At 37.7% G+C, this 72,089-nt stretch overlaps 3 protein-coding genes across 3 annotated transcripts; all 3 read right to left on the reverse strand.

Annotated features, from left to right (window-relative positions):
• Nucleotides 1-22,873: 22,873 nt before the first annotated feature.
• On the reverse strand, nt 22,874-35,091 carry LOC130681370 (bromodomain adjacent to zinc finger domain protein 2B-like). The gene is made up of 5 exons (XM_057494346.1): nt 32,325-35,091; nt 31,802-31,937; nt 23,734-23,870; nt 23,316-23,459; nt 22,874-23,030 (listed from the first exon to the last, which is right to left on the reverse strand). The coding sequence occupies exons 1-5, from the start codon at nt 32,627-32,629 to the stop codon at nt 22,925-22,927; spliced, it is 828 nt and encodes a 275-aa protein (XP_057350329.1). The 5' UTR covers nt 32,630-35,091; the 3' UTR covers nt 22,874-22,924.
• On the reverse strand, nt 34,833-50,094 carry LOC130681278 (bromodomain adjacent to zinc finger domain protein 2B-like). The gene is made up of 6 exons (XM_057493917.1): nt 49,313-50,094; nt 42,403-42,547; nt 37,764-38,348; nt 37,432-37,587; nt 36,886-37,046; nt 34,833-34,937 (listed from the first exon to the last, which is right to left on the reverse strand). Exons 2-6 carry the CDS (start codon nt 42,488-42,490, stop codon nt 34,833-34,835), a joined length of 1,095 nt encoding a protein of 364 aa, XP_057349900.1. The 5' UTR covers nt 42,491-42,547; nt 49,313-50,094.
• Nucleotides 47,357-60,565, reverse strand: LOC130681279 (bromodomain adjacent to zinc finger domain protein 2B-like). Its single transcript, XM_057493918.1, has 8 exons — nt 60,502-60,565; nt 58,808-58,873; nt 54,950-55,090; nt 52,434-52,688; nt 51,275-51,489; nt 50,331-50,405; nt 49,390-49,529; nt 47,357-47,517 (listed from the first exon to the last, which is right to left on the reverse strand). The coding sequence occupies exons 1-8, from the start codon at nt 60,541-60,543 to the stop codon at nt 47,357-47,359; spliced, it is 1,095 nt and encodes a 364-aa protein (XP_057349901.1). The 5' UTR covers nt 60,544-60,565.
• Between the last annotated feature and the right edge of the window lie 11,524 nt (nt 60,566-72,089).

Genomic DNA, 72,089 nt, shown 5'->3' on the forward strand with positions numbered 1-72,089 from the left:
CTAGAGACTTTCCCTCCCTCTACCTCCTCCGCGAGGGCACTCCGTCTGTCAAGTCATCGGGGCTGAGTTTTGCCCTGGCTGCTCTGCACAGGAACACTGGCTGGTGAGGTTTCAGAAGGTTATGTCTGGAGTGCCCTGAAAGGGGAAGGAGAGCTCGTTAGCTTTAAACTGGGCTCATCCCAGTAAGTAAACTGTCCTCTTGTTGACATTCAGGTTCACAAGACAAAGTTCCAGGCCCCGGGGCTGTGGCGGGAAGGATGATCACCAGGAGCAGGGGTCAGAAGCTACTCTTACTACAAAGGGTTCCTAACTCAATGTCCGCAGGATCTTCAAAGCCAACAGGGAGGAAATACAAGGCCTCAGGACACCTTAGACACACGGCCATCAATTATGGTTCAAAACTACAAGTTAACAGAAAGTAGAATCAATTATAAATTAATTGGTATAGAGAATAAATTCTAGAAATAAATTGCCAACCATCGCAAGCAGGTGAAATGTGTATGCATTATCCTGCCCTTTTCTACATCCTGTATAACAGGAGCTGCTGTCACTGCAGAAGCAAGGGCACTGTGGATAGGATACTGAGAGGACAGGACAGCAGGTTGACCTGTGAGCTGGACCTGGGCAGTCGGAGGCCCTCCACCCCTTCGCTTGTTCTTGGAATGTGCATTGCATTTGCCTTCACCACTCCCAGAAGCTTCCGCAAGGACATAGCCTTGAGATAGTGATGTGGGGTTGAGACCTTCTGGATGGTGCACATTAACTGAACCCAGTTAAGATCTCTATGTGAACTTTAAGATTTGGCAGGTGGGTGCAGAAATCTACTAATCTTGTGCTGCCTGCAACAAGCTTCATCCAGTTGTTTCTTCCTTTGTTTTTTCCTCTGTCCTCCACACACAGAGGCTGATTTCAGATTACACCAAGGATGCTCTCAAGGAGGTTGTGAACCAACAATTGGCAAGACAGTCAGGAAACCAAAGAAATGAACCTTGGGAAAGGGGCATCCATGGGGGAAATCCTGAGCTGGCCATTGACGTGTACGTGGGGTGAGGTGGCCCATATGTCAGATGCTTGTACGCTGCCACACGACTATGGGGGTAACCCCCAAACCCTGGATATTTTAGTGCACTTACTAGAGGAATGGCATGTGGAGCACTACAGCAAAGAGGAATGAACGGTTAGTGAGCTGGCCTCCGCTGTGGCACTTTGGCTAGAAACTAGCGCCCCACCAGAAGCTGAAGCTCAGGTTACAAATTAGGAACAAGAGCTGAGATTAGAAAAACACATGCAGTTGTCCACTATTTTGTTAGCTTTGGGACTAGCAAAGAAGGTGGGGAGCAGAATGATAAGTTGGAGACCTTAGCGTGCCATTTGGCCAAGCTAGGAGGGCACAAGCTGCCACAGGTTAAGGCCCGAGCACCTGTGACGATGCCTAAAACGCTAAGAGGTGGCATCCCTGTGAAAGTGATGAGAAGGACGATGAGAATGTTGTTGCCACTGATGTGGAAACAGGCACATCAGCCTATGCTGTCTGACCCATAACACAAAGGAAAAGTTTTTTTGTAAGTTTTTTTATTGATGTATCACTGATATACAAACAATCTCATGTTGGTTTCAAGTATACAACATAGTGGTTCAAACCCCACTAGTGCACTTGCTATCTGTCAACATAGGAAGATGTTACAAAATCTTTGGCTATATTCTTCAAGTTGTACCACCATCCCTGCCACCAACGTATATTATGACTGAGAATTTCTGTGGCCCTTTATCCCCCTCACCCTCCCCACCCACCCATCCCAACCCCTCCCCCATGGTAACCACCAATCACTTCTCAGTGTCTATGAGTCTGTTGGAATACAAAGGGAAAATCTTAAATAGCAATTACCCAGAAAAGTCCCAGGAGAAAACCTGCAGTCTTCCTCTGTCCCTTGAGGGTGTAAATCTTACATGTCTTTGAAATGTAAACACCACAGGAGATGCCCAAAACGCTGCCCACAGAGACTGAAGGAAAAAAAGAGGGAGGGAGAGTTTTAAATTTCAACTTGTGTAGACAACTCTAGCCTTTTTCAGATACTATTCAGGTTGTTTAGGAAACAGGAGGGAAGGGAGTGCGGCTGGGTGACAGGGAGGCCGGGCAGGAGTCTGTAAACCAATCACGGAACTGGGATCCAATGCCACGTCATTTCCAGTGATCCCCACCCCACCCCAAGGGGAGACGTGTTCAAAAGTCCAGATGTGAGACTTCAGGCTTCTACATGACTGTGGGAACTTGCAGCACCTGGAGATAGTTCCTTTTGCTTAATTGTTAGTGTTTTACATTAATTCTATTTTCTTTTAGTTCCAACACTTCAGAAGAGCAGACTGGAAGAAAATTGTTAGAAAATGCTTCATGTAAACATCAAGCTTTGACAGGTGTTACTGGGTTTGTGACATTAGCTTCCAAAAGAGGACACAAGAGTTGCAGTCATGTATGAAACACATTATTGTGAACACTCACGTTAATTCCAAGGAATTATTGGCTAAGCATGACTCATAACAATCGCCGGGTATCTAAATAAATTGCTTCACAATGTCTCCTTCAAAGAAAACCGCAAAACTAACAAATCCCAAATGCAGGAAAGCACACACGAGTGCAGGCAGTAGCGAGATCTTTCCCAGGAGCTGCTGCAGAAGTGAGCAGTGCACCTCACTGATGCAATTTGAAGTCCACCAACATTCATATTAAACTGACCACTAGAGTCCTGGAATCTATTCTGAGACAATGCAAAATTTTTCAGCACTAAACTAGAAGAAAATGGATAAGATTTGTCAAAATGAAAAGAAATGAAAAGAGCAGTTATTATATAGCACAATAAACTAGAACACAAAGAGGGTTAAAAAGTTAGTCGTACCCTCCCCGTGGCCTAACGAGCTCCCCGCCTTGCAGCATGCCAGGCATTTTAGGATGTAGAGGGAAGCAAAAGCATCTGGCAGCCTAGGGAACAGGCCGGCGGTGACCTGTCTGCTCTTCGCATCTGTCTGTGAAGAGAAAGGAGAAATAAAGGAGAAAATGGTCAAATTACTTGCAAAGTGCTGCGTGTGCTATGCCGTACCTTAAGCAAACACTTTTCCCCCATTACGTGGACTACTTTCTGCTGTTCTACCCTGCATGTCTAAAACCTACAGTGGTTAGGTAAGAATGGGTTAATATCTGTAAACCCCCAACCTTCACCTGTTGAATCAGAATAGTCAGCAAAAGGCATTATAAATGGTAATTGCCTTAAGAATCCCCATTCTTAAGGAGGTTTGAACTTCTTATATTGGATTTTGCCACCTGCTCCCGTGTGTCTGCTCTACATGTCTAAAAGTAACACAGAGCAGCACATGTGCAACTTTAGTGTGTATCATCCCCTGCGGATCTTGTCTGATTCTGATCAATAGCTCTGGTCTGTTTCTAACAAGTTCCCAGGGGATGAGGATGAAGCAAATTTGTGGAAAAAATATATATATATATATTGCACTCATAGAGCAGGTACTGAAATTCTAACGAGTGGGAAATTACTTCATAAAAAGGGATTTTTCTGCAAGTGATCAGTATACAGTACTCAGTGGTGCACCATACAAACACACAGGTCACACCCTGGGTGAGGATCCCAGCCAAGGGGACAATCCAGCTCTGAAACTGGTTCAGCTCTTCTTCTCAGACCTGGTGCTTCAGGGGAGAGCACTGTCTTCCAGGAAGGGGAGCCCTCCAGGGCAGGGATATATCTTCCCACGGTAGGGTCATGTTTCTTTAATTTACACAAAGGCACAGTGTGGGTTATTTGTGGCTATTATGGCAATTTCACTTTAGAGAGAAGAACATAAAAATTTATCTCTTTTGAAAAGAAAAACGACCTTTTTAAGAATGAAATTATTTGTATTTATTTAAACTTTAATTTCTGATTTGCTTTTATGAACAATAACTATATTTTAATTTACTTCTATTTTACTCCTCTAGCTTTTGCAAAGTTTTCAAAGAACAGCATTAGTAAACTCAAACTCTCAGGGGATTAGAAAAACAAAAAGTTGTACCTTTCTAACTAACTACCAGCATATTAGATTATATTTTCATCCCCCAAAAGCAGCTTATTTGCCTAAATATAAATGATATCTTAAAACATTTCTATATTTCACTGTGTTCCTTGATAAGAAACTTAATTAGAAACAGGATCAATTTGTTTCCTCACCCTGTAACTATATGTGTGTGTGTAGGTGAATGGGGTTCGGGGCACACTACATCAAAATACGGCACGTTGGCATAGTGAGTATTTTAAGCAGGTAGATCACACTGACCTCTAACGCCTTACTGTTTTCCTTGAAACAGGTCATAAAATCCTCATGTGACAGTGACCTTCCTATACGCAGAGGAAAGGAGCATCTTTATGCCTGTGGACAAAGATTCCTAACAAACAGGCCTTGCTAAGTTTCCCCCAGTTTACTATAATTACCTCATACTCTTTAACCTATCACATTCCTCCACAATTGTCCACTCTTCCTCAAGTCCAGTATAAGAATACAGGTCTGTTTCTTTAGGTCTTCATTTCCTCATTAAGGCTCCCATGTTGTGTAAAACATACACTAAATGTGTACACATTTCTCCTGTCAATCTGTTCTTGTCAGTTTGATTTTCAAACCCAGCCAAGAACCCCAGTAGGGTCAAAGAAAAAACTTTTTCCTTCCCTATAGTGTATATATTCTTCTATTTCAAAAATAATTTAGTATCCATTACAGTAAAAGGTAACCACGGTAGAATCATAAACTATTAACCTACAACAAGAGATGGAAACAAAGTAATCAATGAAAAAGAGGTGACTGTTCCATACACCTTGGCTAAAACCAGAACCGGTTTTGAGTAGACTGAGCACATATTCCAGCTCTCCTCCCATCAAACACTACAACTTCCTGGAAAGACTATCTATGTGTGTGTGGATGTCCATCAGCATGAGCCAGAGGGTCCCTGGGAAGGCTGGGAATTGCCAGGGGTTACAGGGCATTCTAGACAAGCTGGGAAGCCCACTTTTAGGTAAGCATTCTGGTAAACTTTCTAAGGGATCTCAGAAGAAAAGAACCTGAAGCTCCAAGTCTCCTGAAATGTGTTATGGTTTATTTTCTCATTCAAGCAATTTTGGGTTATTTTCTTTTCTTTAATTGAAGCATAGTTGATATAATATTGTATTCGTTTCAGTTATACAACATACTGATTCAATAGTTATATGTTTCACAAAATGCTCACCACGATAAGTGTAATTACTGTCATTTTACAAAGATTATTGACTATATTCCCCATGCTGTACCTATTAATTTTATAGTTGGAAGTTTGTCCCTCTTTATCCGCTTCACTTATTTCATTGTATTCTTTTTCTTAAAGGGGCCACCCCAATTTGGAGAAGCTTCATGACCCACAAGACTTAGACAACCCTGTATCAGAGACATGAGGAGTGCTACAGCCAGGGTGCAAGAAAGGGTCATCATGAAAAAATGCAGAGGTCTTGAAAGTGAAAATTACAATTGTTGAAATCTAAAAATAAGTGAATATATGGCTTGAAAAGGAAAATGGAAATACCTGAAGGGTGAATGAGAGAGCAAGAAGGTCCAGGAAGGGATTCTTCCATAGCCCATACTGATCAAAATTTAAGAGAAAAGTTAAGAGACATGGAAGATATATCGATCTTATGGCTTTACAAAAGCACAGAATGGAATGAATGGAAGTCAGCAACGTGTGAAGGAATGATGGCTGAGAATTGTCCAGGAACAAGAAAGCACAAATCCTTAGACTGAAAGGGCCCACTGAATATGAGAGGATAAGTAGAAACAACGAAAAACACAACAAAAATGACACCAGGCATGCAGTAGTGAGATTTCAGGGTACCAAGCCTAAAGTTCCAAAAGTGACTGGTGAAAAGGGAGATTACCCAAAAAGAACCAGAGCCAAATTGACACTTGCCATCTCCTCAAAAGCACTGGAGCCATGAAGATGGAACACTATCTTCAAGAACAGGAGGAAAAACAATGGAATTTAAATTCTATATCCAGAGAAAATATTGGTCATATGTAAGGTTAAACCCAAGACATTTTTAAGCACCCAAAACTCAAGAAGTTCACCACCTCCATACTTTCTCTAAAAGATGTGTTCCAGCATGAAGAACAATTATTCCAGGAGATAAGATGATATACAAGAAGCAATGGTGAGTGAAAAAAACTTAATAGCATGTGTTGCACAAATAAATATTAATGTACTCTTAAAATTAAAATTAATATTCCCAAAGATATCAAAAGGAGAAAGACTTTGGGGGACTTCCATGGAATGTGTTATAAAAGAAAAGTGTGCTTGGGATCCTGTTTTGATAAAGAGAGGTAGATACTAACTCCATATGTTAGAAAAAAGCAACATGAAGCACATGCATGGTAACATGAAGGACAAATTTTATAAATAGAATGCGTAATTTTTAAATCAGTGAAAGTGGAACAATTGAACCAAGAAAATCAAAACAATTCAATGGAAATCAAGAAATCAGGGAAAGGGAGAAAAATTAAAGGGAAAGTACTGTAAAAAAATCCCACAACCACATGGAGGCTCCACAACATGCTCCTAAATAACCAATGGATCAATGACCAAATTAAAACAGAGATCAACTAATATATAGAGACAAATGACAACAATAATTCAACACCGCAAAATGTGTGGGATGCAGCCAAATCTCTGATAAGAGGGAAGTATATAGCAATACAGGCCACCTCAAGAAAGAAGAACAATGCCATATAAGCAGTCTAAACTCACAACTAATGAAACTAGGAAAAGAACAACAAATGAGGTCCTTAGTCAGTAGAAGGAGGGACATAATAAAGATTAGAGCAGAAATAAATAAAATTGAGAAGAATAAAACAATAGAAAGAATCAATGAAAGCAAGAGCTGGTTCTTTGGGAAAATAAACAAAATAGATAAATCCCTTGCCAGACTTATCAAGAGAAAAAGAGTCTACACACAGAAAATAAGAAATGAGAAAGGAAAAATCACTACGGAAACCATAGAAATACAAAGAATTATTAGAGAATACTATGAAAAATTATATGCTAACAAACTGGATAACCTAGAAGAAATGGACAACTTTCTAGAAAAATATTACCTTCCAAGGCTGACCAAAGAAGAAACAGAAAATCTGAACAGACAAATTACCAGCAACGAAATTGAACTGGTAAACAAAAACCTACCTAAGAACAAACCTCCTGGACCAGATGGCTTCACCGCTGAATTTTATCAACTGTTTAGTGAAGACCTGACACCCATTCTCCTTAACGTTTTCCAAAACATAGAAGAGAAGGGGATACTTCTAAACTCATTCTATGAGGCTAGCATCACTCTAATACCAAAACCAGGCAAAGACACCACAAAAAAAGAAAATCACAGACCAATATCCCTGATGAACATAGATGCAAAAACACTCAACAAAATACTAGCAAACCAAATTCAAAAATACATCAAAAAGAATCATCCATCATAATCAAGTAGGATTTATTCCAGGGATGCAAGGGTGCCACAACATTCGAAAATCAATCAACATCATCCACCACCACAACAAAAAGTAGGACAAAAACCACATGATCATCCCCATAGATGCTGAAAAAACATTCGACAAAATTCAAAATCCATACATGATAAAAACTCAACACAATGTGTATAGAGGGCAAGTACCTCAACATAATAAAGGACATATATGACAAACCCACAGCCAACATTATGCTTAACAGTGAGAAGCTGAAAGCTTTTCCTTTAAGATCAGGAACAAGACAAGGATGCCCACTCTCCCCACTTCTATTCAACATAGTTCTGGAGGTCCTAGCCACGGCAATCAGACAATACAAAGAACTAAAAGGCATCCAGATTGGCAAGGAAGAAGTTAAACTGTCCCTGTTTGCAGATGACATCATAGTGTACATAAAAAACCCTAAGGAATCCACTCCAAAACTACTAGATCTAATATCTGAATTAAGCAAAGTTGCAGGATACAAAATTAATACACAGAAATCTGTGGCATTCCTATACACTAACAACGAACTACCAGAAAGAGAAATCAGGAAAACAATTTCATTCACAATTGCATCAAAAAGAATAGAATACCTAGGAATAAACCTAACCAAGGAAGTGAAAGACCTATACTCTGAAAACTACAAGACACTCATTAGAGAAATTAAAGAAGATACCAATAAATGGAAACACATCCCGTGCTCACGGATAGGAAGAATTAATATTGTCAAAGTGGCCATCCTGCCTAAAGCAATCTATACATTCAATGCAATTCCTATCAAAATACCCATAGCCTAATTCAACAAACTAAAGAAAATCATGCTAAAATTCATATGGGACCACAAAAGACCTCAAATAGCCAAAGGAATTCTGAGAAGGAAGAATATAGCAGGGGGAATTACGCTCCCCAACTTCAAGCTCTACTACAAAGCCACAGTAATCAAGACAATTTGGTACTGACACAAGAACAGACCCATACAACAATGGAACAGGCTAGAGAGCCCTGATATTAACCCAACCATATATGGTCAATTAATATACAAAAAAGGAGCCATGGACATACAATGGGGAAATGACAGCCTCTTCAACAGCTGGTGTTGGCAAAACTGGACAGCTACATGCAAGAGAGTGAAACTGGATTATAGCTTAACCCCATACACAAAAGTAAACTCAAAATGGATTAAAGACTTGAATATAAGTCATGACAGTATAAAACTTTTAGAAGAAAACATAGGCAAACATCTCCTGAATAGAAGCATGAGCAGCTTCTTCCTGAACACATCTCCTCGAGAAAGGGAAACAAAAGCAAAAATGAACTCAAGGGACTACATCAAACTAAAAAGTTTTCTACGGTAAAGGACATCATCAGCCAATCAAAAAGGCATCCTACACTATGGGAGAATATGTTTGTAAATGACATTTCTGACAAGGGATTAACATCCAAAATATGTAAAGAACTCACACACCTCAACACCAAAGCAAAGAACCCGATTATCAAATGGGCAGAGGATATGTAGAGATAGTTCTCCAAGGAAGAAATTCACATGGCCCACAGACACATGAGAAGATGCTCCATGTTGCTAATCATCAGGGAAATGCTAATTAAAACCAAAATGAGATATCACCTCACACCAGTAAGGATGGCCAGCATCGAAAAGAATAAGAACAAATGGTGGCAAGAATGCGGAGAAAGGGACCCTCCTACACTGCTGGTGGGAATGTAAGCTAGTTCAACCGTTGTGGAAAGCAATACGGAGGTTCCTCAAAAACTAAAAGTAGAAATACCATTTGACCTTGGAATCCCACTCCTTGGAATATACCCAAAGAATACAACTTCTCACATTAAAAAAGACATACGCACCCCTATGTTTATCGTAGCCCTTTTTACAATAGGCAAGCTATGGAAGCAACCTAAGTGTCCATCTGTAGATGAATGGATGAAGAAGATGTGGTACATATACACAGTGGAGTACTATTCAGCCATAAGAAAGGAACAAATCCTACCATTTACAACAACGTGAATGGAGCTGGAGGACATTATGCTCAGTGAAATAAGCCAGGCGGAAAAAGACAAATGCCAAATGATTTCCCTCATTTGTGAAGTATAACAATGAAGCAAGACTGAAGGAACAAAATGGCAGCAGACTTATAGACGCCAAGAATGAACTAGTGTTTACCAAAGGGGAGGGGTGTGGGAGGGTGGGTGGGGAGGGAGGGAGAAGGGGACTGAGGGGTATTATGTTTAGTACACATGGTGTGGGGGACGACGGGGAGAACAGTGTAGCACAGAGAAGGCACATAGTGGATCTGTGGCAACTTGCTGCACTGATGGACAGTGACTGCACTGGGGTATGGGTGGGTACTTGATAATATGGGTAAATGTAGTAACCACATTGCTTTTTCATGTGAAACCTTCATAAGAGTGTATATCAATCATACCTCAATAAAATTTATTTTAAATAAAGGGAAAGTACTGTAAATAAAAAGACTAAAATGAGATGGCAAGATAGGTCTTAACTTGAGTAGTCACAATAATTTTAAACAGGGTATATTGTAATATAATGTAAATTATAAATGTAAATGTAAACATGGAATAGAGCAGATGCTGAATGTTAAGTATATGAAAATATTTGAGTATTTAAATACATTTTTGAAACTGCACAGAAAACAGTTATATATAGATATAGGTAAGCGTTAAATCTTCAATATAGGAACATTCACAAAACTCTTGAAATGATGTATTTGCAGAGAGGAGGAACTGGGACCAATGATGGTAATAACTAAAAGATATTATCAATCTGAGATTTATTTCTTAAATAATAATAAATTATACTTGAAACAAACATGACTGAATGTGAACAGTTGCTAATTGTGAATGGTGTTGAGTATGGGCATTTGTCAAATTAACCCTTCGCTTTTCTGTTTTCTTTCTAGTTCTCCAAAATATTATTTTATGAAACTAGGGAAAGAAAGATCAGAGGAAAGGGCGAGAAAGTGGCTGACTACCACAGCTGACTTGGTTTTGACAGCCAAGAAGAAGTCGCATCCCCCCATGGGAGGCCGAAGGGAGAGAGACAGACAGCCGCGTGGGAAGTATCGAGCGCTGGCGGGCATGACGGGCGTGGACACAGCAGCTCGGAGAGGCTGCGGATGTACGCATGCATCAGAGGCCACTCCCCAGTGTCCTACAGTGGGAATCCTCACTTACCACCCCGAACAAAAATATATTCCCAACTTCTCAAAAGAAAGTCAATATTCAAAACTTTGCCTCTAGACTTTATAAGTAGAAATCAGTCTTAACTAAAGAACAAGGAAACCTTTAATATAATAGCTTCTTATTGACTCTTTTCATTTCATGTCCTGGTGGTGCAATTCCTTGCTGTCTTTTCTCTGGCCCTTGGTGGTTTACTTGCTACTTTTCAAAAGCAGTGGGCCCTTTGCTGCTTGCAGAAAGAGAACTAAACTGGAGCTTGAGCACCGAGCTGTAGTCTGGGAGCTGAAACATTGATTGACATCTTTTTTAGCAGAAGGTCAGCAGTGCCTACTCCATTCCTTAAGTGCTAAGAATTGCTATTCAATTTACTTTTTCTTCTCCATCTTAGAATTGATCACAGAGTATAACATATTTGACATTACTGTAAGAGTTTACACACGGGCTCGTAGATCAGAAGGTAGAATTTATCCTGTGCACAGTTCTGTAGATTTTCTTTTGTTGACTTTTAATGAGTTGAAGAAAGTACCTAAATGATAAAAAGTTGAACAAAAATCACTGGGCAAAATATGGTTCCACATTGGAAGGGAACCATCCCTCCATACTTCTGGGTCAGAAAACTTAGAAAACCATAGTAAAAATGTTTATTATACTAAGAATACAATTTAGCAAGCTGAGTGACAAAATTTATTGAATAGTGTTCTAATGCTCAGGGTTTGTACACCTTCTATCAGCAGCATAATCCAATGCCCAGTGCAATGTCTGCCACACAGGTAGCTAATAACTATATTTTAATAAATAAACAAGTGAATGAATGAATGAATGAATATAAGATAAAAGGAAAAAGGAAAAAAGATAACTGACCCACACAGCAGTGGTGATGGCTGTGTCTGCCATCAATAGCTATCATCACTTTCAAGAATAGGTCTGCACCAGGGAAATAATCAAGAACTGCCGAGCTGTTCTAAGGTCAGTAGAAACAACAACAACAAAAAATAACTCTTTAGTTTTTACACTGAAATATTGATCTAGTAAAACACCATTCTTAGAAGTTCAGTCTTAGGTGATCCATGTCTCCCCAAAACAGATATGCTGAAGTCCTAACCCTTAGGAGCTCAGAATGTAACCCTATATGAAAGTAGGATCACGTTAAAACTGCTTACAGAATTAGTCAAGTTAAAATGAGGTCTTTTGGTGGGCCCTAGTCCAAAATGGCTGGTGTTCTTACAAAAAGGGGTAATTTAGAAACAAAGTTAGAAATGAACAGAAGGTAGAATTTATCTGGGCAAAAATGGATTCAAATTAGGCAGCACAAACTAGAAGTGGCTGGGAGCCCTCCACTAAAAGGAGCTGTTGGAAAGACTTTTAGAGAGGAGGCAGAAAAAAATCAAGGGAATGCTTTGGTTATAACTGAAGTGGTTGTGTTATTTGGGAAAGCCCACTTGGATGTTTGTGACTGCTTAGCCTTAGAATTTCATTTCATAACCTTGAAGCCTGGGTTTGGTTTGCTTATATGAGCTACTAATACGTTAAAGCCACTTCGTCTAATGATCTTCTTGTTTAGTTAATTTAACAAGGGTTTCCCATCCACGTTTCTCAGTAGAGATTAGGAAAAGTTGTTTTGCAACCATCATTTATCAAACATGTATTATATATGATTTTGAAACGGTTTAATGTCTAAATATGTGAAGCTCCTTTTTAAAATTATGGAACATGTCAAGTCCTGGGATGTTTTAATTCTGAGAATGTACAGGAATTTTGGAATGTTATTTATTTCATCCAACAAAAACCAAGGTATTCTAGTGAATGCTAGGATATAATGATGAATAAAAACAGACCTGATACACAGCCAGCCTCCGAAGTTTATAGTCATGTAGATATTTAAAAGCAAAACTTTAATAAATGTTCTCAAAATATGTACACAGGAATAAATAACAGGAAGTTGTGACCCAAATACAGATCTCAGGGAACTGTTTTTCTGAAGTATGACTGATTTGAGGACTGAGAGTAGAAGCTCACTTCACTGAAGAGGAGAAATGTTTTGCAGGTAGAAGACGCAATACAGGGAGGCCCAGCAGAGAGTGTGAGGGGCAGAGGGGCAGAGGGGCGGAGAGGAGCCTGCGGCAAGCTCGGACGGAGGAGGAGAGCAGCTGGCTCAGGCGGCAGCTTCAGGCCTATGCCAACAACTTCGTGTTGTCTTCAGAGTATCTGTAAATCATTAAACAGTTTTATACAGAGGGGGTTAATGCTATCAGATGTGATTTTGAAAAAATCGCTCTGCCGTTTAACTGCCTCCTGGGGCTTTTTGTTGGCCTGGGTGTGCACCAGCCCCTCCTCAGCTGCTCCATTAAAGGAAGTAGTTGATGTGCAACAAACGAGCCCAGTGAGCACTGGGCGGCGGCAGGAGGCTGTAGCGGAGGAAAGCGAACTGCTTTTCATTGCCCAGAACTTGTGTTATTTCTTTCTAATGAACACAAACGGCCTTTTGAGTCTTTTTAAGGATACCATTATACTCATTTTTGAGGCTTTCCTGCTTGCTCTATTAGCTGCTTCCTTAAGTGTTAGCTCTTTTTATTACATTTCTTTCTTCTTTCATGGTGTGTTTCCTCAAATGTGTAGTGACTTTCTGTTTTGTCTCTCTGTGCTTTTGAGGATCTTTGTTTATGGATACAAGCTTGCAGATGAGGACTATGGGGGAGACGGTGATAATACTACAATAGTATTAGAAAAACTATTTTGGTAGTTTACAGGTAAGTTCATTAGCTTTGGGGGAACTTCGCTGTCTCTTGATGCCCAGAACCGACAGTGTTTGCTTTCTCCTTACAGCAAAGGTCACTGCTGTCTGTTGCTCAGTCCAAGCAGAAACTGGTCCATCTGCTCCAAGCATCCTTGCTCCTGAATCACCTGATTGTCCCCGGGGCCTCTCCTGGTAACTTTATTCCTCCAGGACGTGCCCTACACTTTTATAGAAGTTCTCTCTTGCCCCTGTTTTGGAGAAGGTTCCCTCTAGACTTGTTTCTCTATAAATGTGACCCTGTCTGTTTTCCCTCTTTCAAGAATTTCTCAGTTTTAGCTTACTGATCATGGCACTCTTTCTCATTTTCCACTGCATTAATAGGTTACCCAAGTATACTTTTTTAAAGACTTTCCAAAAAATTTTGATTGATAGAGGAGGTAGAAATCATAATAAACATAATGTAAGTTTTCCTTGATGCTGTAGAAAAAAGAAATTAGAGTGTGGATCCTTAGGATCGCCATTACAAAGATCAATGATAGAGAGTGGTATGCTCTGCAGGAAATCAGGTGACTGCAACAAGAAAATGTTCTGCTGAAAATAACAAGTTCTGTGGAACTATACAGCTGAGACAGGGACGGTGGGTGTAGTCAGAGTAGGGTGAGGTCCTCTGGGAAAAGCAGGGCAGAAAATTTACAGTCAGAGCACTGTAACTAACAATGGGCAAAGAAGTCCACATTGAAACTCTGTTAAGCGTTATGCAGGAAGGTCAAGGTCACACTAATTCTCCAGCGAAAGATACCTAAGAATACAGACATCTTCAGTGAGATGAGTTAAAGGTCAGAAGGCCAGGAGCAACTTGGCCTGGAGTGTCTGAGTGTTCATAACCCATGACTCCGATGTCAGCCCTGGCAATCAGACTATGACTGAGCCCACCTTGAGGACAGGGCAGGTGATGCAAGTCCACACCCCTAAGTTTTTATCATGTTCTCAAAAAATCCTCAACTGCCTATAAAACCCCCTAGACAATGTACCACTACGGGCTCTCTTATATCCTCCTGGTGTGAGCCAGGAGCTCTATTCTCTCACTTTATTTCTATATAAAAGCCTGTACTTTGCTCTCCTCCCTTGAGTGTTTGTGAAGCTCATTCTTCGGCTTCGGGAACAAGAACCCCAGCATCACTGGCATTCCTTTATAATCAAGGTTTCTTTATAACACATGACTTTTCTTTTTATCTCTAGGCTTGTCATGGTTTATTTAGTGTCTGACTGGGGTTCTAGTAGCAGTGGACATTCCAATTCCTGCAGCTATGGCATTAATAAATAAAGCAGTGTTAGAACGCCACAAATGAGTTTTTTAAAAATCCTCCTGTGCCCATTATTACCTCAGAGTTAAAGTCCCTTCTTTTAAAATTAGATTATGGTTGATATACAATATTATATTGGTTTCAGTGTATAATGTTAGGCTGGAGGAAGGAAAAACAAGGACATGCAAACAGAACAGAGAGATGCCATAGGGGGAGAACAGACCAGACCCCAAGGTCCATGCCTTACATGGAAAGGGGACAGCTCTCCCTGAATTCCATCCTTCTGATGGGCCAACTAACATGCGGATGTCAGCCCCCTCCCTCTTGGAAGAAACAAAGTTTCTAGTCTATTATGTCACCTTTAGCCAATCATACCTCTCCACGCCCCCTAGGATAGCTTGCCCACTCCTCCCCCTCCTAACCCCTTACAAGCCCCCACCTCCCTGACCAGGTGTGACTTCCCCGGCCTGTAATACCCAGACCGCGGAACATCACCCAGGAGTTGCACTCAAGTAAACTACCTGGCCCTTTGTTACCTCTCTTCACCGGCTTATTCTGGCTAAAATTTATCTTACACTTTTAGCACATGCAGAATTTTTTAGGAGTGGAGTGATCCAGTTTCGGAAACTTACTTTCAAATGCTTTGTAAGAGAAAGAGAGAGAGGGTGTGCAAATATGGCAAAATGTGAACAACTGATCAGTCCAGGATGAAGGGTAAATGAGGTGTTCCTTTTTTCTGTAGGTTTGAATTTTTTTTTAATTGGGAAAAACACTTAGGAATAAATGCAACAAAAATACAGTGCCTATATGAACAAATGTATAAAATAATATTTAAGGACATAAAATGCCATTTGAATATCTGAAAAAAGTTGTGAATCATTATAGAAATTAACAGATGTGGAATACTTTTTATCTGCTGTTTGTATTTTAAAAACACCCCCATTTTTACATATTTGGAAGGATGTTAATTTAAATTGTAAAAAGAAAATACAGGAGATTCATTCATTCATTCCTTTATTTTACATTTGCAAACTCATGATACTGGGCCCCAGCACAGAGTCCCATGCCCACTGGCACCTACTCCTCACTCCTTGAAGGTACTGGGCTGGATAGCAGAGAAGTGGGAGGTGGCAGGGGCATCAGAAGCGAATAACCCAAGGTTAACACCCAAAATATATAAAGAACTTACACGCCTCAACACCCGAAAAGCAAATAACCTGATTAACAAATGGGAAGAGGATATGAAGAGACAGTTCTCCAAAGAAGAAATTCAGACGGCCAACAGGCACATGAAAAGATGCTCCATGTCGCTAATCATCAGGGAAAGGCAAATTAAAACCACAATGAGATATCACCTCACACCAGTAAGGATCATCACCATCCAAAACACAAATAACAACAAATGCTGGTGAGGATGTGGAGAAAGGGAAACCCTCCCACACTGCGGGTGGCAACGTAAACTAGTTCAGCCATTGAGGAAAGCAATATGGAGGTTCCTCAAAAAACTAGAAATAGAAATACCATTTGACCTCGGAATCCCACTCCTTGGAGTTTACACAAAGAATACAACTTCTCAGATTCAAAAAGATATATGCACCCCTATGTTTATCGCAGCACTTTTTACAATAGCCAAGATATGGAAGCAACTTAAGTGTCCATCAGTAGATGAACGGATAAAGAAGAGGTGGCATGTATACTCAATGGAATATTATTCAGCCATAAGAAGAAAACAGGACTGTTATTCTCCCTAAATCCAATTTCGGTGGTCCCAGTGACAACAGGTATATAGGGGTGGGGAGAAACAAGAAGGACTCTTAAGTCACCAGCATCCAGAAGTAAGGCCAAGGTCCCTTGTTGGTGCCATGCAGCCTTGGGCTGGTGCATTCTGACCCTTGCAAGTGGATGCAGTTTTAGACATCCTCTCTCCAGCACTCCAGCAAGGCCAATTGTCCATTCAGTGAAGCAAACCTTGTTACTTTCCAAGCACCTGCTTTTTAAAAATGGCTCTTTAATAAAAAACAAAAACATTACGAAGGTATGATTGATACACAAAAAGCTGTACATATTTCATGTGTACAGCCTGATGAGTTGTAAATCTACATCCATGACCATCACCATAGTCTATGCCATAATGTAGCCATCACTCCAAGTTTCCTCTCCACTCTCCTTTTTATTACCGCTGTGAGGAAATGTTACCTGATATTTAGCTGAATAACCAAAAACTGTCTAATGTAATGTTCACATCCAAATAAACTTCTATGTCATTAAGTGGATTAAGAAAATTACAAGCATCAGATATCTTGAACTTAGCCTTGAAAGTTAAGATGAGACTTGATGTCAATAGCAGGGGCCTCTGAGGAAGCTATTGCTTTTGAGACTGTTAAGTACTTAATAACCATTAGCCTTCACTTAGAAAGACAAGAGAGATTTAGCAAACACGTACATACCCTGGTACTAAGTATTTTAAATTGAATCTATACTTATTTTGTATGTTTTCATTTTTTAAAATGTGTTTATAAGTCTGTTTGGTTAGGACAAAAATTTCTAGGTAATATTGAAAGGTTTCGGTTTTCTTATTGTGTCCACCTCAAGACATGGAGGTTTATCATTGGAAATGGTATTTGTTAGATTGCTTGTGGTAGAAAATTATGATGTTCAGGTCAAGCTGTAATCTGTTTGCCACAGAGGTTTGGTCTAATTCCCTAATCATGTAATGACTTGCCTGCTGATTCTCACCTTGCTGATCTCTAATGTGTTAGCTTAAATACCAAAAGACTATATTGACCATTTGTAAGTCTGGGCAATGGAAATCCCCGGGCAAAATACGCCTAAAAACCAAAATCAGTTAAATGGAGAAATAAAGTTTAAAACCCGTTTATTGCTCACAAACTGCAGTCCCTGGCCGTCTCTCTTCTCTGCTCAAGCAGCCACAACACCCCCCTTCCCTCTCACCTCTCAGGTACAGATAAGCCCTCTGTTGCCCAGGTAATCACCCATTGATATGGAGATGACTTCTCCACCCCAGGAAAGATGCAAATGCACTAAAGCCATACTTCTTTCCACCTCAGACCCCTATTGATATGCAGATATACTAAAGCCAGGCGAGATATTCTGGAAATGTTACAGCCTCAACACCCAAAGAGCAAATAACCCGATTAAAAAGTGGGCCGAGGATATGAAGAGACAATTCTCCAAAGAAGAAATTCAGATGGCCAACAGGCACATGGAAAGATGCTCCACATCACTAATCATCAGGAGCATGCAAATCCAAACCACAATGAGATACCACCTGACCCTCGTACACTGTGGGTGGGAATGTAAGTTGGTGCAGCCACTAAGGAAAACATTATGGAAGTCCCTCAAAAACTTAAAAAAAGAAAATCCAAAATACCAATTCAAAGAGATATGCACCCCCATGTTCACTGCAGCGTTATTTACAATAGCCAAGATATGGAAGCCACCTAATTATCCAGCAGTAGATAATTGGACAAAGAAGATAAATTTACACAAAGGAGGATTACTAACCAATAGAAATGAATGGAACCTTGCCATGGGTGGACCTGAAGGGTAATATGGTAAGTGAAATAAATCAGACACAAATACCATATTTCACTTGTATGTGGAAACTAAAAAAACAATACAAACGTAAAACAAAACAGACTCATAGATAAGGAACAAACTGTTGGTTACCAGTGCAGGGAGCAGTGGGTAGTGGGTGAAACAGGTGTCAGGGATTAAGAGGTAACTTCCAGTCACAAAATATACATGTCATGAGGTTGTAAGGTTCAGCAGAGGGAATATACTAATATTCTAATAATTGTATGGTGACAGACGGTAACTAGACATTTGGAGGTCACTTTGCAATATATAAAAACATTGAAACATTATGATATACACCCTAAACTATGGGCACACCTTGTTTTATTGCACTTTGCAGATACTGTGGTTTTCACACATGGACATTTTGGGGCAATCCTGAGTTGAGCAAGTCTATTGGCATTTTTCCAGCAGCATTTGCTCACTTCACGTTTGTGTCACATTTTGGTAATTCTCATCGTATTTCACTTTTAAATTATTATTGTATTTGTTATGGTGACCTGGGATCACAAGTGACTGAAAGGTCAGATGATGGCTAGCATTTTTTAGCAACAATGTATTTTTAAGTTATGTACACAGGCTTTTAGACATAATGCTATTGCACACTTAAGAGACTATAGTGTGAAGGTAACTTTTATATGCACTGGGAAACCAAAAAATCCATTTCACTTTCTTGCTTGAGATGCTTTATTGTGGTGTGGAACTGAACCGGCATTGTCTCTGAGATATGCGTGTCATTGGATACTGCATGCCAATTATACTGAAAAACAGAAAATAAACCTTACGAGGAGCTTTTCTGGGTTGTGTGGCTTAGGATCTCTCAGCAAGTTGCAGTCCAGATGTTGTCTTGGGCTCCAGTTATCTGAACGAACGCTTGTCTTGGGCTGAAGGATCCACTTCTAAAATGCCACAGTCACATGGCTTCCAAGTTGGTGCAGTTCTTCGTTCTCCGTAGTTGGTTTCACTGAGAGCCAAGTGATCCAAGAGAACAAGGAAGAGGCAACAGCATATTTTATAACCTAGTCTGGGAATTTACCTGCCATCACTCTGCCATATTATGCCGGTCATCCTGGCTAACCGTGATACAGTGTGGAAAAGGATTACACCAGGGCATGAATACCAGAAGGTGAGAATCATTTGGGACCATTTTGATAACTGGCTTCTACCCATGAGTCCACATATGACATGTATGAGAAGTCATTGCAGTGACAAGGAGCTGCAGAAAACTTAAGTTTGCATTCCTAGAGAAATCTGGATGTTACATGTGATATATCCCTGTGATGGAGTACCTTGCAGCATCAAAGTCATTAACTAGATTTATATATTTTATTCAACTTGAAATAAAAACAGAACGAGGTTTATAGTATAATGCAACTGATAAGTCTAAAAACATTGCATGTACATATATCCTTCACACTATTTTTTTTTAATTTTAAGGTTATTGATATACTCATAAAGGTTTCAAATGAAAACAATGTGGTTACTACATTCACTCATATCAAGTCCCTACCCATACCCCAATGCAGTCACTGTCCATTAGGGTAGTAAGATGCCACAGATTCACTATATGCCTTCTGTGCTACACTATTTTCCCCGTGACACCCCACACCATGTGTACTAAACATAATACCGCCTTGATCCCCCTTCTCTCTCTCTCCCCACCACCCCACCCCCACCCGTTCCCCCTCTGGTAACCACTAGTTCCTTCTTGGAGTCTGCTGGTCTTTTGTTCCTTCAGTTTTGCTTCATTGTTATACTCCACAAATGAGGGAAATCATTTGGCAATGACATGACTTTTTTTTTTTTTTGAGAGGGCATCTCTCATTTATTGATCAAATGGTTGTTAACAACAAAATTCTGTATAGGGGACTCAATGCACAATCATTGATTAACCCAAAGCCTAATTCTCAAAAGTCTCCAATCTTCTGAAGCATAACGAACAAGTTCTTACATGGTGAACAAGTTCTTACATAGTGAATAAGTTCTTACATGGTGAACAGTGTGCAAGGGCAGTCATATCACACAAACTTTCAGTTTTGATCACACATCATGAACTATAAACAATCAAGTCAGATATGATTATTCGTTTGATTTTTATGCTTCATTGATATGTGAATCCCACATTTGTCCCTTCTTGTTCTTTTTTTAATAAAATGCTGAAGTGGTAGATAGATGCAAGATAAAGGTGGAAAACACAGTTTAGTGCTGTAAGAGGGCAAATGTAGATGATCAGGTCTGTGCCTATAGACTAAGTATTAATCCAAGCTAGACAAGGGCAACAAAACATCCATGGATGCAGATTACTCTCAAAACGGGGCGTGAGGTTCCAAGCCTCACCTCTGTTGATCCCCAATTTCTCACCTGATGGCCCCCCTGCGACTGTGCCTGTCTTAGGTTCTTCCTCCCTTGAGGATTCTTACCCGTCTCTGGCTAACCAGTCATCTTCCGGGGCCATACAGGGAAATGTAAAGTTGGTAAGTGAGAGAGAAGCAATATTCCTTGAAAAGGTTAGCTTTTTAGTTCTTTACAGATTTATGCCCTGTGACTTCTATGCCCAGTATTTCACAGTACATATTTTTAAAGATACATGTTGCTAAGCAAATATATAAAAGGTTGACTGGGAAGTCATTAAAGTTATCTATATATGGGGGAAGGAAATTGAAGGGCTCAAGGAAATTAGGGGAATTACCTCAATTTTATATAGTTGAAGTTTAAAAAAAATGTCTTTTTTTAAGACAGATGGACCCCTATGTTTATCGCAGCACTATTTACAACAGCCAAGAATTGGAAGCAACCTAAATGTCCATCAGAAGATGAATGGATAAAGATGATGTGGTACATATACACAACGGAATATTATTCAGCCATATGAATAAAACAAATCCTACCATTTGCAGTGACATGGATGGAGCTAGAGGGTATTATGCTTAGAGAAATAAGCCAGGCAGAAGAAGACAAGAACCAAACGATTTCACTCATATGTGGAGTATAAGAACAAAGAAAAACTGAAGGAACAAAACAGCAATAGAATCACAAAACCCACGAACAGACTAACAGAAACCAAAGGGAAAGGGACTGGGGAGGATGGGTGGTGAAACAGAAAGGGGGCCTTACAATAAGCATGTGCAGTGGGGGGGGGGGCTAGGGGAGGGCTGTACAACAGAGAAGACAAGTAGTGATTTTACAGCATCTTACTATGCTGATGGACAGTGACTGTGAAGGGGTGTGTGGGGGAGACTTGGCGAAGGGGGGAGCCTAGTGAACATAATGTTCTTCATGTAACTGTAGATTAGTGATACCAAAAAAAAAAGTCTTTTTTTAAAGGTAGAGTTATAAAATAGCCCAAGGAAGCCTAAGAGATCTTATTGAAGTGAAATTCCTAGTAGATAAGGCTCTACTAGTTTCCCTGTGTTGTATGACAGTCATATTTCTCTGGAAGGAAAATTTTGATTCTCTTAAAATACCTCCCTTAACTTCCAGTTGAAATTGAATTATTTTAACAACACAAACTTCTTTCATTTCTTAAATGGAAATACTTAAGATAAAAATAACGTTGAAAGAAGCCCACAAAGAAAACTTACAATAAGGAGTAAATGATTGATATCAGATTTCCTTGTTGAGGATGTGTTTAATGAGAGGCTAAATGAATAGGATTTTAAATATTTTGAAAAGGTATTGGGGGTGGAAGAAATGGAAAAAGGAGCACAGAGGGGGTGCATAAGGTACCAAAGGCAGATTAGATACCCTCATTTTAAAATGAGTGCTTTTACCAAATTTCATTTTGAGGTTGAAACAAGGAAAAGAGATCACTGTGCATTTATGACAACTTAATTCTTCTGAGTTCAAGATATCCCCATACCCACACATAACTTTCACTTGATTTGCACTATGGTTAACAACTAAATAAATATTACTTTATTCTCTACATATTATTTCCAATGGATGATATCCTGGGTTTAACAGTAGAGCACTCATTGGTCATCATTCATTGATTACCACTTGAATGGCAATCGAAATACAAACTTGCGGGTAGGCCCGGGATCTATAATCTACAGAGCAACCAGGACTGAAATGATGACGGTTACGGCGAAGGCCTCGTGCATCCGAATGAAAGTATGCTGTGGATACCTGTAGTTGGGTGGCAGCACAGGCTTAGGAGGACTTTGGTTATTTGAGGAGAACCGTGCCAGGGGCTTGAGGATACACTCACCCTAGGGCACCTCGAGTGCAAGTCAGTCACAGAACAAACGATACCCACACGTACAGTGACAATTACTACTGGACCAACTGCCATTTTCATACCATGCCCACTAATTCCTGCCCAGCTGCTCCTGCTGAGTATGTACCACCAGTGAAGAAAACACCAGCCCAAAGTAGCCAATATGCACAGCAAGCTTTCCTTTATTCAGGGATATTGTATTTGTTTAAAAGAAAATGATCATTCTTGAAAGACTGCTCTGTGTGTGTGTTTAACCACTTTATTTCTTGTTGATGAGACCCGCAGATACCAGACATGTTATTATAAAGCTGCTTACGCACTTTTAATAAAAACGTGTCTTCCATCCCTGAGGCGGAAACGCAGACGACTCCGTGTGCTGCACTCCGGCAGTTCTACAAAAGGCCGTGCATCTTCATGACTGTCCATTTCAGTAAGGGTACAAGAGAAAGTAAAGTTTGAAATCACTATCCATGCTTTAGTTATCTACCTTTAGGAAAAGTTGAGCTTTCATTCTCTTCCAAGTAAAGACAATGCAAATTAATAAACACATGAAAGAATACACTTATAGTACAGAGTGGACATTACATAGGAAAATTCCTATTTACACAAACGGTCATAAAGTCACTTTTAGTATGGTGGAAGGTTTCTAAACAAATACAATGGGATGTTATGAATATATAGGACAGGGGAACAAAAATTATACCTGGAAAGAGTCAGGTCAGAGTGGTCTTGCTTCCTTTTCTTTACAGAATGAAAGCTTTCCTGGTTTGGTAAGTTAGTGAAGGTGTTTTCTTCTATTTTTCTTTTTTTCATGTCTTTATTGAGACGAGTTTGCATTTTAGTAAGGCTTGTACGAGAGAAAATAATGTATGAAATCAATATTCATGCTTTAGAGTTATCTACCTTTAGTAAAAGTTTAGCTTTCATTCTCTTTCAAAGACAATGCAAATTAATTCATAAAAAAAGATGAAAGGATACGTTTACTTATAGTACAGAGTTTACATTACATAGGAAAGTTCCTATTTACACAGTCAAAAAGTCACCTTTAATATGGTGGACGGTCTTTAAACAAATACAGTGGGGTGTTATGAACATATAGGACAGGGGAACAGAAAGAATACCTGCCAAGAGTCGGGTCAGAGTTGTCCTGTTTCAGTTTCTTTCCACGAGTACAGCGTTCTTGTTTTACTCCAGTACCGCAGGTGTTTTCCTCTATTTTCCTTTTTCTGTTTTTGCGGCCCCTTTTCAGTGAACTTGCCTTTAATTAAAAAAATAATATATGAGGTATAAGAAAATAACTTTCTATAGCCCTTCTATTATTTTAAATTATGAAAATCTGACAGAATAAACAAAAAGAATACTCTTTCTCACCCAAAAAGTTGATAGTTCTATTATTTTCAAGAGATCTATGAATTTGATCTCTGATAATACTAGGCTAAAATCTAATGATGCATGAAAACTCTAAAGAATTCTTAAAACTCGAAGATGTTGGTCTCACGGCACCATGTTTGGTGCTACAGAACTTAGCAGTTTTCCTTTAGACTTTGAACGAATCAAAGATACTATTCTTTTGAATGAACTGAATGTCACTAATGGAAGGAATATAAAGACTATCCTTTAGAGCACAATATAATTAAGAACAAAGGTGAATATACATAGAAATATAGAGAATACTAATAAGAAAGTTGAGGAGGTTATTAAAAAGGTACCCGAAACATGAAATAAGGCTCATGAAGTGTCAAATAGGAAAAAAAGTCTTTTATAAACGGTCATATCTTCCGGAAACTGTTATTTTTTTCAGAAAAGCATTTGCTGTTAAGAAGAGAGTTCCAGAAACTTGTGGTTCCCAGGTGTGAACAAAGCAGTGTTATTAAAGATGAGGAGAAGAAAAAAAAAGATGTTTTTGGGGAAAACAGTAAAGAAATAGCATAAAATAGATCATATTTGGAATTTAAGTGTATGAATGCCAGCTATGCTCTGTCAGTAATTAGCTATGGAACTTTGTAAAAAAATATCTGTGAGGCTCTGTTTGCTTATCTGTAGAAGAAGATAAGTCACTCAGTTGGTAAGGTCATTCTAGCTCTGAAAGTATATGGAAAAAAACAAACGAATCCCAATGTGGCCCTTATGCAGTCTAACAATTTGTAGGCAGCACATCGATGTAACAATGTACCCAGCCTCCTCCCAACATCCCCCAATTTAGAAATTGGGAAATAAGCATCTATTTTGAGAATTAAAGTTACAATGAATATAATAGATCAAAGAAGAGAAATATGCAAGGTCACTGGTAATATATGGTTTGTGTTTTGATTCTCTACAACAGCGTTTATCCTCTTCTAGAAAATTATTTACTCCTTACTCAGACTGTTAAGAAATCTTGAAATAAAAATCTTAGAATGTGGAGTTAGATATTCAGTCTAGCCCTAATTAAATGTTGCCTATATTCTTGAACTGAACTTGGCGGAAAACATTACTTTAGAGTATTTCGTAACAATTTCCTTGAGGATTTCATGATTCTCTTAGCAACATTTTTTAAAAACTGCTTTTAAGCAATTACAATTATTTGGTACTCTATTGGGATGTTAAATGCATAATTAAGGAGTTATTTTAATGGATTAAAATAAGGCAAACTATAAATCTAACACCTTTCCCATATCATATCAAAGAATCACTACCTCTTGCACTGATGGAAATAATTAAAATGTTTTACTAAGTCTCTTCTCCATTTAGTTTATTAATCTTTACTCAATAAAATCCGATTGAGTTTTCATATTATACTGAGCTTTTAGAACCCCCAAATCATAAAAAAAAGAGAAGAGAATGCTGAATATATAATGAGGAAAATGTCCATTTAATTAAGATTAAGTAAGACTGAATAGTTGTCTTACATAAAAAGAACATTTCATGAACAATGGGCTAACGCTTCTAGTTCCTATTTGAACTAAGATGTTACTTGAGATCATTTTCTAACAATACTCACAGTAAGAAAATGTGAAATTTAAACCACAGAATCCAAAGACTTTTGTTACAAAATGGTAATAAAGTCTCTTTTTGTTTCTTTAATTATTGATACTTGTCAGACTACTTCATTAGATTGTGCACATACACTTTTAAAAACAAGCTTTTATTCAGTTACCTGATTACTTTATTAGACAGAGATATTTCCCTTGCACCCTTTCTACCTTGTTAGAATGCACAGAGGACCTTCAGTATGTCTTAAGCAGGACCTATCAGATTGTACATACCATCGCATATTTGTTTTTGTACATTTATGTATCAGAAGTTGTAAAGCGGTGGCTCACAGACCGTAAACAGCCCACAGCATGTGTTGTTACTATGTTTGGCTCATAATGCTTGTAAAAGTTCTGAATTTGTTGCCAACATTTAACATTTGTGAGGACATGCATAAAGATCCATAATCTTGAAATATTGGCAGATCCTAGAACACTGGACCTACATGTCTACATGACAACAATTGGCAGGAGTTGAGTGATGACTGACACTTAAATGGGGGCATGACTTCCCTGTCTGCCATAGTCTCAACTCTTCTGTGTTATTTGTGTGGCTTTCATAGGCATTGGACTTTGAAACTTCTTGTGTGTGTGTGTCTCTGTGAGTGTGTATAAATACGTATACATACACACATAAGGCTTTTTGATTCTATGTATATATCTTGGCATTAATATGCACATACACACAGGATAAAAATACTTAACCACAATAATGTGTATAGAAATAGCCATTGGAGTACAAGGTATACAGCATAAAAATTTGTAAATAACCATGAATTAACTAGGAAGATATTTCTAAAATTTAACTTTAAAAATCCTTATAAATCAAAATAGAATGTTTATTTTCTCATTGCTACAAGAAATATAACATCTAATTCACTACATTTAAAAAACTAAGAAGAGGGAAGAGGCTCAGAAAGCTGTATTTACATAGAAGGGCTGGAATGAGGTTATAGATCTTTACATCTCCTGGTCTATACCCTGAATGAGAGATAGCCAGAATATTATTTAACCAAATTTATTGGAACAGAAATCTCCTATAGCCTACCAGATGATACCCCAGGACTTAAAACCCTAATTTGTTAGTAATTCATAAAGTATTAGAGAAACTTTCTATAGCTTCACTGTGACTAAACTAAAAGATAATTCATGTACAACCAATAAAGGTTATTATTAAACTATAGTTGACTATAGATGACAAAGATGATCACGTAATAAGAAAGCAACTTAGTAAATATGATGCCACGTGAGACCCTCTGCTATTCTGTAAAACAGTCTAAAATACCATACACATTAATATAAATGTGTCACAGAACTTTAAATTCATAAAAATATTTACACTTGTGAACTTATTTGATCTTTACAAACCCCGCCAGGCAGATGCTATCCCACTTTACAGATGATAACCCTGAAGCTAAGAAAGCACTCCAATGCTTATCGATCAAGAAGGTAAGAAAACCAGCACAGGAAACTGAAAAGGAGCAAAGGCAGAAAGAAAACCAAGTATGGTACTAGAAGCCAAGTGAACACAGGGTTGCAAGGAGGGTGTGCTCTGGAACTGATGGGTGGGTCAGGTGAGGCCTAAGCACTGATCCCCAGACTGACGAATGGCCACGATAGGAGCACTTTCAGAGAAGCTGTGAAGGTGAGAATCTGACTAGAAAGAGTCCCAGAGCGACTTGGAGAAGAGAAGTCCGAGAGAATCAGAACAAAGCTGTCCAGCAGGAGTTATTCTGTAAAGGAAAGGAGAGAAATGCGGGAAGTGGATGCAGGAGAAGTGAAGCTAAGGAGAAGAACCCAGGGGAGGACGAGATGCTGATGCAGGTGAAGAGAACAAGGGGGCGGGATCTGAGGCACAACACGGGAACTGGCTTAGGGTGGGGGACTGAGCATGGCACCGAGAGAGGGGTTTTTGTATGAACGCAGTCTGATAATAAGCATATACATTTTAAGTCTCTTGCCAGTCACATTTAAATTAGAAGTGTGAAGGCTCATACCTATTGGTTAAAGCAATATGATAATATAGCAAAAAATGAGTTGGCCGAGTTATAAAGTAAGGAGTAAGAGGTGTAAGGGGCAGCATGAACTGAGGGCCAGACTCTTTACTAGATGTCCCCTCCGTCAGGCACTCTTCTCCCTGTTTACTCGCCTGACCTCATCACTACTGGCAACTACCTTTCCATAACTCAGTCCCAAACACCCACCTGCCCATTGCCTCTTTTCCTTTCCAGACCATTCCCTTTAGCACTTGAAACTACTGTGCTAAGGGAAGGCAGATACAAAAGGCAAACTATTTTATGATTCCGTTTATATATAATGACCAGCAGAGGGAAATCCGTGGAGCTAGAAGGTAGAGTAGTGGTTGCCAAAGGCTGAGGGAGAAGGGGAGAGTGACAACTAATGGGTACAAGGAAACTTTTTTACGGTCATGAAAATGTTCTGGAGTTAAATAGTGGTGATCATATATAACTGAATATATTAAAAACCACTGAATTGCACACCTAAAAAGTGAATTTTATGTGAATTCTATCTCAAAAAAATCCTCACAAAACTCTGTAACTCTATTTTGATCTGGCCATTAAAAGGTTCAGTTTCCGATCCCTCTTATGTGTGACAAGGGCCGTCATATGTACTGCCATAGACCTAAGATTACAGCTATACCACATGGATACTGCCAGTGTCCTGTATATCTGTATATCCTGGTATAGCTGTAATCTCAGGTCTATGGCAGTACGTATGACAGCCCTTGTCACAGCCATCACAAAGGAGGAGCAGTTCTTCATTATCGCCCTTTCAACAGACCTGGCAGTACTATAAAACATGAAAAATCATTTAAAATCAATACTATTATGAAGAACAGTTATTGGGATATTAAACACACCACAATTCCTAATTCATATTAGTAATCAACATTCTGCTTGCTAACAAATATACAGTAGCCATACACATCTATGTATCTCTCGTTACACAGATAGGGACCACATGACGGGGTGAGCAGTTTAGTTGGGGTAAGTGCACATTTCAGGTACACTGCAAAGAACAAAGCTAGAGGCTGAATGCCTGTACACACTTTCAAAGCATGTACACATTAACATAGGAAATAATTAACATGACATTAGAGCCCATAAAGCAATGAATGGCTTTAAATACAGGGTATGTAATTTTTTAATACATTTCATTTTTTCCTTATCTTAGCATCCTCATGATCTCCTAAGAAAGAAATGAGTTAGAGTAATTTTCAAGATCAAAATTAGGAAACTTGTATTAGTATCAGAAGTATGTGTAATAAAAGGATATTCCTATATTTTGACTAAAATTGTCCACCCATTTGTGATTGATTAAAAAATCAAACATGTCCAACCCAGGAAACTTGGGAAAATCAACCCAAATCAAACAGATGACACAAATGCAGAAAATGGACCCTACAAAATGATTTCTAAGGGAAAAAAACTTATATAAAAATTAAACCAAATAATTTAAGAAGTCATAGATTTTCCAGAAATAAAAATAAATTTTCTCTCTTGACAAATTTCTAATACCATTAAGAACTTTAAAATCTGTAAAGGCAATGCTTTTTCCCATGCATACATATCCTGTATAACAAGTTTCACAAAGGGAAAGGAGGGAACTTGGACAGTCAAAACTTTCAAGATGCCTTTAAAAAAATGGTAAATACTAACATTATATATTTTGACACTTCGTTTATACTCCGTCACAGTAGAGAATATCCTGCAACCAGTATTTTCAAATAATGAAAAGACTTAAACTATAAGTTATTTATACGAATTGAAAGTTACGTGTTCATAGATTCTTATAAGCAAAATAGCTTAACTATTCAAACTTAACTTCAATACACTAAGTCTTAATCCACAAAGTCTAAATAGTCTTATATAACACAGTATGTACACTAATGATAGCTTAAGAATCTTACCAAAATGGCAAATAGAAAACTATTCAATTTAGTAAATACCTACCAACTATATGAGATACATGTGTCATACTAAAATTGGCATGTGTACTAAGAGCAAAAGCTGCAGTTTAATGTTCCAACAGTTTTATTTTATGACACTTCCTAATACCATACCACTAAATATGGTATTATTTCTCCAAAACTGAGTTACATCATTACACGTTCTATTGTAAAAATACTCACTGCAAAACATTTGGAAGATTATATTTCAACCCCTCTAACAACAGATTTAATTCATGAATATTAAGTTAATTGTTTTCTAAATATACTAAAAATACCATGAAGTCTGTTTTACTTCGCACATTTTTCATTTAAAAATAAAATTATTTTCTGACACTTATTAGGAAAGGGTGACAGATAGCAAGCTCATATCACTTTTGAAAAATCACAGTAAAGAGCTCACAATATGTTAGAGCAAACGTATTAATATTGGTTTTAATTCCTTTGCTGCTACAGTAAAAAATAGTAGATGTTGCCTACTGTTTATTATTAGCAACAATATGAAGAACACCCTGGACAGAAAATTATCTAGAGGCAAATTATGCCAGCTCCTTCTTGGTAAGGCTGGTGTCTGGCAAATGGGTACTTCTAAAGGCATTGAGCACTTAAACATTCTGCTAGGACTTACGAGGATTATTACGGGCACTGTTACATCTAACTAAAGGTTACAATGCACTCATTCATCCTGACCATGAAACTCTGCCTTCTTTTTAAGGTAGTTTCACAGCAAATACTGTATTATTGAACATTAAAAAGAGAATTATGAGAGATGGTGTTAATGAGAAATGCATATTAATAATCTGGAAAAGGTTATGAATTTCCAAAAACAGAAAAAATTCTGTAAATTGTAGGAAGAAAGTCTACTACAAATAGTCAGCTTTTGGTACCAGTTTTGTTTTTTGTGTAAAGGTTATAACAAAACTGACCACATTGTGATGATTCTCTTGGTGGATGAGTAAAACAACCATTTAAATTTAATTGTGTTGTAGGAATTCAATATTTTTGGATCATTATAGCCTAGACTCCACCAAACACATTTGTCTAAAGTGACTTTAAAACTGATTTTAATAGTTTTTACAAGAAAAAATTTTACCTGGTAAAAAATGCTACAAGATAAACTGGACACTGTCTTAAAACTCATGGTGAATTCTAGTCTACATGGGGAAAGACCAAAATTTGAGGACATTGTGAAAACTGCAGATTCACTATTCTGTGGACATTTTAGGAAGAACTGAAAAAATACAGAAGAAACCGAATTTATTTCTATAGAATGAATAAGGCCTTCCGTAATATAAGCACAGAGATGAGAATGAAGGAAAGAGTGCTAAATTATTTAAGGCTCACTTCTTTTCTTTGGGGAATGACTATTGTTGAGTAATCTTACTTCCAGTCATTCATGCAGACAAATGTCAAATGTTTGAATGTTAAAGCTAATCTATAATTTAAAAGCAAATGGTAAAGCAATTCACAAAAGTCTACGAATAATAAATATTTCTCTATGTGATAAGAGACAAAAGGGACACAGACATGATTTAACACATATATTTGGTGTCTGGTACAAAACAGGGGTCACTACATGATAGTGACTAACTGGGCTCAAACACAGAAGATGAAAAAAATTTTTGAATTATTAGAGAAAAGACTTAGAAGATCTACTTTTCATGTGAACTGCATCTGATGTCAAATACATGATATTGGTTAAAGTAAGAGCTCTCTGCTTATTTTGTTTATTATCTAAGAATTTCTTAGCATTAAAAAAATTAAAATTGATAAAAACATAAGGAACATTTTAGGGATGCAATGAATGTATACTACAGGTAATGCTAGCAACTGCCATGTTTACAGAAGCAAAAGAATATTTGGATTAACAACTTCAGAATATTTACATTAAAAACTATTATGATTAGATTAACAACATAATTAACTATTATGCTGACTGAACACAGAAGACAACTTCAGTAAATTATAAACAATATCTAAAGGAGGGAGAATCGCGATTAAAGATAAACACATTTGATAGAGTACTTCAAAAAGCTCACAACAAGGAGGAAAGTATCAAACCGTACAGCATTTAGGAACTAAGAAAACTCAGGTACAGCATACATTATTCTGACAGTAAGAAATGTAGAATTAAGAAAAATCTGGAGGTTGGGAAAAAAACAGGCCAGTGTAAATTAGTTGCAGTATTTCTTAAATAAAAACACTTACAGCTTTCATAATGGATTTTTCCCATGCTATGGATTTCTGTAACTGCTGAATGCACAGAGCCACCTGGGCAGCACTGCGAGCTTCTGATAATGCCCATCGCCACACCCTGAGACCGGGAACAATATCCTCTTCAATTCTGCATTGAAATACAGAAAAATTAAGTAGGCCATGTCCACACTTACGGTTACCGAATCTGAAACAGTCATCACACTGAAAGCCAAGTGATGATGAAACATGTAACAGCCGATAAGTATAAGGTTTAAGCAACTAAATTTGATGTAGTGCACAGACTGTGGCTACGTGCCTCAAAGCTTAGTCACAATCAGGTAAATGTAAGATCACTTCGCAGGATTATCAACACACATAACAAGAGAAAAAACATTTTTTACAAAGCACCATGCAAATAGCATGATCCATGTGGATCACAGATATACAAGAAGATACATAGATAACAGGCAATAGAAAATAGGCTCCAATTAGCAAAGAAGCACAATAATTTTTCAAGTTAATTTCAATAACCTACCCGTCATCATCACCACTAGTGGATGGTGCAGGAGCAGGGCCAGTAACTGTGCCCACATTATCCAGTTTGATCTGAATGGTGGTACTTAAGGGGCTCTTCAGATACCTCCTTTCAATGTTTCGCTCCAACTCAGACAGCCTGCTTACAGCTATATCTAGGGGGTTGTCGCTCTTCCGCTCTAGTGCATGTGCACTGCTTTCTTCTGCGTCAGTAAATTCTCCATCGTGCTCCTTGCACAAGTTAGAAAATGACTTATGTTCAAAATAGACCAAGTCCTCCCTTTCTGATGCCGGTTCTGGACACATCCAACCCTATATATCAAGAGAGTAATGTTAGCATGGTTTCCTCTTAAAATGCCTGACGGGTGAGTTACCTTTACTTATAATACAGCAGCCGACGCCAACAGAGCTCAAGGATCATTACTACAAGTTTTTACCTTGTGTTTCCTAATGCTAGGTAAAAATAAGGAAGAAAATTATTAGAAAGTTGTAAGAGAAGTTTGAAGAAGAAAATTTAACAACTTTTGGTGTTATGAGAGGTAGAGTGGAGATCAGCCAAGTATTCCGAGGGACTTCACACCAACTGCTGGTTCTCTCACGGGCCCACTTTAAATGGGAATCTCTCGACAGCAGGGACTTTGTGCCTCCTGTTCATTTTCATTCCTTCCGCCACTCCTCCTGCGCAGGCCCTTGCACTGCCCATCCTGGCCTCAGGAGCTCTGCAGAAGCTGCTACATTTGCCCGCAGAGCTTTTCCCCTCTCCTCTGCCCCTAGTTACTGACTCCACTCATCCTGTGGCCCTCACGTGAGAATTTATTTCTTCAGGGAACCCTTCCCTGACCGCTTTTAGGAGGGAAGCCTCCCTCTTACAGACTCTCACAGAACCATGTGATATTCCATACCTGTGGCAGTCACAATCTGATACTGCTGTGATTATTTAATTAATATCTTTCTACTTCTAAATTCCCTGAGGGCACCGGACCATGTCTACTTTTACTCATTTCATCTCCAGCAGTGGGAAGGCAAATATTAGACACTCAAAATATACGCTGATTGAATAAATGAATGTCTTATAATTCAGCTTGCTTACAATGATCCTTTAGCTCAAAACCCTTCAGAGTTCCTAATGTTCAGTAAAGTCCAGTTTTACCATGACATTCAAGTACCTCAATCTCACTCTTTCGCTCATCTTCCCATTCAGGCATCCAACACTGCAATCAAATTCCATGACTTGCCACACACCCCAAACATGTCCTGAGCTTCCTGATCCTGGTGCTCTGCCCAGTTATTAACTCTTCCTAGTAGCACTCCTTGTTCTCTGTCAAAAGCTTCTCCATCTTCTCAAGTTCCATCTGGACTTCTACAGGCAATCTTCCTTGATCTTTCCCCTATGTTCACCACAATCAGTGTATTCCTGTCCTAAATTCATGAATCACTTTCTACATCTTCACAATCCGTTACTAGATTCTGCAGGGCTGTATACACGTATTGTTGCCCTATTGTACGGAATGCTTTCTGAGGGCAGAAACCACATTTTATTCAATTTTGTGGTGTCCACTCTGATGTACAATAGGTACTTTGTAAAAGCATATTAAGTAAAAAGTAGAATGAACATGATCCTTTTTATTAAATCTCTTTAGAGAGAATTATTTTTCTTATATATCAGAATTCTTCCTCTTTACCTCAAGAGAATATTCATTATTAGAAAGTATGGATGAATTTATAAAAGGTACATACAAAACATTACTGCATCGTATATGCCATAACAAATGAACCTCAGTCCCGTATTTTGAAAGGGATCTGAAATTGCTAAATCAAGGGAATCCTATAAATGTAACACATCTTGACTTTTGCAAGCAAAAGACAAGAAAATGAGGACTGGATTAGATTTTGAGAAGGTGGATGGTTGAAAATTGTCTGCAAAGCCCTGTGACAGACACAGCTTGCCACCTCAGAAAAGGTCCTCACTGCCACTGTCAAAGGGCTCTCTCTTATTTGGCTTGTCATGTTAATATACTTGTGAACAGCTCGGTTCAACTATTAAATATGCAGGTGACTTAAACTAGGAAGGAAGTTTAATATTCTGTATGACAGGACTGTGATAAAAATAGTTTCATATGCTGAAAAATATACCCAAATGAAATTAATAAAAATAGAGCAATGATAAATGTAAATTTCAGCTTTGAAGTTTAAGCAACCAATCAAAGAAATATTGGATGTGATACAACACACTTAAAAGCACAATGAAAGACGCAGAAGGATTTTTTTTCTAATAATGCATACTCAGTTTAGCAACGGTATGGTTTGGATGTTAAAAAGCTAGTACAAATTGGCATGAAGAGAAGTATAGTGCCAGTTTAAGGGAAGTAAAAGTCCCATGAACACATTAGGCATCTCTGTGTATAGTGAGTGGTACATTTTAAGAATATAGACACTGCCGTTTAATCAGAAGAGAATCGTGCGCCTGGAAACCATTTCACTGGACCGATGGCTGAAGGAAGTAATCAGCTTACAAAAGAGAAAACTGAAAGAGAGACACAGGAACTGTGTTTACAGGAGCTAGTAGAGTAATTCGGCTTTCTACAGAATCAGGACTAGATTCTTGCAGATTTTCCTACAATATAAAACAGAATTTCCGTATTATCAGCAATATTGAAAATAGAAATGAATGCATCTAAGTAGTACCAAGGCCACCTGCTTAATGTGTCTTCACAATGGCTAGTTCCCAGGGCTAACCACATAAATACTTAGTTTTCAGGAAAAAAAATCATTAAATCTTTTATAGATGGTAAAATGTTTTGTGGTTATTTCCATCACTTGTTGTTTAAGATTCCTCAAGACTAATATAATTACCATTCATTTCTTTAAAAAGTCCATAATAACCCCATAATACTGTATTAATAGGATGTTAGAGCATCTCAGTTAAAAAACCAATTTCATTTATCTTAGCTGGTGAGAACATGGGCAAGAACATCTAAGCAGTCGGTAATGTGATAAGGTCAATAAACCAAGATCTCAGTATGTCGCCAGGAAAACGTTAGGCCCACGCTCTGACTTTACATACAATTTCAAAATGCTGATGATATGCTTTCCCAACCAACGGCCATCTAGAACCGGCGAATTAAAACCAGAGGCAGATGGTCATGGGAGGAAAACAGGGAGAGTAGAACCAACCAAACTCAAACCAGCAAGTAGTAACAACCAACCATGAGAGATGACGAAGACAGACTATGGAAAGCAGATGTAGTCGTTTAAAACGTAAAGCACACTAGGGCCTTTTAAATTACTGTAGGGGCAAAACCTCTTCACAGTCCCTGAGGGAATCATTACCCAATAATTGGTCTTCATACTGATGATCCGGTGTCACCAAGAGAATTTAAATCAAACTCACTATTCTCAATTTAAAAAGGCAGGGGAACGGTAACCTAAGCGATCCAACACACATGTTAAAAAATGATGGCACTAAATAGAATAATTTTCATTTCTCCAGAAAATTAACTTGTGTAGAAGAAAGAGTTCATTTGTTGAAGATGCCAGATAAGTGAGGCATTTTTATATTGTATTATAGTACCAGGAGGAGGATACATATAGTTGGCTAGCACAATTTCAGTAAATGATAAATTTTTGTTTCCCTAAGTGGGTAACTATGTCTGTGGTGAAAAAAGGGACATTTTTTTGTTAGCTCTGGAAAAATGACATTTTTTGAGATGAGATCCTCCAAAGTTTCTGCATGCCAGTAGTAAAGTAATTAATGCAGCTAATTTGTAATCATTGGTAGGACAGTATCATGGCGTAACTCTCACATTCTGAGAGAAATATGAAATATTCAATCAAATTACACAGAAACGACATTTTCTAAGCCTTTTCAAGTGTCTCTCTCATGCTTATTCATCATCCATCCATTTATTCTCAGAGACATCACATTATCAATTGAGAAGAGACATTTATATTCTTTTTAAAACCAAAAATTTTTGCACAAAGGTGAAGCTTTTCTTTTGTTGTCCTTTCAGTTTCAATCATGGCTGTGACATGGTAATGCCCAGTCAATAAATAATTAAAACTTTACATATATACATAGGATGTGAGTATGTGTACCACAACATAATGTTTTTAAATTAGCAATTTTAAATCATATAGAGTGAAAGTTCAACATATAACATGGCTATATAACGTGGCTTGCATACAAGACAATTACCAGGCACATATGAAACATTGCAGAAATAGTTTGCCATTACATTTATCGTGGCTGAAACTATGAAATCCTGCTTGTGGTGAAGAATTGCAGACCAGAAATGGTATTTTTCATGCCACTGAGGAGGTGGGCAGGATTTCATAAGAAGAACTCGGGAGGACAGAGCTGGTTTGATCCCACATTTAGCCACTTACTATATTATGACCACTGACAGGTTACTTACTCTGAGCCTTGTTCCTTACCTGTAAGATGGGGGAAATTAATCAAAGTGAGAACATTTAGCGCAGTAACTGGCATGTATCAGGCATACAATAAATGTCAGTTACCTCCCATTATTCTAAAAACAGATTTTATTCCAAGTCAATTTTACCTTTACTTGCAAACTTGCTGATGCGACTCTCCTTTCCAGATCTTCTACCTGTTGAAGAATCCTCAAATCCACTTCCATTGCTTGTTCTTCTACTGACCACTTCTCCACAATATCTCGAGTTACCGGGTTTTCTTCATTTTCATTTAATTCAATAATGGTAACTATATTTGAAAGGAAATTTATTTTAAAATCCACTTTATCTCTCAATGATTTCTTCCAGAATGTGAATGAAACTCCAGGGGTACCACGTACAAGTACATTTAACACACACAAATTCACTTGTGAATAAGCAAGGCAGCTGACTCTTGCAAAAGGAGCAGTAAGTACTCTTCTTTAGAAACAGAACAGTATGTCTGCAGGTTGTAACAAACTATCAAAAGTAGTACCAATTTAAGAAAATGTAAGTTGTTTTTGGGCAAGATAGGAAAGAAAAAGCCTATTAGTAATAAATTAAGATTAACACATACTAAAATATGCTTTAAGATGAAAGAATTAATTCTCATAACTAAGCAAGAGAGCAGAAATAAATCTCTTTTAGGTGCCCACCATCTTTATTCTCGATGCAGGCTTGAGTGATGTAATCCAGGTGTTTCTGAATTTGTTTTTGTAATGCCTTTTCTCTTATGCCTCTGGGATGTAGCACTTTGAGCAAAGCTTTTAAATGCTCTGGGTCAGTAATTCTCCACCAGCCAAACTGCATTTCTAAGCCAAGATAAACATGTAGGGCATTTACAGATATTCAGAATATGAATTAATGGCATGCTACAAATGAAAAAATTTATAACTATATAAAAACATCAAAGATTCAGCTATAATATAGAGATCTGTAACAATACAATATAGTAAGTGGCTACAGCAAACCCTCTCAAGGTACCCACCTTCTGGAATAGGCTTTGGACTAGGATAATCTACTGGTTTGGCTACTTCAAGAGCTGCAGGTGACTTAGAGGGCGGCTGGGCCCGAGGAGTTGGTGAAGAAGCAGCTGGCGCATCGGCTTGGGTAAGGGAAGCGTCCTCCCAAGGTGTTCTTGGCAGTAACAACTGGTCCCTGGGGAGAGGACTGTAGACCTTGCCTGCACCACCTGAACCGGTACTGACCAGATTCGAGTCTGTCCCTTCCACGCTGTTCTGTGTCACCGTTGGCTGCATGCTGCCCGGTGAGTGTCTCCCACGGTTCTGGTGAGGCAGTGCGCACCCATCTGCACCGCTCTTTGGTTTGGGGGTCGTTACATCTGACTCAGGAGGCACCTTAGCTACTTCTAAAAGCTTGCTTAGTTTGGAAAAAGAGCCAGGATTCTGAAGAATTAGATTTGTGTTATCTTTTTCGTTAGGATCTTCCTTTTGCTCACAATGATCCGGATTTGAACAATTTAAAGTGTCGTCAGAAGTATCAAATATTTCTTTGGTCTGGATGCTTTCTGCTTTTTTTCGTTTTTTTCTTTCTTTTGCAATTTCTTTCAGCCCTACAAAATCCAAAAGCATTACGAAGATCAGTTCCTCTAGATCAAACCATACTATATTTACTGCTATTTATCAAATCATATGCATAAATACTTTAACAAATTTCTCTAGCTTACTTAATACTCTTCATTTTTTTTCTTTTATACACTAGCTTGTTACGCTCACTGGAAAAAATTTTGTAATTTTGTAACTAACCACAAAAAATTACAATAATAAAAAATATTAAAAGCCATAATATACAAATTACTGCTAACATTTTTGTATTAATTTTTCCAGGAATTCTCTATGCACACATGAAATCCTATTTTACAGATTTCCAACCTGTACGTTTTACTGAATAATACTCTTTAATTATTCTGATGTGTCAATAAATATATATATACGCCTTAAATTGTAATTACTATATTCAGTGGAATATATCATAAAAAATCAACCTTCTATTGATAGTTATTAATAGGGTCCGATTATTCATTAGTAGAAACAATGCTAGAAATGATGAATGATCTTAGATCTGTGTTTGGATTTTTTTTCTCCTGATTTACTTCCTTAGGATACATTTCCAGAAAAAAACTGAGTCCTAAGATATTACTTTTCAGAGTTTTTGAAACATATTGTCAAATTGCCCTCCAGAAAGTCTAGATCAATATACAATCATACTTACACGAGGGCATCTGTTTGCCTACACCTTAAAATGAAACTGAAGACTATCAATAACTTTTGTCTTTGGAAATATCCGGGAGGTGAGAATCTAAACTCTATTTTTTTCTGATCATTAATAAGACTGGATATTTTTCTGTAGGATAATAGGTATTTCTCCTTAGTGAACTTCTTGTCCATATTTTTTACCAGTGTTTTAATAATAATTGATAAGAAGTGTTAGAAAAATATAAACCTACTTTATTTAATTTGAAAAACGATGTATGTTCACAGTAAAATATTCAGTAATAAGAGGCTAATGTAACCCTTTCCTGCCCTACTCCCTCAGTTCCTATTTCTAATCTTCAGATGTAACTGCTTAATCAATCGTGTCCATACATCCTTTGGGAAATCTTACATGCATGCATATGACTATTAGTTTGTGCTGTTACATAAATGGGATGCTACTGTATTCTGCAACATTTTTATTTGGATAAAATTCAAATGCCTAAGCAAGGCCTCCAACACTGTATGATCTGGTTCCTGAAAACCACTCTTGTCCTTGCTAACCTTGCTCACCTTTCTCCCTTTTTTCAGCTTCTCAAACATGGTAAGTTATGTCCTTTCTTGGGGCCTTTGCACTGGGTGTTCCTCTGCCTGAAATCCTGTTTTGTTGACTGGCTCCTTACCCTTCAATGTTTCAGATTAAGTATCACCTATTCACAAAGGTTTTCCCTGACTACTCTATTTCAAGTAGGGTCCCCATCTTATTATTCACCTTAGAATATCATCATCCTATATGCTTCTTTTGCAGAATTTACCATTATACACATTAACCTGCTAATTTTAAAATATTTCATTCCATACCCCATCCCACACACTACAATTTAACTCAACAAACGTTACTTAAAGGCAGAGCAATGTTTATATTGCTTTAACAGGATCCCAGCTACCTAACATGGTGGCTGCTATGAAACTGGGGCTCAATAAATACTTTTTGGATGATGAAATAAAAGGATGACTTTACTATTTTCACTATATACCTTAGATTGCTTTCCATGATGATACATAGAACTGTATCACATTTTCCTTCAATCAGCTGCATAATATTCTTATATGGATTATCATAATTTATTTCATATGTCCAAAGCTCGCAAATTTCCTTAATTTTGTACAAGTTACTAGCTAGCAAGGAAGTACTAATATTTGTGCTTGATTTATTCTGAGAACTAGTATCTCAAAAATCACTTTCATATATCCAAAAACAAACAGATCAACTAACCACACTAGGTCTGAGACTAGTAGGGGATTTCAGAGGTGATACATTTTAATAGCCTATTCATGGGGTCGTTAACTTTAATATCCAAATTCTTACTTATAGACAGTTAAACCTCTCATTAAAATGTAAAAATTATTTTTAAAATCTTGGAAGTTTATAAGGATGTTAAGTACACAGAGATTTTTTAGATAGTTTTTCTTTCACCAATTTCACACAATCCCCTGTTCTTTCCAGCCCTTACTATGCTTCAACAGACACTTAGATTGGTCCCCTATCTTGGCTATTGCAAATAGTGCTGCAATGAACACGGGGATGCAGATACTGATTTGAGTTTCCATTTTCATTTGTTTGGATAAGTACCCACAAGTGAAAGTGCTGGGTCATATGCTAGTTCTAACTTTTCTGAGGAACCTCTATACTGTTTCCAATAGTGGCCGCAACAATTTACATTCCCTGCAACAGTACCCAAGAGCTCCCTTCTCTCCACATCCTCACCAACACTTATTTCTTGTCTTTTTGATAAGAACCACTCTAACAGGATGAGGCGATATCTAATGTAGTTTGCATTTCCCTGACAGTTAATGATGTCGAGCCTCTTTTCAGGTACTTGTGGCCATCTGTGTGTCTTCTTTGGGAAAATGTCCACTGAGATCTTTAGATTGTTTATTTTGCTATTGAGTCATATTTGCTTTTGAGTTCTTTATATACTTTGGATAACAGGCCTTTATCAGATATAAGATTTGCATATATTTTTTCCCATTTAGTAGATTGCCTTTTCATTCTGTTCATGTTTTCTGTTGCTGTTCAGGGGCTTATTAGTATGACAGTCCCACTTACTTATTGACTTATTAGTTACTTAGTTTATGTTTTCCATGCTTTAAAATATTTTTATGTTTAAATATTTTAAGCAATCAGTTAAAAAAAGAACTCACTACACTCTCCTGTTTAACTAACATTCTGACCCATTCATATCAATCTTTAAAAATAAACACAACTGAAGCCTCTAAGTGCCCTCCCTGATTCTATCTCTATCAGCAACTTTTACCCTGGGAAGGCAGACCATGACTTTCACGCATCATTCCAATATACGATTTTATACCCATTCTTCATATTCTTTGACTCACAAGAAATAAATGACTGTGCAGAAGAGTAACTCTGCTTGTTATAGGCCAACAATATTTACATGCCAGCCACTATTCTAAACCATTTTCAATTATTATTAACCGTCCTTTGTGCCCCAAGGGTACTTACATTGTTGTATAGTACCTGTTCTAGACACCTATGTGATTAATCAGTCCCTTCTTTACATTGGACTGTTAAACATCTACATGGATGGCATGGACTAATGTTTTGTTTATCTTTGAACATCCAGTGCCCAGAAATGCCCGACACATACTGCGTATTCAAAAAAAACGAGCTGAAAGAAGTTTTCGCCTCCCTACACCACCCTCGGGCAATGGCTACATGTAAGCACTGACTTGACGCTGTGGCCCCATCAGAATCTAAGCATTTGAAAATGCCCAGACATAGTATTCTGAAACATTCAATTCAAGACAGTTTACCGGGCCTATAAATGCACTGTGTACCGCGCTAGTTAATTTAACAGAAACGGAGCCAGAAAAGCAGAGTCTAAAGGTAGAATATGAAGGATGTGTGATAATACTTAAGAAAGTAAGAAGTTTAATGGAGAAGAAGGTAATCACAAATTTCAAACACATACAAGACTTCAAGATGAATGAGTCTTATGCTAAGGGTCTTAGATTTAAGCAGTTTACCTCCAGGGCTACCGTCAGGATGGATGGTTGCTGCAAAGGTTAAAGAGTAAAGCACATGTTGGAAAATTTGACAGTGCGAAGGAAGAGAAATGGAGCAGCAGCTACACAGTACAATACAGGTAAAGATCTGTGTCCACTAAATGGGTGGATGTCAGAAAGTGCAGAAGAAGAAAAATCATGGACTGGAAAGGAATATTTATCAGTGAAAGGGGCATTATGAGTTCAAAAGAAATGAAAAACAAGGTTTTACAATGTTTATCCACAATGCACATTTGATTCTGGAAGCACACAATATATCGAAGGAGTAACAGGGTTTTAAAACGTATGGTTTGTTATATTACTTTGTAACAGATTAATGGCTCCTACCTGCAGCGCTCTCCATGCCTTCTACAAAAATCCCCCCACACTGGGGAAAAATCCAATACCGACGTCTGTAACGATCCTGGCCAAACATCACTGAACGTAAAGAGTGAGACGCATCGAAGAGCTCCCTTCTGTACTGACTCTGTTGCTGTTAAAAAATGATGCATACAATTATGCTATGGGTGTTAAGTGCTTTCAAAATTGATATTTAAGTGACTTTATACTTATCATGGCTTTAGAGCAGCTAGATTTCACTATTGAAGAAAGGCAGCAAAAGAACTGATATCACACGTCTGACTTCAGTTCCAGTAACAGTTGTAAAGACAGAAATTACTTTGAGGGTAATTAGAATATTTTTGTTGCCAAGGATTAAAAAACGTTTTGTTTTATTAGATATCTTATCGTAAAGCATGTCTTATATTTGGTAATAAACAATGTGATCAAGTGTTTCACTGAGCCAAAGACAATTGGCTCAATTCTAATGATTACAGTGTGTAACAAATAATACTCACATATACCTGTATTTGCCTATTTTTATACTCATGCTGCAGACCTTAGGCAGCATATGACTAAATTTTGGAATAACTGTGTGATGAATCTAATGACATAAAATGCAGATATCTCATAATACTAATCCTGAAATACTTCACTAATGCTACTGAAATTCAGTTTTACATGAGAAGTACATACATATACAGTCTATAGATCCAGTGCAAATAAAACCCACAAGTACACTAATGTAAAATAAAACACAGGACAGGTGAGAAATTGGGGATCAACAGAGGTGAGGCTTAGAACCTCACCCCCCCTGTTCTGAGAGAAATCTTCTGCATACGTGGATGTTTTATTGCCCTCGTCTACCTTGGATTAACACATAGTCTACAGGCACACACCTGATCATCCACATTTGCTCTCTTACAACACTAAACTATGTTTTCTACCTTTATCTTGTATCTACCTACCACTTCAGCATTTTATTAAAAATAATAATAATAAAGAGAGAAATGTGGTATCCACATATAAATCAAGTATAAAAATCAAATGAGTATTCCTATTTGAACTGACTGTTCATAGTTCATAATGCATGAGCAAAACTGAAGGTTTCTGTGATGGCTGCCCTTGTACTGTTCACCATGTAAGAACTTAATTCACAATGTAAGAATTTGTTCTCCATGTAAGAACTTGTTTGTTATGCCTCAGAAGATTGGAGACTGACGAAAATTAGGCTTGGAGTGGATTAATGATTGTGCATTGAGCATTGACTCCCCTATACAGAATTTTATTGTTGTTAACAACCATTTGATCAATAAATATGAGAGATGCCCTCACAAAAAAAAAAAAAAAAAAGTACACACTTCCAATGGTAAAATAATAAGTAACCGGGATATAATGAATATAGTCAAGATATTGTAACAGCTTGGTATGGTGATAGCTGGTACCTAGAATTGTCATGTATATAAATGTGGAATCACTATGTTGTACACCTGAAACTAATGTAATGTAATACTGTGTGTCAACTACCCTTCAATAAAAAATAATTATCTAGAAAAAAATAAATAAATAAATAAATAAAATAAATAAAACACAGGATGCTGAAACTATTAACATGAAATCTGACTGAATTTTAAAAGTTATGAATTCCAAGAAATAAAACCATGCATTTATTGATATTTTGTATTTAAATAAAGAGCTAAAGAATATAGCTCTTGATTAAGTTAGTACCATGTCTTAAGAGGGAGGACTTTAACATTGGCAAGAAACTTTTACGGTTTAATTGTGAGAATGTTTCTGGAGCTCTCCATTTTAATTACTTACAAGAAGCTTGCTTTTATTTAGCAGTCACAAAAAAGGAATCCCATACAAGGTGGATTTTTAAAACACTGCAAAAATGATGTAAGCTATAATCTGAAAACTGCTTACTTTACTCAGCTTTTCAATCTGTCTTTCTAGCTCTTCAACACTTGCTGCTTGGTCACCTTCATCCTATACATGACAAAATACAGTATCATTTAAAGTTTTAAGATTTATTCAATCAATCTGTGGGTATTTAATGAAGGCCTCCTTTATGCAAAGCACTAGGATAGGCCCTATGGGAATGAGTAAGCCTCAGCTCTTGGTTCTTTGTAAACTAATAATCTGGTAGGGAGACACATGCACATCACACTATGGAAATAAAAACCACTACACAGAGGAAGCCATAGGGACCCCAAAAGAGGTAGAGATTTAAGAGTCATGGAGTTCAGGAGAGGGTGAGATTACTTTTAGTGGGAATCTTTACCGAGAGAGGCTACATGGAAGAAGTTGTGTCTTAATTAGCTACCGAAGAATGGTTCGGATTCGATCAATCAGAGAAAGCGCAGGGCATTCCAGAAAGAGTCTGATGTATCTTGACATGAAAGGTACACGAAGAGGTAAGACAGGAGATGAGGCAAGGATGAGTTCAGGGTTAAACGATCTAGAGCTATAAATGCTTGACCATGGTCAATAACGTGATCCTTTGAGGGAGGTTAAACGTGAGAACTACGCTTACAAAGATAATACGGCAATAGTCCTAAGATGGCCTGGAGCAGGGAAAGGATGAACATTGTCAAATCTGGTTAGTATTCCACTGCAGTGACTCAAGAGGGACGGAGAATGTGGGACTTACATAGGTAAAAGAAACAGAAACGGAGAAAAGCAAATGGACGTAAGAGAGTATTACCTAATTAGAAATGTTAAGTCATGGCCACTCATGGGTATGAGGCAGAGAGGGGTGAGGGAGACAAAGGAAGTAGTAAATTATGGTAAGAGTTTAAATCTGGGAGACTGCAAAACTACTGGTACCATTCATTTGGTACCAGTGACTCACTGGAGTCATTTTTAGGGCAAAGAAGGTAAGTTATATTTTGAACACATTGAGCTTTTATAAGAAAAATAATCCCTACGATATATAATACTAATTTCGTAAGTGGTACTTTACTGGTGATTACATGAAATTTTTCATTCTAGAAAATGAATATAGGAAAACAACCACCAAATTATATGTTTTAGAGGGAAAGCATAAAGTAAAAGGCACATGTCTTTTCTTTGTATCGTAGCCACGCTACTTCCTATGGGCAAACTACTTAACTCTTCTAAGACTATTTCCTTACCTGTAGATTGATAACAACATTTCCTGTAACATGGGGGCATCTGTGAGGGCCGAGGAGAACAGATCTGAAAGTAACCAGCAAACTTCCAGGCACACAGTGTGCAAACTGGTTACTTTCCCTCTTTCTGAAAATTGTATCTAGAAAATGCAGGTACCTCTTAGGTTTAAAAAAGTAAAATTTGTTTCCGGTGCTCATTTTCTAGAAGCATTTTTAAAAAGCCACACTGCCACCAACGACTCATGAGCAGGTATTTCTGGATGAGTAGTTATCTCCCCAACAAAAGGAAATGGAAAGAAGCTTTAGTATAAGCTATCGTTTATCTACTTCTCATCCAGTTTAGGGGAGCAAGTTACAGAGGCATTTAGGCATACTGTTTGTGCTAACAGTAACACAATTTCTACTTCAGGAAAGAAGTCTTAAAAGAGAACAGGCCCAATGACCCTCAAATAGATAATTACATAATTACATGTCTGTATGGTTCTAAAGTGATCTTTTGACTCGCAGGGCAAATGTTTGATAATATGCTTACACAAAAATACAATTCAAGCAACAGTAATAAAAAATACTTGCAAAAGACATCAAAGTAACTATGTATCAGTCAAATAAACTTAGTGCTGTTTCTAAGACTCTCCCTAAGATGAAAAGGAAGTAAAGTGTCTACTAAGGTTTGTTTAAAGCAAAGGAGTTTTGACTAATAGTCCTTATAATTTTAAGAGATGTGTAGAACTTAAAAGGTCAGAGAGAAAGGCAAGGAGACTAAGCACAAAGAACTCATCTCTGCCGTGGTTCTCCATGATTTCCCAACCAAAAGAGAGGCCACTGTATGTCCCTATGTGTCAAAGTTCGATCATCCACATAACCTGTTACCAGGCCAACTTGTGAAGTTAGAGCTCACGTAGGTTTCAACACAATTCTAAGGTTTAGGTATACAGACTCCATGTGCTGAAGGAATGAGGAGTGTGGAGAAGAGGGAATCATCTTTGAGACAAAGGGGGATGGACTTAGTCAAGGGCAGGACCTTCTAACAGAGAGCGATCACACGGGTCTCAACGGAAAGGCTCCCTGAAATGCATCTTCTAGGGAGTTTTAATTCCTGGCACTCTCCCCAAACTTTAATCAAGAATCTAAACCTACTTTTTGAGGAATAATGTATCTATCCTATCATTGGGCTCATTAAATAGTTAAATTTTTTAAGGCAATTGATAAGTGGCTACCAGTTCTTCATCATAACAGATAACTCTAAAATCACTTAAAAGAAATGTTATTTTGACTTGTTAGGTCCTAAAATTATTATCTTAAAAAGTTTTTAAACTGTTTTCTCACATTAACAACATATACATTTGCCAGGATTTTACTCAATGAAACCCTATAATCTACCTATAATTCAATTAAAAAGTCACTTTAAATGATATATGTGGTTAAGAGACATTAATGATATTTAAATAAGTAGTAACAAATTTTAGTAGAGTTTATCTACCTTGCCCCATTGATTATTTTCTTTATATCTTCAACCCCCTCTCTTACTGACTCCCTTCAACCCGAAATCATATTTAGCCTTTCACATCTGAGTAACCCTTGGTTGTCTGTCCCCTTTAGGAACCACCTTTTCCTCTGAGGCACAATGCTTACAGAAGTCATCTCACCTCCTCACCTTCTATGGTGCTCGATCCTTCGCCACCCAGCTCCTGCTCTGACCCGACTAACGACTGTGCTGCCACTGGTCCCCAGTGACCTCTGCCTTGCCCGATCCCACAGACACTTTCGATCCTCATCACACTAGACTCCTGCTACGTTAACATTGTTTATCACTCCCTCCTTTGAAATGTTCAGTTTTCTTGATTTTTGCTACTACTACATGGGTAGAAAAGAGCTGACATTGCAGGTCTGACTGCTCTATTTGAAAGGCCCGCGTACAAGGCTGGTCCCTGGCTGGTGTCTGGGAACTTGGATTTCACAGGGTTTCCTCCCACGCTGATAGACTGGCTCACTGGAACCCAACTGGGCTAACAATGGGGTGTATACTGAACACCTGTCTTTCTCCTGGGAGTTTTATACTTGTCATAACTCATTCCTAGGAGACTGAAGCCCATCCTGTGTGACTCCACTGGGAAAAGACTCTTAACAGTGTGGGTCTGGTTTCCTCTGGGCTGTGGCTCACACGTCTTTTCTCTCTGATTCTGATGTGTGAGTCTTCCTAGTGAGTCACTGACTCTGGTGATGGCCTCAGAGATCCTTGAACCATTACAGACACCTCCTACCTCTACGACTGCTCCTTCTTCAACAAGAAGCCCTACGGGATCTTCTGAAATGTTGACATCCCCTGGGGTTCCAACTTCAGTCTACTGCTATGTTCCCTAAACCAATCACCCTGTACAGAAATCACCCACCTCATGATTTTAAACTACTGTCTGTGTGAATAACTTCCAGATCTATATGTTCATGACTGAACTCATCTTTAGGCTTCAGATTCTTATATCCAACTTACTGCAGAACTGCTGCAAAGGCACCTCAACCGTAACATGTCCAAAATGAACCCACCATCGTTTCTTGTCTTCCACTATCTGATCTGCACTCCCCTCCTCCTCTATCATCTATTTATTCTGTTCCTCCTGATTTCTCTAACTCAGTTAATGGCAAGAATACCACGCAGCCTCCCAAACCAGATGGTCGGGCATCAATCCTACCCTTCCATCAACCTACCAGTTCAAATACTACTCATTCTTCTCCCTAAGTATTTACTGAAATCGTTTCCTCCTTCTTCCCAACTACCATCGGGCTCGTTTGGGACCCTACAACTCATTAAACTCTTGCAACATCTCCTGACCGACCTTCCCACCTCTGATCTTGCCCTACCCCAAATCTACTTCTATTTTCCATGGAGCTGCCATAGGGAGCCACTAAAAAAAGCAAGTGTGACTCTGTCATTCTGTCACTTACAAAGAGGAAGCAATGGCTTCCTCCTACCAAAAAAGTGTAAATCCTAGTTCACAGTTGTTGCTAGGAGGCTCTCTAATAACAATGAAGCACTTGTCAGTCACTTAAGGCGCATCGTGGTTTCAGATTCCTACGTCCGTTTATGCTGTGCTTTTTGCCCGAGCACTTCTCTACGGGTTCTTCCCCAGGTTAACATTCAGCCCACCTTTTAGCCTCAGCCAGTGGGCCCAGAAAGCCTTCGTTGAGGACCTATTCCTCATAAAGGTTCAATGCCCTTCCTTTCCGCCTGCCTAGCACAGAGTAGATACCACCGGCAAAGCAGTTAACATGTAGTACATTACATTTTCTTACGGCAAATCTTCCTCAATGAGACTGCAAGTTGAGAAAGGACTTTCGGTACCTTACTCATCTTTGATCAAAAGTGCCCAGAGCGAGGCACATAATAAACTGATGATGCTTGAGAAATACATCAGTTTCACTAAATGTGACAATACTTTCAAGGCATGAAGTATTGTACACATATAAGCTAGGATTTTACCAGAATGAAAGAGGATAACTGAAATTAAGAATCTACATGGTTCTTTGAAGAACTCTCAATATGTTCTATAAAAAGAAAAACTTGCCTTTGTTTATTCAGTGTAAGCCCATCCCATGTGTGGGCAATTATTAAACCATCACAAAAAACTTTACGAGGTGATTGTTATAAATATTCAGTTTTCAGATGAAGAAACTGAGGCAAGTAAGTGTCAAAATGGAATTCAAACCCAAATCCACCTGACCCCCAAATTCTGTTTTCAGTATGTTATGTTATCTTTGTCAAGTAATAAAATCTACCTAAACTTGATTACCTCATCTTCACAGACATCAGTTTTCTTTCCTTTTCTGTCTTCCTTGTCTTCCTCCTCCTCCTCCTCCTCCTCGTTGCCATCAGCGTCACTGTCGCCGCCCTTCCTTCTTCGCTTGTATCCTGCTGTGGGGGTGGCCGACGCGTGCTGCTCTTCTCCAAGATCGATGCCACCTGAAGTGTCTCTCTTGCCTGCTTTCTTAGCATAAATGATTCGGAGCCTTTAAAATGTAACAAAATTAGGATGTACAAGAAAACCTTCTCTTCATATATTTTAGAGAAAATAACGTGAGTTTTAAGCAAAAATGCCTTACGGTGAGTATTAAGTCAATGGCAATAAAATTAGAATTAAAGAAATTTAAGAAATATGTTTCCAGAAATTACAGAATATATTGACTTTTAAGAATTATTCTGGATCTCTCTGGAATTAGAATATATTTTAAAAATAAAACTTAGCTGAAAAAATTAACTCTAGCAATGACCAATGATAATTCCTGATCCCATGCTTTCAGACTGAAAAAATTTCTGTTCAAATTATACAAAGAAATCTCCTCTTACATAGAAATTGAGTAATTTCAGCATTATATTTCCTGGCGGGAAACTAATTAAGCTTTAATTCTGAATACATTTGGATATTTTAGACTCTATGAAAGCAAACTTTAATTAGAAAGCAATTTTTAAAAGTGGCAGTTCTAAACAGATTCTACTTATGACAAAACTAACTTGATAGCCAACAACAATCTTAGAAAACGTGATTGCTTGACTTCTTTGGGAGCAAAAATGTAAACTGACTTTTTTCTAAGTCTGAAGCATAAGATGTTCAATGACTCTAATTACAACTTTTGTCCACTGCAGACTCTCATCCTAGGTTTTATTAATTTCTTAATTCATCTTAATTAAGCTTTACCTTTTTTTATTTCTTACACATAATAAACTTTAAATTCTGTGTTTGGAATTTATGTTTTACTGGGGAATTTGTACAATGGGAAACAGTATACTAACTTTAATAAAACAGGACTTACTTGCTGAGTTTACCTTCTACCATCCATTTATCTCTCCTCAAGTTTGACATATAATCAGTGTTCTTGTCAATTTCACTGTCAATGCAAAAGTTTATTAGAAGACAGAAATTAATCCATTATGCAATATGTTAACATGGTGAGTAAACTGTTGCCATTTCTTGCTAACTAAAAGTGATGTCAATGAGTAGCGAAAACAAGTGAAAAATTATATCAATACAGTATCACAGCTAAGAGATATACAGAAGACTTAGTATGTCCACCAATGGTAGAAATGCATGGCTCTGAAATATACAGATTGATCCGTTTCCTAGAAAGGAAAAGAACTAAAAGTAACAATAATTAAAATATGTAAAATAATGAATAGAAAGAACAAGATGAATATGGATTTGTTCACCAAAACTTGAAATACTAGAGTGCAAAATTTACTTTGACTCTTAAATGTAAGTTTTTAAAAAGTACAATACATCAATAAACTAATATTAAATTGTTATTAGCAAATAATAAAATAAAAAGCTGGATAATTCTATTAATGGCTATGAAGGAAAATCACGTAGTTATTTATCACTGAAAGATGTCAAAGAAAGAAAAAATTCCGGATTCTTGCAAAGGTGCTACCTTCTGGTGGCATGGTAAGAAAAAACTATTTTTATGTTTCCTTATATGAATAATTAACAGAATTATTAAGTAAACAAAATGGTAGCAAAGAACATGCAGTAAGATCCAAATTTTCTTTTCAACAGACTGCAGTAAATGCATTAAAATAGTAGTAGTAGTAGTAGTCATCTCTGAATGGTGAGGTTAAGTGTAATTTTGTTTTCTTTGTGCTACTCTGTAAACTTTGGATTTTGCATGGGTAATTTGTGTTACTTTGTCATATAAATTATTTCGATTAGACAAATTGAGAACAGGAAGGAAGCGCCAGAGAAGTCTAGGCACGGGCTCACCTCACCACCCTCCTGCTGCACGCCAGCTCACTGATCAGGAAGGCCAGCGCCGAGGCTTTCTGGGCCGGAGTGTGGGCCTGGAAAGCCTTGGTCCTCAGGCTTTCGGTGAGCTCAGTCTGTCCACAACGGGCCTCCATAAAGATCTGCAAGATCTCGGAAACATTGTCTCGATTCATACCAACATTCAGCAAATGTTCTCCAAGAGCTGTTTCGGCCTATAAAAGTTTGGCATTTTTGTCAGTATTGTTCCTAACCGTACAGAACATAAAAACAATTAAGATTTTTAAATGTTTTTATTATATTATCTATGTATTACTGAAAAGGGCTTAATTCACACTTGAAATGAAGTAAAGATAAAAATAGACAACAGATGATAGACAGGTATTTGAGTACTTGCGTCTTTCTATTCCTTCTTTAGACCCTTGGTTAACAGGCAGGAAGGAGAGTATGTGAAGTCATGAGTAGATATCATACCTTCTTTGACTATAGAAACTATCTCAAGCTTTCTAAGGCTTTATCTAGGCGTTCTATCAGTACTGGTTGCGGGAGGCCCAGGGGCACTACTGTTGTGTTTTCCAGCTCTAGAGTGTCATGGACTTTATTGTCTGGTATCCTAAATAGGAAAATGGAAGAACAAGCAACTGGTGCACCTGGAAACTTCTCTCTCCATCATATTATCTACAGCAAAGCTGACTGAAATGTGTATCTTAGCTGGAATTATGATCCACTTGAATTTCTTGAGTATCCACTGAGAGGTACAGAGTCTTAACATGCTGATCTTAGAGGTGCTGCCATTCGCCTCAATTGTTCACAGTGATTGAGAGCACACAGCATAATTTCAGAAGGCATACATAAATTTTAATTCTTTATGATTTATAAATTCTCTTTTGCTGAATATCACTTTCCTTAAGTCACTTGGTTTTGGCCAAAAGCTAGAGAAAAATAAGAGTAATCTGGGAATATCTACATTCTGTAGGCTTTATGAACCAGGTTTCCCTAGATGTGGACCATTTGCAACTGAAAGCAAATCTACACTTAACTTTGTGAGATGCGGAAAAAACTAGATCAGTGTATACACTCTTCTGCTAATATGCTAAAGCCAGTTATCAGTGCACTGAGGGTACAAATTAAAATCACTTTTTGTATTTTGTTTTTTTACCTTGTATCCTGTAATTAGACCTGGATCACACACAGCAGCTGACAGGAGCCTCACAAGCAGGTCTTGTACCTCAGCCATGCTGTCCCCTAGATTCAGCAATCCCTCTTGAAGAATACTCAGGTCTGGAACATCAGTATTCCCATTAAAGCCTAAAGCTTTACCGAAGACTCGTAAGAACTGCACCACAATGAGACAGTTTGAAAATGTACTTCCAGAGAGGACAAGTCCTGGAATACGAGGCAACTCTGGCAAAGGCTGAAAAATAAAATAAAATAAAAAACTAATTAACTAAAACGGCTATGACTTCAGATTTTCTGAAATAGAACAAGTTGCCGTCTTTCTTTGCTCTTGAATTCTGCCAGTGGTTTTCCGTCTAGACTGTGGATTCCCTGAGGGCATTTCTGCAACCCCATAGTACTAAGCACGGGATTTTGAAACCAAGCAACCATCAATAAGTTTTAGTGGAACTCAATACGAACTCAGAATTCTGAAAAAAGAACACAAATTTTAATTAACATATTGATAGAACATGGGTTCCATAACTGGAGCAACAGAAGAAATAAGCATTTCAAAAGTACTTGGCCATGGACATACTAAGTAGGGCACGTGTACTAATTTCTTCTAATGATGGAGACTGATTAATAATTCATGCTTGTTTGGTTGCTCAGAAACTACCGTGTATCTATGGGCCGATGGGAGAATGGTACCATCTTTGGCTAATTAATGCAGATAAACTATTTGGTCCACATGACCAGAACCCATGATCCTATCAAGAACCCAGTTACACTGCAACTAACAGTCTCTAGGCTTGTAGCAAAACACTAATATTGAATTTCAATACTCCCATTAGAAAGCAGCTTCTTTTGCTACTTCTCAAATGTGCTCACATAGTAACATTTTAATGACAAAACTGTAGTACCAGTTGTCATGAATATTTAGGAAGTAAATAAGGCAATAAGGCCATGAATGAGACTTAATAATAGTATTTCAAATTTTGATTAGAAAAAAATGAACTTTTACATATTTCTATTTCACTGGTCTTTGTTAAACAATGTTCCTCCACCCTGCACTTACTGAAACAACTAACCAAGGACCTTCTCTAGTGATACTGTGTGGAAACAGAACTGCGGATAATATCTGATAGCACACAAACCTTACAGGTTCCATTTGAAAACCATCTAAGTCTGAATCTTTTTTCTTGAACCATATCATACACATACCATGTGATTTAAAAAATTTATATAACAAAGCTATCAAAAGGCTTAAAATGGACTTCTATATTTGATTTACTGCATGTGGATTTAAACAGAAATAACAAATTCAAGAAAATAGAGATCTTTTAGGATTTTTCAAAAATTGCTCACTGTGAGCCTACTAAATGTGTCAACTAACCTATGTACCCTCTCTGGACATAGGAAAATTTAAACATGCAGTTTTACTAAAACTAGTGTTTATACTTTTATTTGTAGTTAAAAGCATTTGTGCTAAGTAAGAATATTATTATAACTAAATCCCCACTAGGATATTTTTGCTTTAAGTGCTTTAGAAAAAGCTGAAAAGAGACAATCACTCTTTGTATTATCAGATGAACATGGCATATAATATAGATCCTATTGACTAATTATACTATTATTGACAGTATTACAGAAATATGTATTATTGACAATTTTCTACAAATACCATCTTAACTATAGCCAAACATAATTGATTTCTTCTGATAAGTATATAAATTATGCCAGTTAACATGATTATCACGCTCTTTCCAAATTTCTACTTTTACGTATTTTAGCAACATCTGTGAAAACAACAGGAGAGAAAACACATGAGGTCCTCTCACTGGACACATTTCTTGGCTTTCAAGGTGATAAACAGTATGGACCCTGGAGTTTAACAAATTGGAGTTTGGATCCAAGGTGCCACTTATGAGTTGTGTCATCTTGGGCAAGTTCCTTCACCTCTTTGTGTCAAAGTTTCTCACTTGTAAATGGGCATAAATACCTCTTCAACAGGATTGTGGTGAGGGTTAAATGGGAGAATTCATACGTAAAAAACACTTAGCACAGTGCCTGGAAAGTAGTCAACATACTCAATGAAGTTAGCTAACAAGTCTAAAGCACTGAAGGAGGTTACAGATTATAAATCCTGATTTATTTAAATATCTAAGGGGGTTTGAGGAGAAGGCAGATCTTTCTGTATCTAAACATATAGGAAGGACCAAATGAAACAGAAATCTTATCTACTTTTATCATTCCCCCTTGTACATTTGTACAGTGTTTTTATTTCAATGAAAAAGATTGGCAGCACTCCACCACTTATATATTTAGAACTTCCATTTCCAGCGCAGGAGGTCAACAGACTTATTGGTGGCCATCAGGAGAAGCACACTGACCTAGACTTGGAAATCCACTGCTCAGCTGAAAGTGAAAGCCTTCGTACTGGCAGCTCGGGCAGACGAATGAGGTGAGAACACAGGAAAAATTAAACTTATTAAGGAAATGGTTTACATGATAACTTACCTTTTGGTCTGCTAAGCACATGTCTTCATTAGGCTTCTTTAGTTCTTTTGCAATTTCTAATTCTAATCTTCGTTGCTCTAGTTTAAGCTCTTTCTTTAATCGTTTCTCATCACGTTTTTCTTGCTTCGACCGTTCTTTTTCCTTAAAAAGAAAACCATGCCCACATAGTCTCTTTAACCATTATTATGTTTGAAAAGCCATTAGTTAAAATTTAAAAAGTGATCTGTGTTATGTCCATGAACAGAACTGTCCAAGCAGGTTTAAGCGACGGACTTAGGACTGCATAGAAATAACTTATTTTGCTTTTCAGTATTGTCACTCTTTGATTTTCAAAATAATCTTATGACTGTATATATTTTTGTGCAGTTGATCCTTAATCAGCACAGGCTTGAACTGCATGGGTCCACTTATATGCAGGTTTAAAAAAAATACACACACTGGTAACTTTTTTGAGATCTGCAACAATTTGAAAAAACATTTTCTTTTCTCTAGCTTTATTGTGAGAATACAGCGTACAATACATACAACATAAAAAATATGGTTGATGATCTGCTTATGTTATCAGTAAGGCTTCCCAGTCAATGGTAGGCTATTATAAGTAGTTAAGTTTCTGGGGAGTCAGGTGTTATATGCAGAGTTGTTTCCTTAATGTCACATTGTTCCAAGGCCAGCTGTGTGTTCTGTGTGTGTGTGCATGTGTATTCTTGGGCATCATTTTTAACTAGTGATATGCAGTACTTTTTCCAATTAAAAAACCATACCTATAATATGGAACAGAAGGTAAGAGTGTGGTCAATTTTTAGGATAAAACGGAGATTTCCAAGAAATCTTTGAAAATAGTAGGATCTTTAAAACTTGGTGACAGGCATCCATTTTTGTTTACTAATAAAGATACTTCAAGGGAAACATGGCGTCTCTAAATTCAGTGAATTTAGTGAACTTATCCACTATTTTAATTTATTAGTCAAATTAGTCACTAATTTATTTACTGAATTTTAATGAACTGTATAGGACTAATGCAAATCCTGTGGTTCTCGTGTAAGATGACTCAAAGAACCAGTTTCAAATGGCATATATAGACAGTCACAACCTAGGCCCCCACAAGGTCAGTCTCACGTCTTACTCTCGGTGCATTCGCCAGGCCCTAGTGACACTGACACAGCTGGGTTGGGAAAAGTCTGCGTGACAGTTTGAGGCACTGCTTGGATGATGATGTGATGATGCTGCTGAAGATGGAGGAGGAGGAGGAGAAAGAGGAGAAGCAGCAACAAAGCTAAGACAGGTGTACATACAAGGTTAAAACTGACTCCCTCTGCCCCTTGTCTTCCTCACCCCAAGGGCCCTAACTCAGTCATCAGGCTGTACCTTAGTGTATGTCATCCCCGCCCTGCTTAGAATTCACAGCTCCTCCTCCTCAACACGTATGCCTTTTTTTTTTTTTTTTACTCTTCCCACAACTACTTCAGGCACTTTAATATTTCTTTTTTGGCTCCCACATAACATAGCATTTATTGAACTCTGGGACAATTATTTGTTTAATGTCTCTCACGTTACTGTGAACTTAGAGTGGTCAGAAGAACTAATTTATTCACCCATTTCTTAATGCACCTATTCAATTCTCAGCTGTACAATTTGCCAGGCACAGTTTTGAGGGATTTTTATCCTTTTCCCTGACTCTCATGTCTGTATCATTTCAACATTCCTCACCAACTGATCTAAATATTGTTTTTATTTCTGACTATAGTAATTATCATCTGACTCTAACGGACATATTTGGTGTGCTTTAGCATATAAAACTTATTTAAGCATGAATTAATGATTAATTCTACAAATGCCACATAAATAAAGATACGTTAACATCTGTACTAGTAGTCATTGAAAATATTCAATAGCCAGTCTTTTTCTCTACTTTTTACATTTTATATCATGGACAAACATAATTGATGTTTTCAATTTTCATCTATACACAAACCTTGTATCCAAAAGCAGAGATAAACACCTTTGTTAATAATACTCAAGTTATATTTAGGAATTTTTAAGTATCTGAAATCACAGTCATGAAACCAAATTTTAACCCCTCAAAAGACCCTCAAACAACATCCCGGTAATTAATGGTAACTCTTTTTATTATTGGTAAATAACTGATAACGTTAGGCTTTTGTTTCTATAGGCTTCACTTTTTAATACTGAAACAAAGAGAAAGTTATAATCCAAGGACATAATCAGATTTCAGATGCCATTTGAAACTTATAAACAACACAAAGTAGCTTTAGGGAGATCATTCTGATCGAGAGAAACACCACACAGTACAAAGCATTATCCAACAGTTTGCACTTCTGAGTTGGGGGTCTGCTACTTAAAGAGCTAAAGACATCACAAAAAACCCATATATAAAGAAACAAATATAAACATACAATAAAAGCACACATTATATACATTTATCTGTGCTAAACATTATTTCACATAGTCATTTTGAGTTTTTATTTTTAATATAATTGATACTGGTATACCATCGCAGCGTTTACTTAAAAAAAAAATAACATGCTGATTCAAAATGGATCAAAGACCTGAATGTAAGTCATAAAACCAAAAAACTCTTGGATAAAAACATCGGGAAAACTCTTTTGGACATAAACATGAGCGAATTCCTAGTATCTCTCAGGGCAAGGGAAACAAAAGCAAAAATGAACAAGTGGGACTATATCAAGCTGAAAAGCATATGTACAGCAAAGGACACCTTCGTTAGAAAAAGAGGAACCCTGCAGTATGGAATATATGCATGAATGACAGATCTGATAAAGGGTTGACATCCAACATATATAAAGAGCTCGTGCACCTCAACAAACAAAAAGCGAATAATCCTATTAAAAAATGTGCAGAGGAGCTGAACAGACAGTTCTCCAAAGAAATTCAGATGGCCAACAGACACATGAAAAGATGCTGCACATCGCTAGTCATCAGAGAAATGCAAACTAAAACCACAATGAGATATCACCTCACACCAGTAAGGATCGCCACCATCCAAAAGACAAACAACAAGAAATGTTGGCGAGGTTGTGGAGAAAGAGGAACCCTCCTACATTGCTAGGGGGAATGTAAATTAGTTCAACCATTGTGGAAAGCAGTATGGAGGTTTCTCAGAAAGCTCAAAATAGACATAACACTTGAACCAGGAATTCCACTTCTGGGAATTTACCCTAAGAATGCAGCAGCCCAGTTTGAAAAAGACAGATGCACCTCTATGTTTATCGCAGCACCATTTACAATAGCCGAGAAATGGAAGCAACCTAAGTGTCCATCAGTAGATGAATGGATAAAGAAGAGGTGGTACATACACACAGTGGAGTATTATTCAGCCATAAGAACAAAATTAATCCTATCATTTGCAAGAACATGGATGGATCTAGAGGGTACTATGCTCAGTGAAATAAGCCAGGCAGAAAAAGACAAGTCCCAAATGATTTCACTCGTATGTGGAGTATAAGAACAAAGAAAAACTGAGGGAACAAAACAGCAGCACAACCACAGAACCCATGAATGGACTCACAGCTACCAAAGGGAAAGGAACTGGGGAGGATGGGTGGGAAGGGAGGGATGAGGGCAGGCAAACAGAAAGGGGGCCTTACGTTTACCATGTATAATGTGCGGTGGGGGCATGGGGAGGGCTGTGCTACGCAGAGAAGACACGTAGTGATTCTACAACATCTTACTACGCTGATGACACTGACTGTAATAGGGTTTGTGGGGGGAACTTGGTGAAGGGGGGAGCCTAGTAAACAAAGTTCTTCATGTCATAGTGGATTAAGGATAACAAAATAAATTAAAAAACTAAAAACTCTGACTGTCCTCTACATTTACCTGTTTTCGTTTCTCAGCCTCCAATAATTTGGCTTTTGCAGCTTCTTCCTTCTTTATCCTCTTAGCCTGTGCATATAAAATAGGTCGCAAAGTCATGCAACAGCACCACCACAACCTGAATATGACCTTACACTTGGAAACGGAGCTCCATGCCTCGCAAGGTTCAAACAGTATGTAACGTGTATGTAGACAATTACAGATTTCCCCTCAGTTTGTTACGTTTAACATACTGATTTCATTTGTAACGTATAGATTACAATTAAGATATACAAAAAAATTCTTAAATTCGTAAGAGAATGTCAGGTTTTTCTCTTCAAACTCTGTAAAAAGTCTGAAATAATTTGAGTGTTACTTTACCTTAAAACTTAATCACAGAAAAAAATGATGTTATGGCATTTTTTGCTTTTTCTGATTTTTGAAAGTAAATCATGATCACTGTAGAAACTTTACAAAAACGGGATCGATTTTAACAATAAAGGTTAAAGGACAAATAAGTAGCATTTAAAAATGCCCGTGTCTACTTTACTTGAAGTTTCGTTTGTAATACTTAAAATTTGAGATAAATCCATTACTTAAATAACATTAACTCTATTTAACGTACGGTGGTTAAATTCAAGGTTTTTTCCCTAATATAATAGAAACATAACCTTTAATGAAGCACATTATGAATATCAAGCTCATGCTATCAAATTTGAGCTTTATAATCTTACTCATTAACTAGTAGCTTCATAATTATCTAGTAGTAATTGCCAATGTACTTTAATATTTTCAATTTGGAGGGTTTTAAAATTAATTTGAAATGGGTAAGGGAATATGTGTACATGGTTTTAGAAGGAAAAAACCTGCAACTGTGAAAACCTCAGCTAACCGTATTGCTCAGGGAATAAGCCAATTTTTATGGCAACAGTTTCCTGAACAGCTAAGGGTTTGGATTATAATAATTTTCAACATTAAAAAGCTCGTTTTGGACAAAAGTACTTTGGATAATTTTGAGACATATACACGTACAGCTCAGATAGACACAGTACACTTAACATAATTTGGCTTTTTCTTGGAGACTTGAGCAGTTATTCTTGACATCAGTTACTATACACAGTTTGATAACAGAAATGCCTTTGGGCCATTGAGGTGTTGAAAATTGCTTCCTTTTTAACTACCAGATTACAGACTGTTGCTAGGCTTTGGAGTTTCTGTTTATCCTATTTTCCCTTGCTGTCTTGCAGCTATTCCTTTTGCTGTTGCCAGCATGTCCTTGAGCCCTATTCTGTCAGCCCAGTTCTGTCCGAACTCAGAAAACAAAGCTGGTTAAACTGTTTCCACATTGAACACTCCTACTTTTGTCATGTTTCATTTCTAAATGAAAAGCAGGTATCTAACTATAAGACTTAATGACATTTTGAAAAGTTAAGAGCGTGAGTTTTAGCATATGATCTTTATGACTATATTGGCTATTGAGAGGTTTCCCCTTTCTTTTTTTTCCTTTACTTATTTCCTGGATTTTTACTATTAGGATTAGATAAAATTGCTAAGTATGGTTCAGAGAGGTCCTTATTCTATACATTATGTTTACAGATAACTTGTGATGGACATGTTAATTTGTATGAGTGAGAGAACAGACTGATAAAATTTTCATTTTTCAGACTTTAAAATACATGACTATATTACTTTAATCATATCAAATTTAAGAATTCTACCTCCAGAATTTGCTGGGCTCGAAGACCTTTTTCCATTCTCATTTGTTGTATTCTCTTAATTCTTTCCTGTAGGAAAAATTATGACAATTTTAGATAATAAGCTAAATATCTAGGAGGAAGGTATTTAAGTGGAATCAAATAATTAAAGATATAAGTACAGATTTACCAAATTTTACCCATGCTGGATATAAATTTTAATTATTTACTTTAACATTATATATATGCCACCTGTCTTAAATTGGAATGACTTTATAAAATGTCTCAAAACAATTTTAAAATACAAATGCTAAATAAGTATATAAAAACAACATAAACCAAGCTGGTTAAACTCAAGTCTTTATAAATATTTGCAAGTACAAGTAATACTCATTTGGAAATAAATATTGGACAGACAAGTAGGATAAAACAGTCTATCAGGAAATCAGGACCCCTAAGGCTGGTCCTGAGTTACTGTCACTCATTGCATGAACTTGGACAAATAGAAATACTCTTGCATAAAATAGGGGAGGCACTTGCTCTTTTTCTCACTGTCACAATTAAATTAAAAACGATTTAAAAAGTGCACAGTACATCACGATTGTACGAAGTATTAACAATTGCCATAACGTGATAAATTACATTACTTTCAATAACTACAGTAAGCCAAATACAGAAATAATTTGTAGTAACTTATAAGTGGTGCTCAAATTATCTAAATGTAATGTACTAGTTATTGTTTGAATTCAGCAATCTAAATTTTGTTAACCTTACATTCTCATTTTAAAAAATCACTCCATATGTTATAAGCACATCGTTAACAATTTCACATACATAAATCCCTTTGAAAGTCCTAAATTGGCACTGATGAGGATACAGTTTTAAAAAAATACACCTAAATTGCCCTACTTGTAAATTGCAGCTGTCCTAGGATTTTCAGAGCCAACACATTCTATACTACCAAATATTACCATACCCACCCCTACTTCCAGATGCTAGTTGTACCTTTTGAAGCAATACTTTAATACATTTTTATTTCGTTTTTTGCATTGATGTTATTGATTTCCTGCAGGGATCCACTGTAGGATAATGAGATTTCTGGAATTTCTGCTGTGATTTTAGAAGACTGATCACTTTCTATGACTTTGCTCATTGTGAACCTAGGTTTTGATTATAGCTCACAAAAATAAAAATACAAGTGTATATTTTCTTTTATTTCCAAGTTGTAGAGAACACTGCATTTGATCCGCATTTGAAATATTTATTTAGATTAGAACTTGAGACCAAAGTGTTCTCTGAATTTAATCTTTAATCATGTCTACAAAAGCCATTCATTAATCTCTTAAGCACAGAAATAGGTATAGAACCTTGGGCTTAACTCACCCAGTGTAGAGCTGTTGTTTTAGTCTGAGTGATTTATACGGATGTACATATATATACTTGGTAGTGCTTTCATTAGCAATAGCAGAGATAAACATTATTTATAAATCAGTGCAGGGGAAGGAGCCAAGATGGCGGCGTGAATAGAGCGGTGGAAATCTCCTCCAAAAAGCCTACATATTTTTGAAAATACAACAAATACAACTATCCCTAAAAGTGAGACCAGAAGATACAGGACAACAGCCAGGCAACATCCACACCTGTGAGAACACAGTGCCTCCGAAGGGGGTAAGATACAAGCCGCAGCCCGGCAGGACACGAGCGTCTCTTACCCCAGCTCCTAGCGGGAGGAGAGGAGTCACAGCAGGGAGGGAGAGGGAGCCCAGGACTGCTAAATTCCCAGCCCCAGCCATAAGCACTAGGAGAGCAGACACACAGCGAGTGGCGAGCTGGATGCTAGAGAAACGGGACAGTAAAACCTGCGAGCTGCCCCCACAGCCGGAGCCCCAGGGACAAAGAAAAGCGAGTGCTTTTTGAAAGTCTTAAAGGGACAGGAGCCTCAAACTGTAGGAAACACCCCGGTGTAATCAGCCCAGTTACTGGGAATACCGGGTAACTCGGGGCGCCCCGAACCCCTGGGTGGCAGCGCTACTCGGAGGCCCCTCACGGTGACAAACAGCGTCCCTCCAATTTCAACTCTGACGTGGCTCCGCCATAGCAGAACAGTAGTCTGAGGCCGGCCTCTCCCATGGAAGCAGGGCAGAGATTCCTCCACAACCTCTGGGCAAGAATAAGAAACCCAGTATGCGTGCAGCTGCCCAGCACAAGCCGCTAGGGGTCGCCGTTCTCCCAGGAGAGGAAGGCCACAAACCAGCAAGAAGGGACGACCTCCCAGCGACATACACACCAGCTCCCCAGAACTACCTCTATCGCCATGAAAAGACAGAAGAATTTGATGCAGACCAGACTAATCCAGACATCCTCCCCTGAGAAGGAACCTCGGGAGATAGACGTAACCAATCTCCCTGAAAAATAATTCAAAATAAAGGTCATAACCATGCTTATGGATCTTCAGAGAAATATGCAAGAGCTAAGGTATGAAGTCCAGAGGGAGATTACAGAAATAAAACAATCTCTGGAAGGACTTAAGAGCAGACTGGATGAGGTGCAAGAAGCCTTTAATGGAATAGAAATCAGAGAACAGGAACGCAGAGAAGTTGATGCAGAGAGAGATAAAAGGATGTCCAGGAATGAAAGAATATCAAGAGAACTGCGTGGCCAAACCAAACGGAACAGTCTTCGCATTATAGGGGTACCAGAAGAAGAAGAGAGAGAAAAAGGGATAGAAAGTGTCCTTGAAGAAATAATTGCTGAAACCTTCCCAGAAATGGGGGAGGAAATAGTTCCTCAGACCACAGAGCACACAGAACTCCAAAGAGGACAGCACCAAGACACATAATAATTAAAATGGCAAAGATCAAGGATGAGGATAGAGTTTTAAAGGCTGCTAGAGAGAGGAAAAAGGCCACCTATGAGGAAAAACCCATCAGGCTATCATCAGACTTCTGAGCAGAAACTTTACAGGCCAGAAGAGAATGGCATGATATATTTAATGCAATGAAACAGAAGGGCCTTCAACCAGGAATACTATATCCAGCACGTTTATCATTTAATATGAAGGAGGGAGTAAACAATTCCCAGACAAGCAGAAGATGAGGGAATTTAACTCCCACAAACCACCTTTACAGGGAATTGTAGACGGACAGCTCTAGATGGCAGCACTACCAAGGCTAAACAGATGTCACTGGAGAAAATAAAATCACAGCAAAGAAAGCAGACAGACCAAATTCTAACTAAAGGCAAAAAATAGAATCAACTACACACAAAGGCAGTTAAAGGAAACACAAAAGAGCAGAGAATAAAACACCCAATTTATAAAGAATGGAGGAGGAAGAATAAGAAAGGAGAGAAATAAAGAATCACCAGACAGTGTCTACAATTGCTCAATAAGCAAGTCAAGTTAGGCAGTAAGATACTAAAGAACCTAACCTTGAACCTTTGGTAACCACAAATCTAAAGCCTGCAATGCCAATAAGTACGTATCCTTCAATAATCACCGTAAATGTAAATAAACTGAATGCACCAATCAAAAGATGCAGAATAATACAATGGATAAAAAAGCAAGACCCATCTATTGGCTGCTTAAAAGAGACCCACTTCAAACCCAAAGACATGCAGTGACAAAAAGTCAAGGGATGGAAAATGATATTCCATGCAAACAAAAGGGAGACAAAAGCCGGTGTGGCAGTACTAGTAGCAGACAAAATAGACTTAAAAACAAAGAAAGTCACAAGAGATAAAGAAGGGCATTACATAATGATAAAGGGGTCAGTGCAACAAGAGGATATAACCATTATAAATATATATGCACCCAACACAGCACACCAGCATATGTGAAACAAATACCAACAAAACTAAAAGGAGGAAATAGAATGCAATGCTTTCATTTTGGGAGACGTCAACACACCATTCACTTCAAAGGACAGATCCACTAGACAGAAAATAAGGAAGGACACAGAGGCAATGAAGAACACACTAGAACAGACGGAACTAATAGACATCTATAGAACTCTACATACAAGAGCAACAGGATACACATTCTTCTCAAGTGCTCGTGGAACATTCTCCAGAATAGACCAAATACTAGGCCACAAGAAGAGCCTCAGTAAATTCCAAAAGATTGAAATTCTACCAACCAACTTTTCAGACCACAAAGGAATAAAATTAGAACTAAATTGTACAAAGAAAGCAAAAAGGCCCACAAACACATGGAGGCTTAACAACATGCTCCTAAATAATCAATAGATCAACGACCATATTAATATAGAGATCAAGCAATATATGGAAACAAATGACAACAACAGCACAAAGCTCCAACTTCTGAGGGACGCAGCAAAAGCAGTCCTAAGAGAAAAGCACATAGCAATCCAGGCATATGTAAAGAAGGAAGAACAATCCCAAATGAATAGTCTAATGTCACAATTATCGAAATTGGAAAAAGAACAAATGAGGCCTAAAGTCAGCTGGAGGAACATAATAAAGATCAATGAACAAATAAATAAAATTGAGAAGAATAAAATAGAAAAAAAAAAATCAATGAAACCAAGAGCTGGTTCTTTGAAAAAATAAACAAACTAGATAAGGCTCTAGCAAGACTTATTAAGAGAAAAACAGAATCAACACACATCAACAGAATCAGAAATGAGAAAGAAAAACTCACGACAGACCCCACAGAAATACAAAGAATTATTAGAGAACACTATGAAAACCTATATGATAACAAGCTGGAAAACCTAGAAGAAATGGACAACTTCTTAGAAAAATACAACCGTCCAAGACTGACCAAGGAAGAAACACTAAATCTAAACAAACCAATTACCAGCAAAGAAATTGAAGCGGTAATCAACTACCCAGGAACAAAACCCCAGGGAGAGATGGATTTTCCTCAGAATTTTATCACACATACAGAGAAGACATAATACCCATTCTCCTTAAAGTTTTCCAAAAAATAGAAGAGGAGAGAATACTCCCAAACTCATTCTATGAAGCCAACATCACCCTAATACCAAAACCAGGCAAAGACCCCACCAAAAAAGAAAATTACAGACCAGTATCCCTGATGAACATAGATACAAAAATACTCAAAAACATATTAGCAAACCAAATTTAAAAATACATCAAAAGGATCAAACACCATGACCAAGTGGGACTCATCCCAGGGATGCAAGGATGGTACAACATTCGAAAATCCACCAACATCATCCAACACATAAACAAGAAGGACAAAAACCACATGACCATTTCCATAGATCCTGAAAAAGCATTGGACAAAACTCAACATCCATTCATGATAAAAACTCTCAGTAAAATCGGTATACAGGGCAAGTACCTCAACATAATGGCCATATATGATAAGACCACAGCCAACATCATACTGAATAGCAAGAAGCTGAAAGCTTTTCCTCTGAGATCATGAACAAAACAGGGATGCCCAACCTCCCCACTGTTATTCAACATAATACTGGAGGTCCTAGGCACGGGAGTTAGAGAAAACAAAGAAATACAAGAAATTCAAACTGGTAAAGAAGAGGTTAATCTGTCACTATATGCAGATGACATGATATTGTACATAAAAAACCATAAAGACTCCACTCAAAAACTACTAGAACAGATATCGGAATACAGCAAACTTGCAGGATACAAAATTAACACACAGAAATCTGTGGCTTTCCTATACACTAACAATGAACTAATAGAGAAATCAGGAAAACAATTTCATTCACAACTGTATCAAAAAGAATAAAATACCTAGGAATAAACCGAACCAAGGAAGTGAAAGTCCTATACCCTGAAAACTATAAGACTCTCTTAAGAGAAATTAAAGAGGACACTAAAAAATGGAAACTCATCCCATGCTCCTGGCTAGGAAGAATTAATATCGCCAAAATGGCCATCATGTCCACACCAATAAGCAGACTTGTTGCAAACCCTATCAAATTACCAACAACATTCTTCAATGAACTGCAACGAATAGTTCAAACCTTCATATGGGAACACCAAAGACCCAAAATAGCCAAGGCAATCCTGAGAAGGAAGTATAAAGTGGGGGGGATCTCACTCCCCAACTTCAAGCTCTACTACAAAGCCACAATATTCAAAAATTGGAAAACAATATGTAAGAGAAAGAAACCGTATTATTGTCGACCACCATACAAAAAAGTAAACTCAGAATGGATCACAGATCTGAATGTAAGTCATGAAACCATAAAACTCGTAAAAGAAAACATAGGCAAAACTTTCTTGTACATGAACACGAGCAACTTCTTCATGAACGTATTTACCCGGGTAAGGGAAACAAAAGCAAAAATGAACAAGTGGGACTATATCAAGCTGAAAAGCATATGTACAGCAAAGGACACCTTCATTAGAACAAAAAGGTAAACTGCAGTATGGGAGAATATATTCATAAATGACATATCTGATAAAGGGTGGACATCCAAAATATATAAAGAGCCCATGCACCTAAGGAAACAAAAAGCAAATAATCCAATTAAAAAATGACCAGAGGAGCTGAACAGACAGTTCTCCAAAGAAGAAATTCAGATGGCCAACAGGCACATGAAAAGATGCTCCACATCGCTAGTCATCAGAGAAATGCAAATTAAAACCACAATGAGTTATCACCTCACAACAGTAAGGATCGACACCATCCAAAACACAAAGAACAACAAATGTTGGTGAGGTTGTGAAGGAAGGGGAACCCTCCTACACTGCTGGTGGGAATGTAAATTAGTTCAACCATTCTAGAAAGCAGTATGGAGGTTCCACAGAAAGCTCAAAATACAAATACCATTTGACCCAGGAATCCCACTTCTCGGAATTTACCCTATGAATACAGCAGCCCTGTTTGAAAAAGACAGATGCACCCCTATGTTTATCGCAGCACTATTTACAATAGCCAAGAAATGGAAGCAACCTAAGTGTCATCAGTAGATGAATGGGTAAAGAAGAGGTGGTACATATGCACAGTGAAATATTATTCACCCAAAAGAAGAAAACAAATCCTTCCATTTGCAACAACATGGATGGAGCAAGAGGATATTATGCTCAGTGAAATAAGCGAGGCGGAGAAAGACAAGTCCCAAATGACTTCACCCATATGTGGAGTATAAGAACAAAGAAAAACTGAGGGAACAAAACAGCAGCACAATCACAGAACCCAAGAATGGACTCACAGTTACCAAAGGGAAAGGGACTGGGGAGGATGGGTGGGAAGGGAGGGATGAGGGCAGGGTAAAATTAAAGGGGGCATTACGATTAGCATGTATAAGGTGGTGTGGGGGCCCGGGGAGGGCTGTGCAATGCACGGAAGACAAGTAGTGATTCTACAACTTCTTACTACACTGATGGACAGTGACTATAATAGGGTTTGTGGGGGGGACTAGGTGAAGCGGGGAGCCTAGTAAACATAATGCTATTCATGTCATTGTGGATTAAGGATAACAAAATTCATTTAAAATAAATAATACTTAATCAATAAATTTCAAAAACTAAATAAATTTGAAAAACTAAAAACTCTGACTGTCCTCTACATTTACCTGTTTTCGTTTCTCAGCCTCCAAAAATTTGGCTTTTGCAGCTTCTTCCTTCTTTATCCTCTTAGCCTGTGCATATAAAATAGGTCTCAAAGTCATGCAACAGCACCACCACAACCTGAATATGACCTTACACTTGAAAATAGGGCTCCATGCCTCACAAGGTTCAAAACAGTATGTAACATGTATGTAGACAATTACAGATTTCCCTTCAGTTTGTTACGTTTAACATACTAATTTCATTTCTAATGTATAGATTACACTTAAAATATACAAAAAAATTCTTAAATCGTAACAGTATGCCAGGCTTTCTTCTTCAAACTCTGTAAAAATTCTGAAATAATTTGAGTGTTATTTTACCTTAAAACTTAATCACAGAAAAGTGATGTTAGGTCATTTGTTGCTTGTTCTCTGATTTTTTAAAGTACGACATTATCAGTGTAGAAAGTTTAGAAAAACAGAACAGATTTTAACAATAAAGGTTAAAGGACAAATAAGTAACATTTTAAAATGCACGTGTCTACTTTATTTGAAGTTTCTTTTGTAATACTTAAATTTGAGATAAATCCATTACTTAAATAACTTAAATGAAACATTAAACCCGATTTAACCTACTGTGGTTAAATTCAAGGTTTTTTTTTCCTAATATAATGGAAACATAACTTTAATGAAGGACATTGTGAATATCAAGCTCATGCTATCAAATTTGAGCTTTATAATCTTCAAGTCATTAACTAGTAGCTTCATAATTATCTAGTAGTAATTGCCAAAGTACTTTAATATTTTCAATTTGGAGTGTTTTAAAATTCATTTGAAATGGGTAAGGGAATATGTGTACATGTTTCTGCAAGGAAAAAACCTGTAACTGTGAAAACCTCAGCTAACCGCCTTGCTCAGGGAATAAGCCAATTTTTATGGCAACAGTTTCCTGAACAGCTAAGGGTTTGGGTTATAATAATTTTCAACATTAAAAAGCTTATTTTGGACAAAAGTACTTTGAATAATTTTGAGACATATACATGTACAGCTTAGACACAGTACACTTAACATAATTTGACTTTTTCTTGAGGACTTGGGCAGTTATTCTTGACATCAGTTACTCTACTACACAGTTTGAGAACAGAAATGCCTTTTGGCCATAAAGGTGTTGAAAATTGCTTCCTTTTTAACTACAAGATTACAGACTGTTGCTAGGGTTTGGAGTTTCTGTTTATCCTATTTTCCCTTGCTGTCTTAGCTATTCCTTTTGCTGTTGCCAGCATGTCCTTGAGCCTTATTCTGTCAGCCAAGTTCTGTCCGAACTCAGAAAACAAAGATGGTTAAACTGTTGGCACATTGAACACTCCTACTTTTGTCATGTTTCATTTCTAAATGAAAACCAGGTATCTAAATATAAGACTTAATGAAGTTTTGAAAAGTAAAGAGCATGAGTTTTAGCATATGATCATTATGACTATATTGGCTATTGAGAGGTTTCCCCTTTTTTTTTTCTTATTTCGTGGATTTTCACTATTAGGATTAGATAAACTTGCTAAGTAAGGTTCAGAGAGGTCCTTATTCGAAGCAATATGTATACAGATAATTTGTGATGGACATGTTAATTTGTATGAGTGAGAGAAGAGAAAAGACTAATAAAATTTTCATTTTTCAGACTTTAAATTACATGGCTATATTACTTTAAACATATCAAATTTAAGAATTCTACCTCTAGAATTTGCTGGGCTCGAAGTTCTTTTTCCATTCTGATTCGTTGTATTCTCTTAATTCTTTCCTATAGGAAAAATTATGACAATTTTAGATAATTAACTATCTAGGTGGAAGGTATTTAAGTGGAATCAAATAATGAAAGATGTAAGTACAGATTTACCAAAGGTTGCCCATGCTCGATATAAATTTTAATTATTTACTTTAACATTATATACATGCCACCTGTCTTAAATTGCTATGACTTTATAAAATGTCTCAAAACAATTTTAAAATACAAATGCTAAATAAGTATATAGAAACAACATAAACCAAGCTGGTTAAACTCAAGTCTTTATAAATATTTGCAAGTACAAGTAATACTCATTCGGAAATAAATATTGGACAGACAAGTAGGATAAAACAGTCTATCAGGAAATCAGGACACCTAAGGATAGTCCTGAGTTACTGTCACTCATTGCATGAACTTGAACAAATAGAACTACTCTTGCATAAAATAGGGGAGGCACTTGCTCTTTTTCTCACTGTCACAATTATATTTAAGAAGTTTTAAAAAGTGCACAGTACATCACGATTGTGTGAAGTATTAACAATTGCCGTAACATGATAAATGACATTTCTTTCAATAAATGCAGCAGGCCAAATACAGAAATAATTTGTAGTAAATTATAAGTGGTGCTCAAATTCTCTAAATGTCATGTACTAGCTATTGTTTGAATTCAGCAATCTAAATTTTGATAATGTGACATTTTCATTTTAAAAAACCATTCCATATGCTATAAGCACATCGTTAACAATTTTAAATTCATATATCCCTTTTAAAGTCCCAAATTGGCACTGATGAGGATACTTTTAAAAGAATACACCTAAATACCATACTTGCAAATTGCAGCTTTCCTAGGACTTTCAGAGCCAACACATTTTATACTACTGTTTACTACAATACTAACCCCTATTTCCAATGCTAGTTGTACCTTTTGAAGCTATACTTTAATATATTTTTTTTTCTTTTTTTCAATTGATGTGATTGATCCCCTGCAGGATAATGAGATTTCTGGAATTTCTGTTGTGATTTTAGAAGACTGATCACATTGTATGATTTTGCTGATTGTGATCCTAGGTTTTGAATATTATAGCTTGACAAAAATAAACATACAAGTGTATCTTTTGTTTTATTTACAAGTGTTAGAGAAGGTTGAACTGGATACACATTTGAAATATTTATTTAGATTAGAACTTCAGACCTAAGTATACTCTGAATTTAATCTTTAATCAAGTCAACAAAAGGCATTCATTATTCTCTTAAGCACAGTAATAGGTATAGAATCTTGGCCTTTACTCACCCAGTGTAGAGCTTCCTATTAGTCTGAGTGATTTATATGGATATACGAATATATACTTGGTAGTGCTTTCATTAGCAATAGCAGAGATAAGCATTATTTATAAATCATTACAGTGAAAGGAGCCAAGATGGCGGTGTGAGTAGAGCGGGGAAACCTCCTCCAAAAACCACGTATATTTTCGAAAATACAACAAATACGACTATCCCTAAAAGAGAGACCAGAAGATTCAGGACAACAACCATGCTACATCCACACCTGCGAGAACCCAGCGCCTCCGAAGGGGGTAAGATGGAAGCCACAGCCCGGCGGAACACGAGCGCCCCTCACACCAACTACAGGCGGGAGGAGAGGAGTCAGAGCGGGGAGAGAGAGGGAGCCCAGGACTGCTAAATACCCAGCCCCAGACATCCGCACCAGGAGCACAGACACACAGCGTGTGGCGAGCTGGATACTAGAGAAACGGGAAAGTAAAACCTGCGAGCTGTCCCCACAGCCAGAGTCCCTGGGACAAAGAAAAGCGAGTGCTTTATGAAAGTGTTCAAGGGACAGTAGCCTCACAGGTGGACGGAACCGCCCCGGCGCAATCAGCCCAGTAACTCGGAATTCTGGGGAACTCCGGGCGCCCCAACACCCTGGGTGGCAGCGCTACCCGGAGGCCCCTCACGGTGACAAACAGCCTCCCTCCCATTTCCCCTCCGACGTGGCTCCGCCATAGCAGAACAGCAGCCTGAGGCCGGCCACTCCCACGGCAGCAGAGCAGAGCTTCCTCCACAACCGCCGGGCAAGAATAAGAAATCCTGTCTGCGCACAGCTGCCCAGCAAAAGCCGCTAGGGGTCGCCGTTTACCCAGGAGAGGAAGGCCACAAACCAGCAAGAAGGGACCTTCACCCAGCCGACATACACGCCAGCTCCCCACAACTATTTCCATCGACATGAAAAGACAGAAGAATTTGATACAGACCGGACTAACCCAGACATCCATCCCTGAGAAGGAACCTGGGGAGATAGACCTAACCACTCTACCTGAAAA

The sequence above is a fragment of the Manis pentadactyla genome, chromosome 16, assembly GCF_030020395.1.
Source record: "Manis pentadactyla isolate mManPen7 chromosome 16, mManPen7.hap1, whole genome shotgun sequence".
In the NCBI taxonomy this organism is placed as follows: Eukaryota; Metazoa; Chordata; class Mammalia; order Pholidota; family Manidae; genus Manis; species Manis pentadactyla.

Excerpts from the sequence above, each read along its gene's own strand:
- LOC130681370 (XM_057494346.1), bottom strand. The coding sequence starts at position 32,629 with ATGTGTCCAGAACCGGCATCAGAAAGGGAGGACTTGGTCTATTTTGAA. Across the intron at positions 31,938-32,324 it reads ACTAGTGGTGATGATGACGG|AATTGAAGAGGATATTGTTC; the intron begins GTAGGTTATTGA and ends ATTTCAATGCAG. Across the intron at positions 23,031-23,315 it reads TCTGACCTGACTCTTTCCAG|TCATGAAGATGCACGGCCTT; the intron begins GTATAATTTTTG and ends TGAAATGGACAG.
- LOC130681278 (XM_057493917.1), bottom strand. The coding sequence starts at position 42,490 with ATGTTTGGCCAGGATCGTTACAGACGTCGGTATTGGATTTTTCCCCAG. Across the intron at positions 38,349-42,402 it reads AGGCATGGAGAGCGCTGCAG|GGCTGAAAGAAATTGCAAAA; the intron begins GTAGGAGCCATT and ends TGGATTTTGTAG. Across the intron at positions 37,047-37,431 it reads CTGCATCGAGAATAAAGATG|TTACCATTATTGAATTAAAT; the intron begins GTGGGCACCTAA and ends TTTCAAATATAG.
- LOC130681279 (XM_057493918.1), bottom strand. The coding sequence starts at position 60,543 with ATGAGAATGGAAAAAGGTCTTCGAGCCCAGCAAATTCTGGAG. Across the intron at positions 52,689-54,949 it reads TGTGCTTAGCAGACCAAAAG|CCTTTGCCAGAGTTGCCTCG; the intron begins GTAAGTTATCAT and ends TTTATTTTTCAG. Across the intron at positions 50,406-51,274 it reads TGCAGCAGGAGGGTGGTGAG|TGAAATTGACAAGAACACTG; the intron begins GTGAGCCCGTGC and ends TTGCATTGACAG.